The 60,948-nt window shown below is 30.8% G+C and overlaps 1 protein-coding gene across 1 annotated transcript; it reads right to left on the bottom strand.

The window, feature by feature from the left end:
• Window positions 1-296: 296 nt before the first annotated feature.
• On the bottom strand, window positions 297-14,595 carry LOC148277941 (glutathione S-transferase-like). Its single transcript, XM_088232130.1, has 4 exons — window positions 14,261-14,595; window positions 7,484-7,651; window positions 2,440-2,561; window positions 297-533 (listed from the first exon to the last, which is right to left on the bottom strand). Exons 1-4 carry the CDS (start codon window positions 14,403-14,405, stop codon window positions 360-362), a joined length of 609 nt encoding a protein of 202 aa, XP_088088256.1. The 5' UTR covers window positions 14,406-14,595; the 3' UTR covers window positions 297-359.
• Between the last annotated feature and the right edge of the window lie 46,353 nt (window positions 14,596-60,948).

Here is a 60,948-nt window from a genome sequence, read left to right as displayed (position 1 = left end):
TTTTATTGCGTACGGATGACGCCAAGGTTACCAGGTTTCTGAGTGTTTCTTCGGGAAGCTTTTCTCGTTTAGCAACTTGTAATTTCTCTTTGGATGTCTGTCGTGGGCACAGCCAAATAAATGTTGCTCTTAGAAGCGACGCGCAGTACGCGATGAGACTGAAGAGGAAGCTGCACATTTTATATATCCATGAATGTTAACCATTATTAAAAATTCAAATTCATAAAAATTATCTTCAGGCTTCTTTGACAACTGCTCCAGTGTTGTTGAATAAAACAAAAAAATGGATGCTTAAAGTTTATTTCCCTAATAACATAATAATTCTTTAGCACCACGTTTTTTAAAGCTTGCATCATTATCTACGTAACCCACACATCAGGTTTTGGTCTGTTCGCTATATATTTTCTGAGACTCTCTTTGCTTCTGACTTTCTCGACGAGAGCTCGAAGATTTGGATATGGGTGAAGAATATCTCCCGACATGGAAACCACTAGGTCAATGAAGCCAGCGAAATAAATATCCACCCAAGTTACCTGGAAGGAATTAAATTAAAAATAAGTTATTACATTACGCTGTAATATGTGTCTTCATCAACACGATAATCTTATATTTATAAAAATGAATCGCCGTGTTGTGTCTCGAAAAAACTCGAAAATGGCTTGACAGATTTACGTGCGGGTTTTTGTAAAATTTTCTAAATCACGTTCGCATGGTTTACAATCAATAACATCTTCAATATGTTCATTCGACTGAAAAGCATATTTTGAAAAATTTGGAGGATCTTGTTTTTTTGTCTAATAAAAAAGTTTGAATTTTTACGTTTACAAACAACAATTATTTTTAATGGATACTAAATTGATTAATTCCATTACAATTTCTTAAATTCCACATATCAACTTATTTTGAATGGACTTTTAGTAATGTTTTAATAATTTTAACTGACATTTGAGACATTTAAAAAAAACGGACTCTTACACGGAATGCACCACTGTCGGTAAGTAGCGTAGAGTTTGACATTTGCAAAAAGAATTCTGTGTTTGAAAAATCATTTTTTCATGTTTTGGAATTCAACCACAAACAAGTACCAAGGTACCTACCTATGCAATTAAATCCAATATTTTAATATTAAAAATGTTTCGTTTTGGAATTCAATCACAAACAAGTACTTAGGTACCTACATATCAATGAAAAGTATTTTTTCTTTTATCCGGAAAGTTTTTGCACGCTTTCACGATACAGTTATTTTTCTTTTATTATTATTTATTTATTTATTGACGGACTTATACCGTCCATTCCAACAATGGTAAATAGAATTTCTTACACTAAATACAAGTACAAATTAAATTAAATACAACAAAATAAAATTAAAGATAGGACAAAAAAAAATACTGCCTCAAGACAAAATTTGGTCTATTGTAGTTCTTTCTTCGAACGAAACACGGTTGACGATTAAAGAATGACTAAATTCGCGTTGGGCATGGGTTGAGTGCCATAATTTTAGAGGGCTCAGGGTAAATCGCGCTATGAATTTTCTTCATCAACACGCATTCACGTATTTTCTCCATATATTGTGGCAGTAGAGTAGTGATTTTTGCACGTTTGATTTGAGCACGATGAGGCCTCTTAGCCAATCACACGTGGAGATAAAACAAAAAACAAACCCTTATTACGAATATATAAATTGCTTAAAAAAGTCAAAAATAAATAACGTGTGTAATTAATTACGAAAAAAATGTTTGTTCAACCAGCTAATAGCAGGCAAGCTAACGTTCGGGCAGGACAACGTCTGTTGGGTCCGCTAGTCACAAATAAAAGTTCATTTGTGGTCCCGTGGCCGAGTGAGCACTACCACAATTTGTTTTACATTTTCGCACGGTTAGTTAGACACAACTAGATTGATTAAACTTCAAAATTTGGGTAATTGGTTAACCATAGAAACGTATAAAATATAGAACTATAAATCGACAATTTATTTTTTCTTTGCGATTGTTTTGCTTTGGATATTTTCAAATCAATCGTCTCGGGAACGCACCTCAAAATCTCAAGCGTGGTCATCAAATGCACTTACACTAAAATACGAGGCGGACAAATAAACATTGATGCCAACTTAAAATTTTGGTTTACTTCTTTTTCAGGGTGTTTACCTTAGGGTAGTCATGGAGTCGAAACACTCTTCGTGGATTCTAGTACTATTTCAGACACAGAACTGTAACCTTCGTCTTTCCAAACAATGTGAAGTATATAACGGGTATAAAGTTACGCCTAGGCATAGTAGTAGAATAAGGATGGGAATATCATCCATATTATAGTGGTAGAACAAGGATGGTACTCCCATACTTATTTTATCACTGTCTTTAGGCGTAACTGTCTACTGGGTTTATAAGTTAGGCCCAGAGAAATATATGGCATAATAAGTTAATCGTTAGAATATAAAATTACCGTTGATCCATAGAAACAACCCTCTGATGCGATTTTCTCAAACCTGCTCATCACGAATTTGACTGCATCTTCTCGATCTTTAAGGGCTGAAGGAGTATTAAGTCTCCAAGATTCCTTGAAAACTAAAATTAAAACAACAGTAAAACAAAATAGATTTTGGCTTTAGGTCTATCATATTTACAAAATAAAACAACGGGCGTAGCAAACTGAAATAATAACATGTCATCAAACGGTTTTATTAACATTAATACATTACAAAAGAGATTTAGAACGTTTTATAGAAGGGAATATAGAAGTCTAGGCATTTACAGGGCTAATGATCTGTCATTGGCTAATTTAAGTGGCCAATTTACACATTGGGTAACATTTACCATTTTGCCTAACAGTTAAATAGGAACAGTTGTAACAGCCTCAAAGAAATTTGAATTGTTTTTTCTGAGAAAAATAATTGTTTCTGTCCGGATAAACGCAACAGTTATTTTTTTTAAAACTTGTGTTTGCGGAAAAAACCATGGTCAGGATAGAAACTGTTTAAAAAATTAGTTATAGCAGTTTTAAGAGCAGCGTGGAGAGACCGTAGCCATACTTTCCTCTTCCCCTTTACGAAAATGAAAAAACGTGAAACAGTTTAATTTATTTTGTAAAACTGTTCCAGCAGTTGCTAGTATCAGATTTTTATTTAGTTATAAAGAGACAGTTGCTCGGTGCATATATGTACTTTTATGCACCCCAAAATGTTGGGACTATAATTTGACTCGTGCATAACTTATGATACCAAGCGTGCCTTAAAGAAACAGTGATAGATACTGCAATGGGTAGTATCCATACTTCCTCATACAAATGAAATCATACATATTAAACACGCTAATAACATAGATATACAAATTGTTAAGAATATCGAGAATATCCATTTAACTTTTAATTATTATAACATCTTTTACTATGGAGCAACAGCTATGCAAACAATGCACCCTTTTTACAATCTCTCGAGCAGATTCTAGAAGAAAACAAACATTTAAAAAAATAGTCTTAGCCAGAGATATCAACATAAATATTCTAAGTGGAAAATCTGTTGTAATTGAATACACTAACCTTCTTATGCTCTATAGATTTATATAATTAATTAATGTACCGAAGAGAGACACGTAAGGCAGAAATTTGTATCGATCACATTTTTGCTGAAACAATTAACAGCACTGTATATGCTGTGCTTCACACCTCTATTACTGATCATTACACCACTGCAGTTGGTATTTAAGCCACAGTTCTCCATCCAAAAAAGTCGATAACTCATCATAGTAAAAAAAAATTGTTCCATATTTTTTTAAAGATTATCATATTATTATAAATTATTTAATTTTATACTGATTTTCTTTAGACATCTTTAGTAAAAAATATGCTGTATTTTATATTTAAATAAAAATGAAATGCTGTCAGAACAGGTAGTTACTATACCAGCGAGAATAAACAGTGCTTACTTTGTTTGCTTATATTTTAATTTTGCCCATTTGTATATTTTTTGACCCTCTTCACTGTTTTGCAAACAGAATTTATTAATGCTATGCTAATTATGAACGCCAATTTTCGACACTTAACTAAATGTACACTCTGTACTGACAACGAAGAAACTTTTAGCGTGATACCTACAATAATGAGGGCAATGTTTTTAAAATACATATGATCAAAAGTAAATGGGTATTTCTAACTTTAAATGCCCGCGTCTCACCAATCAAAATCATTTTTTGTAATCATATTAACAGCACTGTTTTTGACAATCTGTTAAAGTTTGAAGGCAATTGGATGCATAGTATTTCGTCAGCGCCTGTTTGCACTCAAACAGACTCACTAGTCTAAAAATTGCTGTGTTCCGATTTTTACAATGGATAAAAAATTGGTACAACGAACGTGCCTCAAATTTTGTGTTGCTAATGAAATTTAGGGTGTATAATTATTGAAAATGTTGAATAAAGCCTTTAAAAAATAGCGTTTGTCGAAAATACGGGCATACGAGTGGTATAAGAGGTTTAAAGACGTTCGTGAATGCTTAGATGATGATAAACATACTGGACGTCCAGCAACGTCAAGCGTCAAGTTTCGTCAAGAAAACATAAAATCGGCAAAGCAAATCATGTTGAAAAATCAATGTGTACCAATCCGAGAGTTTGTTGTGTTATTGAGCATCTCATCATTGAGATGTTTTGGGTATGAAACGCGTCACTGCCCCCCTCGTCCCAAAAATTTGATACGATAAATCGTGGTATAATTTTTTGGGACGAAGGTCTCATACAGCGGTGATTGTTTCGGAGTTGTTGGCCGAAAATTCGACTAATCTCATCAGCCAAGCACCGTATTCTCCAGACCAGGCCCAGTCTGACTTTTTTCTTTTTTCAAGACTATAATTGCTATTAAGAGGAACACGCTTTGAGACGATTGATGCCATAAAAGAGAATTGGCTGCGAGACCTAAAGGCCATACCTTTGCAGGCCTATGAAAAATGCATGGACAATTGGATAAAGCGTTGGCATCTATGTATCGTCACAAATGGCAAGTATTTTAAAGGGGATAGTAAAAAAATATTGAAAATGAAAATTTTGCGTTTTTTCCAAATTACCGTTTATTTTTGATCATAAGGTACAATGCATTTTTTACTCAAGTATTTCAACGATTTTAGATATTCACAGGGTTTATGATCTATCTCTCATTGACTGGTTTAGAATACTCTTTTCTCACTTTGATCATTCATCATTCCGCCTTTGCTACACAGAGTGAAAAGCGTTAACTTTGTTAGCTTTTACATTGTTTTTCAAAATGTTTTCCACCTCTGTAGTAATTTCTGTCAATAGAATAAAGTGAGTTTGTTTTCAATATACCAAGGAACTTCAAGAAGACTTTTCATCCCAAGAGACCGCTGCCGGCGTCAAGCTGCCACGCCAAACGTCTGGTATATGTCAAAGCTCAATTTGTTTTTAGTTTCAATATTTTGGTTTTTACGCTTTTTTAAATATACACAAGGTGCTTACCAATGAAAATGCAGTTTTTACAAACTAACTAGGTAATTCGAACGTGACTAACTTTCATTTACGCGAGAATTTCGAACATTATATTTTTTGCCTTAAAGCCAACTTATTTTTTCAAATCAGTTGGTAATTTGTTTTTTTGTCATTTTTGTCGTCTCAGACATGATTTTTTTAAAATAAAAAAGTTATATTTACGTTCTTATGATTAACTAAAATATTTTTACGTTGAGGACCATTTCCGATAAGTAGTAAATAACCCACTATTAGAAAATGGGAATCAAGTTGTGGTATGGTGGGGTTCGAACCTCGGACTTTTGATCTGTGAGTCCGGGACACTAGCTTCGGGACCACAACTCGGCTCATTTACATGATGTATTTTTTTAAAGAAACTAAATAAATAGTCCAGATCTTGTCTTGATGTCCCTTGTGTTTGTCAATGCTTCTTTTGTTTCTTTTTAAATGTTTTTAACTATTCCTGTTTTGTAATTTTAAAAATCTTTAAATTGTATAAATGGACAATGTCCGTTAATACACAAATAAATACAAACACACAACCAACTTGAAATTAGTGCAAGTGAGAGGGAAAACATTTTTGAGAAGGCAATTTGGAAGTGTAGACATTTCACTTCAGGGTGCCTGGAAGAATGACTAGACAGGTGCCACCGTTTTGTAGCAACAATTCACGGACAGTGTATACTTGTAATGCCGTATTAAACAGACTTCATGAACTCGGCGATAGTTATTCCCACGTATCTGATATATTTAGAGTAGGGTATTGTTCCTGTAGAACAAACCTTTTGGACTTTTTCAAAGATAGTGAATGGTAATTATATTTATTTATTCATGCATTTCATAATATATATATATATATATATACATTTTTTTGTTCACTTTGCCTAGCTGTGTGAAACAGTTTTTATGATTTTCTTGTTGTTTTACTGTAGAATGTTTTATTATTTACACTTTCTACTGAATATGCTGTATAATTTTTTAAATGTAAATCTTGTATAATTTTTGGTTTATTTTTTTTTTTATAAATCTTGGGTTTAAGGAAATTCATATTTAAAAAAAAATGTTTAGCCAAATATGTTAATATTATAAATGTCTGTAAAAGGCAGATTTGCCGTTTATGTCAATAAAAAAATTAATAATAATAAATAAATAACCTATGACCTGAAATTGGCTGTGTAACATTAATCATTCAGTACATGTTTCAACGTCCACACTTTCTCAACTCTTCTATCTGTTCACTTTTATGAATTAAAAGAGCTGTAACCTTTATTGATGTGGGGGAAGTTCATCTGGCTGAACTATTTTAATCCAGTCATGTCTATAAGCATTTGGACCTACTCAAAATATTGTTGATACAATCAGCTGTTGAAAATTTTATCACTCTTTCGAATACACGCCTTCACGCATATTCATATACCCACAAGCACAAATCTGTCTGTACACATGCATACTGACACGCACTTCACACAAATATTTACATAAGCACCATTATTTATCAACTATGTTTTGAGAATGTCCAAATGTTTGTAGATAGACTGGATATCCTCTCTAGGGACTTATTAAGATCTAAATTTGTTGCAAAAGAGAGTGAAAACATTTTTGAGAAGGTAATATGATTAAATATTGTTGGATGCAGGCAGAGTCGTGAATGTTATACATTGTGTAATGTGGGCACTTAAACCAGCCAATGGCAGGCCATAAGGCCTGTAAATGCTTAGATATCCATATTCCCTTCCCGAAAATTTTTTCTCTCTCTGTCGCAACAAATTCAGACCACTTTCAATTTTTATTGAAAAAATATTGAATAATACCAAATCTTTGAAATAAAGGCAAGCCTTAAATAAAGTTTATCGAGATTCATACAGAATGGGGATTATTACGCAATGTGTAAAGTGATCACCCAATCCAGCAGAGAGTATGTAATTAACCTTGTAAATGCATTGACTTCTATATTCCTTTCTCAAAAAGGCTTGCGTGGATGTTTATTAAGTAAATACTGTTAAAAATTTCCTCACTTCCATTAATATCTTTCAAGTTGTCAACCAACGCTTCTAAAAGAGCTTCTGTGAATGGATCTTCGTGAACCAGACCAAACCTTTTTCCCAGGTATCTTGCAATGGCTGTGGATTGGTTGAGAATCTTTCCATCAACTTCGAGTACAGGCAGTTGGTGATATGGAAACACTAAAATAATAAACAAACAATTTATAATACGATACATACGACTTTTATCCTTATTCAGAACTGTAAAAATATATTTTTTAAAACAAACATTATTTGCAGATAATATTATGCGTGGATTTAATTTTTAAATACGTGATACGGTACATGAACAATTTAAAGAGTACCTAATTTTGTATTGAGATATATGAAAATTTCCTAAATTATTGATTGAAATTGTTATTAGAAGCAAATATTTATTCCTATAAACATTTGGTTCTAATAACAATTTCAATTAATAAAAACAATGACATGTAATAATTTTAGCTTTTATCAGCGAGTGAAATAGTTAATGCATGCCTGGGACTTATCAGTTTGCAACTTAGAAAGGATATTGCTAATATATATACATATATATTTATTGTAAATATTGTAGCAATATCCTGTTTATATTATATTATTGTAACGGTAAGTATATATAATAGATTGAAGTAAATTATTTGGTCCCAGTTGGGCGACATTATCAAGGTAGGTTATCACAAATTTATTAGTTATAGAAGAAAAATGAAGATAACCAAATAAAGTACCGACAAACAACTTACCCTTCACCAGTGTCGCTCAACCGGCAAGAACATGAGAATTCTCCAACAGAATAAGATTATGTTGTATAAATTTAATTTTATGAACGGCATCAAAAACGTTATATATAAAAAACTTTACTGTAAAATTGAACAAATATGACTCAAAAATATGGATTCTATGAAATAATCAACTCGTTAGTGAAATACAAAATTTTAATAAAAGAAGCAATCCTCTACAAATGTAACAAGATTAGTTAATATAAAGAGTCAGAATTCTGCCTAGTAAATGGTTGACAATAAATTTATCTAAAAAGTAAATATTCGTAACAATAATAATGACAACTGAAATAGATTCTTGATTGTTTTCTTCTCGCCGTAATATGGAAAAATGTTGATTTTACGAAATAAAATCCGTACATGGAATTTGATATGCGACGTCTTCGGTTGATATTCTTGAACTCATAATTGGCTCAGTTGATGATTTCCCAGAATATTGTTTGTCGACATCTGAATTCAGTAAATGATCGTCTGCTTCATTGCATTTGTTAATTTGTGTCTCATGATCTTAAAGAAAACTTTAGAATGTGACACCGGCTTTCTCAGGTATTTACGATTAAACTTCGTAATGATAAGTGATCCATTCAAATCATGGAGTAAATATAGCATATTGTAAAATCTTTATCATAGGACAAAGTAGATAAAAAGGTGTAAGAAAATGAAGAAAATGAGATAAAAGTGGAAAAACGTAGAAAAAAAGTAGAAAAAAAGTGAAAAAGAGTAGAAAAAGGGAACCTGTATAAAATACAATCTCATTAGAATATGATATCTCTCTCTACACGAATTGCGCTAACAAATTAAAAACAAATAGGCTTACGTTACGTTGAACGTTCCCCTTCTTGAAGGACTACATTTTTGAAATATGTGGTCGCCTGCCCTTCGAGTCCTTCCGCGACAGCTGGACTGTTCGTCCCGAGTTTTTAAATGGAAAAGAATTTATTTCTAGAGCACGGACATCATATGGATGAGTTACTACCGCGGCCGTTAGATGGCGCTAAATCAGGCAACATAGAATTATATTCCAGTACTAAAATGCTTTCAAAAAACGGGGTACGTTGGACTTGTTTTTTATAACGTTACAATAAATACATTCATAGAATTAAGAATAATCCAGAAAAAGCGGAAAATCATATTTGAATACATCGAACTGTGTCCAATAATTTCCCCACTATGCCCTACTTTCACCACGCGTATTCGTGAGGTCGTAATGTAATGTTGCTTGATGGGAGAAAAAAAAATCATAACACAAATGTAAGGTAAAAAAAAATAAATCGGTTAATTTCTCTAAAATTTTATTGAAATATTGATTGACATAACAGAGTAGATAAGTAAAGGGTCATTTAATAAGAGTAATTGAATTAATGAACTTTAAACTTAAAATATAACACAATTTTTTTTTACACAAAATTGATATTTTTATATCATGTTAAATAATATTTGATGTTTTGAAGATAATGTCAGTCAAATGTCCACCACAGAGTTGTTTAATCCGAGATCCAATTTTCATTAATTCTCTCATTAGATGAGCAAAGTAGGGTAATAAAATTTACTACACTGGCAACACTAACAAAATGTTCGACGACACATGGAAAAATAATTCAATTTTTAAGAAATGCATTTGTTACATTCACATTCATTTACTAATTACAAATGAATTGTGATTGCATCCTGTTTCTTTAAGATCCTAGCAGTATTTCTACACTTTAAAAGGACACAACACGGCATAGTTGAATTTAAATCAGGAGTTGCGTACTAAGCGACGTCTACAAAGAAACTAATGGGTCAAAACGTAAACCTACTCATTTATGAGTAGTTTAGTCGCCTTCTGTTTGATGTGCGTATGCGGTTTCTGGACTATTCTTAATTATATGATCAAAACACTCGCAAAATGGTTCGTCATGTCTTTTTATAGTTTTTTCTTTCTTTTGGAATAATTAGATGGAGAGGAGCCTATAATAATCATACAAAGCCTTTTCCCGAAGGACATTTTTTTCGGGCTGAAAGCCTATTTCACTTGTCATATCTCTGACTGTCTTTCTAGAAAAATCACGTCATTCGGTGTCTCCATTGCGACGTGGGGGAAATAAAAATACTCACTATCGTATTTATTTTATTTTTAAGTTTGGATAGTGTGGATTGTAAATAGACACGTTATTTCTATTGCGTCGCCCTCAAAAAGTTCGTTAGAGAATTCAGCAACGGAATGAAATTACCGAAAGGAAAGATGAAAGCCGAGTGACCGTGATTGGAATGCGATCTCCTAGACGAGTGTGTAGGAAATCAATGCATGACAGGGTTGCGAATGATGAAATCAGGCGAGAGTGTAAATCTGAGTCAAGTATAATTGATAAGATTAAGAAAGAGTCTCTTAGATGGTTTGGTCACGTAGAATGAATGGGCGACGAAAGAATGGTAAAATAAGTAAATATGGCAAAAATGAACGGTAACGTGAGACAAGAACGACCAAGGAAGACGTGGCATGATCAGATAAACCAAAATATTAAGTCTGGTCATGTCAAAAATAGACCGAACCGAAGGGCATGTATGACAAGATGAATGCATTTGGAATAAGCTAAGAATATATGCCAGGATATACGTGTTTGGCGGTCTATTCTCCATGCCTACCCCTACGGGGAAATGGCGTGATGGTAGCAGTAGTAATAGTAAAAAATTACCCACAAATGGAAATGATATTTTCTTTACGCTAGTAACATGTTTACTTAATTATACATCATTGGGAAAAAAAACATTAATTTTTATTAATCCACAAAACAATTAGGCATCCATTATAATTAATTCATAGAAACATACGTTAGTAATTTACGATCTATTCTAAACGACATTTTAATTTTCTGAATACCTAAATAAACAAAACAAACTATCAGATAAAGTAAAATCAATATTTCGAGTACCTATATGTGAACGGTTTGTTAAAATGCCCTCTACGAATTTCCAAGGGAGAAATTAAAATGTAAATTGAGACCTAAAATTGATCGCGTCGCGACGCAGACGTCATTGAGGGTGTTATTGTGTTTTAAACATATAATATAAAGACACGTATTTAAAGTGAGAAAAAATCCCAAATTAACAAAAAAAACTATTTTTTGTAGTAAGTTCTCAAAAACTAAAATTAGAATAATTAATTGAAATAACTATATTTGGCATTTTATCTACTGTGAAAACAAATAAAAAATGGTTGTTCACTTACATTGTCGCACATCGCCAAAATTCATAACACCAAACTTCTTAGTTTTGAGAGTAAGTGCTTCAAGATGATATGAGTTTTAACTTAGAGTATGTTAGATGTATCTACTCTGAGAGTTTTAAGGTGGTTTGAATTCATGACTAACATTGAAGACCGATCATGGCCACAGCAGCCTCCTGTAACGAGCGTTTTGAGGACGCGGCGGTGGACTTGACTTGGATGTGTGTTGCCTCAGGAGAGCCTCAACTCAAGTTACATCTTCTTCACACCTGCGGGCTCCCGCCGTCCTAATGTCCATTGATGAAGATCTAACAAATTGAGATATTCGACCTACGTTTTCAAACGTTCAACTAGTTATGATCATCAAAACCATAGAATAAAGAATAGTCCAGAAAGAGCGTAGAATCATATTTGAATACATCGGACTGTGTCCAATAATTCCTCCACTATGCCTCACATTCGCCGCGCACATTCGCGATGCCGCCGGGTAATGTTGCACGATGGGAAAAAATATAATTATAACACAAATGTAACGTAAACAAAGCAATTTGTTAATTTCTCTAAAATTTAATTGTGCACGCGGAAATATTGATTGACACAACAGAAGAGATACGTAAAAGGTCATTTAATAAGAGTAATTGAATTAATGAACTTTAAACATAAAATATAAAACAAATTTTATTTAACGTAAAATGGATATTTTTATATCATGTTAAATAATATTTGATGTTTTAAAGATAATGTCACCCAAATTTCCACGATAGAGTTGATTAATCCGACATCCAATTTTCATTAGTTCTCTCATTAGTTGAGCAAAATAGGGTAAAAAAATTTACTACCCTGGCAACACTAACGAAATGTTCGACGACACATAGAAAAATATTTGAATTTTTAAGTAATGCATTTGTTACATATACATTCATTTGCTAATTGCACATGAAATGTGATTGCATCCTGTTTCTTTAAGATCCTAGCAGTATTTCTACACTTTAAAAGGACACAACACGGCATAGTTGAATTTAAATCAGGAGTTGCGTACTAAGCGACGTCTACAAAGAAACTAATGGGTCAAAACGTAAACCTACTCATTTATGAGTAGTTTAGTCGCCCTCGCGTTTCTGGACTATTCTTAATTATATGACCAGAGCACTCGCAAAATGGTTTGTCATGCCTTGGTACAGTCTTTAGTTTTTTTTTGGAATAATTAGATGAAGAGGAGCCTATACTAATCATTTAAAGCCTTTAAAAATCATACAAAAACTAACTTTTGAAATTATTCTTCATTAGAGTTCAACTTTCCTCTCCAACCAATTATTTCAGGAAGCCGAACTTTTGAAGCTTCGAAAAATCTATTGCCAGCAATGTCTAAAATATGTTTTAATGCACCGGCATTTATTTCCTTAAAAAATTAATAGATCAAGTCGAAGATTGAATAGTTTATTTGAAATCTTTTATTATAAATCCAGACGCAGGCAATGATACTCTTTTTCATAGCTCCAAAACCGTTTAATGCATTTCATAAGGATAATATGATAGAGATTGATTATTTTAATTTGTTTTGATTTAATTATTAAAGAAATTATGATTAAAAAAAGCAGATTTAAATAGCTATTTTTTTTAATAAATAGTAAATGGGTACTTTTATTACGATTTCAAATTTTTTTATTGACAAAAACAATGCGTTCTAAAACAATATTTTTTATGTCGATCATATTCTTCCAGTAGTCTTTATTGAAATTTTAAATTAAATGTAAACCCACACACAGGTGGTGCTTTCGTAGGTTTTTTTGTTTGTTTATATAATAGTACTAGTGGACCCGACAGACGTTGTCCTGCCCGAACGTTGGCTTGCCTGCTATTTGCTTGGACATAGACTTTTCATTGATAAGTAGGTACCTAGGTACTTGTTTATGGTTGAATTCCAAAGCATAAAATATTTTTTTTCAAATATGGCATTCTTTTTGCAAACGTCAAACTCCGGTTTTCCCACCAACAGAGGGATGTACTTATGTAGGAATACGATTTTTAAAAATGTATCGAATTTAATATTATTTTGATATTACCAAAAATCCAGTCAAAATAAATAAATGGGTAGTAATTATAAGGAAAAAATCGTATTGAGATCCACTAAAAACAAATGCTGTTTGTAAACATTAAAAAAAAAACTTTTTTATACACGAAGAAACAACACTTTTTTTTTTTTGTAAATGCATTTTCTTCGAATGCAACCCTGGTAGATCGACGAATAAAACATTTATGCTCCATACTTATTTTTTACACATTAAATTTAAGATTTCAATATCTACGAACACGCACAGCGCAAAGATCGACATTTCTCTGAAAACCGCACGTAAATCGGTTAAGCTGTTTAGGAAGAGTTCAGTGACATCACACGTACAGAAGAATTATATATATATTTATAAAGATATTTTGTATTTGTAATTTGTGTATACCTATTGAAAAATGCAAAGAAATAATTATAATCAATTTAAAAATTTAAAAAAATCGGCGGAACTAAGGGACGTGGGTGGTGGATAGAATGCTGGCTAGCGATAGTTTTCTGGAGGCGTCTGGTCTAGGTGATATTCACATGCCCCATATAAAAGTTGTTACTTTATTACTATTTGTTGCTATACTATTGTTGTTAACATACCTATGTGTAAATATTTTTCTGTCCCAAAATGAGTTTGTTGTAACTCCTGAGAGTACAAAAAAAAATTTTGTATGATTTAATAAATAAAAAAAAAAAGAAAAGCGGATTAGGAAAAAGAAAAAAGGATGTTGACTTACTTTTTTTCACTGCTAACCATTCGTGTTGACAAATTCGCACATCCTCGAATTCAACTCCTGCGTATGCAAAGATGTATCGGATAGATTCTGCGTATCCTTTCATACTGAAGTACGTCAATTTAAACTTAGATTTTTCAGTCGCCATTATCACTTATTTATAAGAAAGCGATTCGTGTTCATTAAAAAAAACGTTGTTTCGAATCAAAGCGCACCCCGAAGTTTTACTGTTCACCTTTTCTACACAAATAATCGAGAAACCTTAATTAATTTTCCATGCAGGTATTGTTCGAATGAACATTCCAGGACATTTACGTACTATGTCATCTAATTGATTTCTGAACTCCTAAATGAATTACAAAGATAAAACTGTTATCAATATCATTATTTATTAATGATATTACGTATCTTGATAAGTTTTCAACTGATAAAACTAATAGAAATCTCTTTTCAATAAATATAGGCAGGTATGTTAAATATCATTAATCATAAAATATATTATATAATGTTGTATCTTATTATAATAAATCATAAGTTTATTATGATAAACGCCGATTATAATTCAAATATAGGTACAGACGAAGAGAGAATAATTAATAAAAAAACGGAATTCATCGCTATTGCCCGTTCCACACCCAGCGTTGCAAGGGGCACCGAATTGGCGAATCGAATTGGAAGATGATCAGTCTTCGGCTTCAGATGTCAGTCCAAGAACCAGGAAAAATGAAATGTTGCAGTTTAAAAATCAATATTTGTCGTCCACCCTGCCAGGAATCAAACCCAGCACCTCGAGAATGACAGGCGAACGAATCAACCAATACACAACGAAGGAGACTTACCTCCACTTGATTTACTTATTTGATTTCCTTACTGTATTCTTCATCCGCATTGGACACGGGCAAAAGGGTTTTAGTTAAATAATTTTTTAATTATTTGATGTAAACATGTGTTCATGAGTTTTTAGTAAGAACACTTTAGATTTCCCTTTATTTTCTTTCAGTAAAATTTAACCATTACAGGAAAAATATAAAATTCATACCCATATAAATAAGTATTACAAATGAATAAATAATAAATCAATTTATTAACTCATTTGAAGTATTCGTACTTTTAGTTTAAAAGATATTTTGTTTATTTATTTTTATAATAATAATTTGACGAAAATTTTCAAACAACATCTTACCATAAATAGTAACTTTATTTGGCCTCAATTCAAAATTCTAGGCCAAATACGACTCTTATTACAAAGTATCCAAATACTGTATATTCCAAAGTAAAACAATCAGAATATTCCAAAGTAAAGGACTCAAAAGGATACTTATGTGTAATAATGTGATTATCCTGAAGTGTACAAAATAAGTTATGTTCCCTAGTACGTCCTTAAACTTTGTAGGATCTTTTTTCATGCGAAAATCGACTTCATAATATTTAGTTTAAATACATGTAATTTGAAATTAAGAAAATATCCGCCAGGTAAGAATTTTGACGAATTGGTATTTTCTGTCACTCTCTTGCAGATGCCTTCCCGATACAGTTCGAAAATGACAATTGCACGACGGACTGATTTTGACCAACTGAAATCGACAAAATCGACGTTTCGCAGTCCCGTTTTCCGCATCTCAAAATTGAACTGATTTTACTGTTTTTTTTAGAATGAGTGTCAGAATCAAATTTTCTGTATTATTACATTTTCCGTTTTTCAAAACTATTTTTCGTATTTTAATACCATACGTCCGAAAACAGTAAATACAACCGGGCACATTTTTGAGTTTCTGGATCGTCCGATCTTTCATAAGAAAAAAACTTCAAAAAAGCAAAGCAATAGGGACACGTCAATTGTAAATATATATAGTGTAAATAATTTCTCGAGTGCATCCAGGAAGAAAATACGGGACTACGTTTGTATGAAGAAAAGTAAGACTGCGTTTCTTCTTAATATATTGTAGGTACCAACGTTGCTTTGTTTGCTAAGAAAAATAAAGGAATATAGACATTTACATCAAACAACATACGATACGATAATAATTGATAAAAGTAATTACACTTCACCCAATCTTAAGAAAAGTGTCACTTTTAATGACGATTATATATTATGATTTACGAATACAATTTTCCCGAAAAACATATTTTATTTTATAATTCGTCAGTGGAAAATCACTAAAACAAGCAAACTTGTGAATTTTTATTGTCTGATTGTACAAAAAAATACACGATTTAACATGAAAAATAAATAAGTACCCCAAAAAAATCATAATATATTTTATTTAATTAACATATACGGCAAATTTCCATAAATTTTAAATGTTTACATAATTGGTTTAATTATTTTTATAAAAAAACCTAAGTTACCTAAGATTTATAAACAAAAATTGAAGCTAAAAATTCAACAACATATTCAGTAGAAGTGTAAACAATTGAAGAATCAATGTAAAAATCAAATTAAATGATAAAATATATCAACAATGTTTGATTATGTCCAAATGCTTGCAGACTGGCTGGATTTCCTCCCTAGGGAGTTGTTCATATTTAAATTCATTTCAACAGAGAGGGAAAAAGTTTTCGAGAAGAAATTTGGAAGTCTAGGCATTTACAGGGCTTATGACCTGTCATTGGCTGGTTTAAGTGGCCACTTTACACACTGTGTAACATTCACCATTCTGCCCATGTTTGAACATCCACATTTCCTCAACTCTTCCATCTGTTGATTTTTGTGAAGTGAAAGAGCTGAAACCTCTATCACGTGGGTGAGATTCATCCGGCTGAACCAAATCACCCACTAGGCAACGCCTGGAAACAATTTTCCAATTTTTATACTTCTTCACTTCAATCTCACCCACGTGATAGAGGTTTCAGCTCTTTCACTTCACAAAAATCAACAGATGGAAGAGTTGAGGAAATGTGGATGTTCAAACATGGGCAGAATGGTGAATGTTACACAGTGTGTAAAGTGGCCACTTAAACCAGCCAATGACAGGTCATAAGCCCTGTAAATGCCTAGACTTCCAAATTTCTTCTCGAAAACTTTTTCCCTCTCTGTTGAAATGAATTTAAAGATAAAATATATATTTATATTTTTTTGGTTTGTTGGTTATCAACCAATTGGTGGCCATTTTGTCTTATTTGACAACATAAACATAACAGTTCGATCGGGTGCTTTTGTAGCTGTGCTAGGCTTTGTTTGTAAATAACTTGGATATTTACATTATAATAAATAAAAATCGACTATGGCGATTTGCAGTATGTTTGGTTGCAGCAAATAGGAGCGTCAAAGGTGTTTAAGGAGTCAGTTTTTACAGGTAATTGATTCCGAATATTTTCCCATAATTTTACATTTATTTTTGGCATTTATTGTCCCGGCACGTGTATTAAGTTGCTTAAAAACATTCTTTTTATCAACATATTTACTTCAGATAATATTTTTTCTCAATTTAGGGGATAAATTTGTGAATTAAATTATGTTTACTGTTGATAATGACAGTTGATTATAAGCAATATGTCAGGGCCGCACTAGGCATCCCTAAAATGTTTGAGTTTTTATGGAGTAGAGGTCGATTAAAATTTTACTCGAAAATTGCAACGTTAACCTTGAAATCGCATCTAAAATGACGTGTCCGAATTTCAGGCCGCTACGACTCGCCATTTCGGAGATGTGACGGACAAACAAAGAAACTCAACACTAGACTTTGGTTCGATGGAGTTGGGATTTATTTCTCAATAAATATAACATAAATGTATTGTGAATAAAATGAATAAATAAATAAATAAATAAACACAAACATATATTTGCAGTTTTATAAAATAAATATAGGCGAATTATAGAAAAATAGATTGGAATGACCCTGCAATGATAAATACATAGGTACATATTTAAAAGTAATTACAATGCAAATTAATATCCATTTGGCGAATTTCGACCTGAGTATAGCCCATTATTTTGCTGCGAACTGTAGCTAACTTAAAACTCAATAGTCATGTAATGGTTTTTCTATGTTTGGGCTCCTCTCTAGGTTACGCATTATTACTCTGAGTATATAACTATAATTTTGACAAATTTGTTTTATGAATAATCGCCATTATGTGGTACGGAACCATAGTGAAAAGTATGTTTAATGTGTCTTTTAAAGACAAAAAATCAACAAATTTGAAAAATTAAAAAAATTTAGATTTTTTAATACAGGCAGAATGCTTAAATTTTTCACTGTGTATTTAATATCCAGATTTCGTATTCTACATACAAAGATGTTGTCTTTCTATGTTGAAAAAAATGACAATCTCAATCTATTCATTGTTTAATCGGTATTCAAAATAATTATAATCAAAGGGACAAAGGTCTGCGATACTAATTGTAATGTTTGGTACTAATTATAAAGGTCGTGATACTCAAAGTACTGCCCTTTGAGAGGAAACGATCGTTTATATAATTTATAGGAAAATATATCGTTGACAGTGGCAACTGACACGAGGGTTGAGGGCGGGTTCTCTAGTATTAACAGGTTAATTAAGTAACTGCGTGAAATTTTAATTCATTAAAAATTATAGTATTCAATTATTTTAATTTTAAATAATATGAACGTTTGTATTAAAAATTATGAAACTAACTTCCACTTTAAATAAAATCATTTTGCTCAGTCAGAGGATGGCAACATTAGGCATATTTAAATATGATTAAAATTTTATTATAAAACACTTATAAATAAAATCCATTGTAAATATTTGGATCAAATAAATACACAATAAGCTGCAAAGAATGATTAAATAATTTTTCGACTTATTCGAAAGTTTTGTTGCATGAAAAATTTCGCTTACATATTTATGTGGAGTTTATAACTAACTCAATTAACTCTACTTAAGGAATAAAATACAATAAAATGGACGCCGACAACATTGTATAAACCTAACCATGACATAGTAAAATTTATTTTACATTAAATGTTGAATTTCTCCACAATATGTCACACATAAAGAAAGGTTAGAAAAATTAAATGGACATTTCTTAGACATCATAACTGGAGATGCAGGAATACTCATCTCAATTATATGTCTTCCTGCTAAAAGCACCACTTGCTTTCTTTAGAAGATCGCCGTCTACTATTAGACAGGAGTGCTTCATGACATACTTAGTGGACGCCTTGATAGTCCGACTCTTATGTCGGAGTTATCATCAAATGTTCCCGGCTACCTCACCCGTCACACGTCGAGCTCTCTATTTCATATGCCAGAAGTTCGTACGAACTGTGCCCAGAACTCTCCACTTATACGTTTTGCTCGTGAATATAATTTAAATTTTCCCCTTATTGATCTATTTGATTGTAGAAAAATTACATTTAAAATCTTAAAACATACTTTTTGTCTTATACTTAGTTTCAATAATAAAGTCTAATTTTATCTTATTTTATTTTATCTCTAATTATTAATATTTTATATATATTTATATTTTCGACACTCGTGCACTAATATTTACACACATGTTCACCCTCATTTCAATATAAAACTCACTCACCCACTCACCCACTCACCCACCCTCTCACACACTTACACTCATACAAACACACTAGTATGTATTGTACGAGTATTTAATGTATTTCTGTGGATATCTGTCATTGGTTTTATTCTCTGTATATTTTTTTATTTGTTATATTTTTTGTACATGTATTACTGTTGATATCCCCAAAAAAAAAGTCGTTATCAACGTCGTATTGTCGAAACAACCGAAATTAGCGCCGGGCAAAGAGAGTCTGAAATTAGTTTTTCAGTTTTTGGTGACAAGCGTTGGCAGGCCTGGCACCTGGTGTTGCAAGTGCCCATAAAACAAATGTCCCCACGGTGCGTAGATGCTACGGTCACTGTTAGAAATAAAACATTATATTATATCGCATTTTTGTTTATCAGGTGTAAGTTGAATTCCTTATGATGTGACAATGGTTCTTGCTACGGTAGCCGAAATGTCGCGTCGTGTCAAAACGAATCTTGCGTACACACACGGATTAAAATACACACGTTTTTATTATAAAAAATGTGTTTTTGATGAAAAAAAAACATGTTACGGGTCAGTTGATTTAGCTATTCACTAATTACCGACAGCTAATAAAAACAACAACGTATAAGTTTCTTATTTAAAATTAAGTTTTAATACCGATGATTTAAAAAAGTCGCGAATAAAAAGCATTTCTTTTTGTATACCCAATCAATCAATGTTTTCATTTCATTGAATTGAATTACAATTGAAGAAATTTATTGGGGAATTGAATAGAAACCCAGCAAATATTGGTAAGGGAAAAGTTTTCCATTGATTAGCTTTCTTCTGAATTTCATTTTAAACTTTTGCTCCAATAAGCAATAAGTCACTAACTTATTGAACTTACGAAAAAATACTTTGAGAGAGTTAAAATTATATTTTTTAAACGTGGGGCACATTGCGATATTCCTTAGATTATCCAACGGTTGCTGGTTTAATATTTAAATAAAAACTCTCCTTGTACAATAAATATTATAATCAGTAGTTATGTGTTTGTAAAAGACAAATTGAATAATATAGCAAACAATGAATGTGTTGTGTCCACTTATTTTGCGTATGTTTTTTGAATTATTAAATATGGTGTTATTTTTTGGAGTAACTCTTCAAACGTACGGGATGTTTTTATAATTCAAAAAAGATTTGTTACAAAAATAGTAAATGCTTATTACCCAGCATGCAGGAAATTTTTTATAAGTAAATTTATTGATATTAACGGGTATTTATATCAAAAAACTATGTCTTATTGTAAAACTAAGACCAGAATATTTTCACTTTATAGAAAAATAGTAAGAAAAACATAATAGAAAGAATAAGCAAAGATTGGGTGGCCTAAAATTTATACTAGTATTCAAATCTTAAATGCAATAATTGCTATAATATCGATTAGGAGAGGAAGTAGGTTAGCGAGTACTTGAGCAAGGTATTTTATCTTATAAACACGTTTTTCGTCGGTAGATGTATCAACAGTTTTTCAAGGTAGGCGACAGCCGTCCAGATCCAATGTTTATCTCAGACATGATTTTTAAAGACTAATGACAAAAAAAAATGTTTTAGTTTCGTATTTTCACTGATATGATTTTTAAGTCTCGTATTTTTTTAATTACTCCGTGCGTGACGTCACTAGTTCTCTATGATGAGTTGTCTTGATTGGAGGGTTGGCTTCCCGGAAATCGGAAATCTATCACAACTTTCAATCAATAGTTGATTTAGAAGTACTTGCAATGTTATTAAAAGTAGTTAATTTTTATTGAAATCTTTTAAATTCATTTTTGAAAACATTTCCGAGGAATTTCGCATTACAATAAAATGTTCTAATTTTTACCGCGTGTTAGAAAACATTTTTAATACACAATTTACCGTAGCACTGAACTTCCTCATTGAAAAAACAGAGACGAAATTAAGCTGAATGATATCAAACTGCGATATCTCTAATGAATATAAAATTGAAGAAACAGAAAAACAGTTATAGCCCAAAAGAGAAAAAAGCACAGTTTACGTTAATATAAAAATAAAATTAAATGTACATATATGCACATAAATTTGATGTAAATAATATCTAAATTGTTATGAAAATAAAACTTTGTTATTAGTGTTATACAATTTTTATTCTTTTAAAAGAACACTACTACAGTTTCGGGAGAGCACTCCTCCCATCAACGGGTGATATAAAACTAATATAGTTTAAATTATTTGTAAAAAAATGGCTACTTGATTTGGGTTCCGAGAACTGTCTCGAGATGGTCACCCCACCAAAGCAGTAGACTTGTTTATATAAATTTATTTTTGCATTTTATGTTTTGTATTTGTATCCACGCAGTGTCTCGATGAATATATGTCATATAAATTTGGCATTTATGCGGATGTTGGGCCACCGGGAACTGACAGTAGCTCGTTACTTGACCTAATGTCTGCACAGTAGTTAAGTATGTGAGCTGTACTAATGATATAATTTTGTTTTTTTTTTCTTCTTTTTTTCATTTTTTTTTCTTACTATTATTTATGTATTTATATATCTGTGGATTTAAATATGAACATGTATTATTTAATGTTTATTTTTTAGACACCATGAGTAAATATTAAATCATGTAAATGAATGCCTCGACACGTGTTGTGCCCAGTGAGGTATTCATATTAAAAAAAAGTGTTATGTAACACGCGAAATAAAAAATAAATAAACAATATTTACAGTAAATGATGGTCTCGGTAATAAATTTAAGTAGACTCATTTCTATCATTCATTGAGTGGTAAAAATAGTAGTTAGTTCTAGTAGAATAAGAACTTTCGTTTTTGTTCTATATTTAATGATTCATGTAGTATATCTGGAATATTTATGTCATTTGTTCGCTAAATATGAGTTCTGGAGCTTAATAATTGAGTTTACAATAACGTTTTTTTGCACTTCTGAAAAATTATACTTTTAGTTCTTAACTTCTCCGTAATGCGGATTTTTAATTTGTTTTTGTAAATTTATCGTATTGGAAAAAAATATATATTGCGATTCCCCGAGGGTACAAATTTAAACCATTATTTTGTATATGAAAAGTAAAAAAAACTAGAAAAACACTGAATCATTTTCATGCTATAAATTAAATCATTTAAAAAGAAAAGCCAAAAAATTTATTTAAATTATATGCAGGAAATAAGGGATTAACCAAAGCGTAAAATTTATGCTGTACATACTAATTGTTTATATCTTAATTTAGTTTAATGGCACACATCATCATAAATTGATGTTTATCTGCAATAATGTTGATATCAGTTTTACTGTTTCACTAAATTTTCCATACTGGTAAAAATATGAACGGAATAATCTGATTCCCTTTGGCAAATATAGGTTGCTATGCTACAATTAATTTATTTAAAATAAGGTATTACAAAATAAATATAAACATCAAAGTATTGTGCAATATAGTTAATAAATGCACAATATCAAACCATAAGTTGATACGGGACGAGTATCGTTTAATTATGTAACATATGTTTATTTAAAAAATAAAATGGCGTAGCATATTAAATTTAATGCTTTTGCCAATGTCATGTTGTATTATTTTATAAACAAAATGGTTCGCAGTACGTAACCGGGCCTCACCGCCGCCGCCAGGTCTGCAACATAAACATGGTCAAGTCTAACAGTTTCGAGAAAGTTCTACACTTTCTCGTTTAAAAACTAAAAAGGAGAATCCCTCCACAAAACGATTGATTCTCCACCCATACTACAGTCACCGATCCAACAATAGGCCCCAGTCGTGCACTACAAATTGAAGCCGTTATCTTTTTTAATTTAAGTAAAAGGTTGTATACAGACGGATTTCTGTTCGCTAAGATGAGTTGAATATTTGTAGGAAGAGAAATGAGTGGGGCCAAAGTGTTGAGAAAGGTTGGCATTTGGTCATTTATTGGGCAAAGAAAGAATAAGTGGTTGAGATCTTCTTCCTCAAAGCGTTAATCTGAAATGGGGGAGTCAAAAAGTGAAATCTTACCTAAGTGAAAGAAAACAGTTGATTCAAATTAATAATTCCTTGTCTTCTCCAATCACTGTTACTTCTGGAGTACCTCAAGGAGCCCACCTTGCTCCATTATTATTAAATATTTTTACAAATGATATTATCAATGTTTTTCGAAATACAAAATTCTGGCTTTTTGCTGATGACAACAAGGTACTTAAACTGATTGAATCTCCCAATGATGGTCTTCTTTTTCAACATGATATTAATTGTTTTAATGAATGGTGCGATATCAATTGTCTTCAACTTAACATTGACAAATGTAAAATAATATCTTCCTCGCGACGAAAAAAACCTATACAATAAAACTGCAAACTAAAAAATACTTCCCTTTCAATGGTTTCGTCAATAAAGGATCTTGGCATTACTTTAGATAGTAAACTCTCCTATCGTGAACACATTGATAATATTGTAAACAAATCTCTCAAACTTCTCGGTTTTATCAATAGAGTGACGGCGGACTTCAAAAATATTAATACCATTAAAACTCTTTATTGCTCACAAGTTCGACCCCATCTAGAATACGCTTCTCCTATTTGGTCTCCATTCTACAGGACTCATATTGACCATATCAAGTCTGTCCAACACCGTTTTTTAAGAAAAGTAGCATGGTTGCTCGGATTACAAAGGGGTAATTATTCTTATTTTGAAATAGAGCAATCTCTTAATCTGTCTTCATTGGAGAGACGTAGAACTGAGATGGACCTTATATACATTTTCAAAATACTTAATGCTTTAAGTGATGTCCCATCTCTGTTGCAATCAATTTCTTTTCATGTTCCCAACCGTGTCACCAGAAGTCAAAATCTGCTATTTATAAAATCTTCTAAGAGCAACTTTGGTTTTTATGGCTCAATGTCCAGAATGTGTAGATTAGTCAATTTGGACTTGGAATTTTTTGGGATAGATCTTCCGGCTTTTCGTAGATCTCTTCGCGACTAAACAGTGTGGGATAAAGTTGGATTGGCATGGTTTAGTTCAAAGTTTTTGGTCTTTCGTTTTATTTAATATATTGTATACTATTATTGTTTTGCCCTTGTTTGTCTTTGCTAAATAGTTTTATGTTCTTTTTGTTCAGTTTCTTGCATTTATGTTTCTTCATGTAACTGTTGTGATTGGCTTAGGCCGTATATATATAATAAATAAATAAATAAAAACACTAATTATCGCAATATGGGCCCTGGTACAGCAATGCCCTGTCCTCATTCGACTAATAGTGGATATATCTTTTTTGTTTAGCAAATTTTTCTTAAACCAATGACATGATGGGATATTAGGTTGAATGAGAGCGTAATTTCTTTTTGATATTTTCTTTTGTGCTCCATTTGTGGGACCAGCTAGAAGACATATCAACATTTGGGATTATTAAAAGACCGTTGGCTGGGTAGTTTGAGAAATTCGTACCCCCATTTAATACAGCTCCCTTAGCTAAAGAATCGGCTTGTTCGTAAACTAAAATTCCATGACGGCTCGGAATCCAGGCTGGGAAAACCTAAACATTTTTTCGTTTCAGATAATAATATTTTATTAGAACGTCAATATTTTTTTGAACGACTCACAACATAATAAAATCAATAATGTTTTATATCGATCCTTATGTAGGTTCTAAGGTAATAATTAATGCAACAAAAATATTTTTTATGATATGATGATTATGATTTTAAATCATTTCTGATATTCATAAGTTTAATTCAGGGTGTCTTGTGACGTTATCATTTATTATAATGCATACTCAGACTAGGCCAAAATCACCTTTTAATTATGAGGACTTTACTGTGAATCGAATTCAAAACCCCTCATTATACTACGGGCCAGTTATTTTTATTATTTATTTAAAATTATTTGAATACATAGTCTGTTTTGATTTTCGAGCATTTTGAAAATATTTGTGCATGCTTATAATCTATAAATAATATTTAAATCTAGTTTTAAAATAAAACAAATGAGACTCAAATTAAGATCATTCAAATTTAAAAAAAAAATAAGAAAATTGAGAATGAATTAAACTTGTTTTCATAATAATTTGTATAAGCAATCCAATTGCATCACTTTCAAATCGTTGTATGGAAGACAAGATGATCAATATAGAAATAATGAAATGTCAGAAATCGATCCCAGGCCCCTTATAAATTGTAGTCGAATGCGCCAAGCACCACACAACGATGCGGATTTATCCCAACTTGACTTCCCTTTTCAGGATTTTACATGAGAGTAGCAATCGAGTCGAAAACACTCGTCCATGTTTATAGTTGTTTAACTATATCATAACTGTATTATTTATTTATGCGGACACAGAAAGCTGTCATTACGCAGGTTCTTAAAAAAAATATATATATATAATTATTTAGATAATTTTTAATAGGATAAGATTTTACAGTACTCGTATCTAGATAATAATATGTTTGTTTATTTATTTATGTATGAGATCCCCGGAGAGGCTCGGAAAATTCATAGGGTGTTTTTACCAAGCCTGGGTGGTCTGTGACATAATTTGCCATTGTGATTCAATAGTTGCAATAATCAATTTAAAAGGTTTTCACTTAATTGAAATATTGTTAGATGAATAATTATAATAGGATCAAAAGAATAAATAGGAAATCAATCGATGATACAAAAATAACACATGAAACCCCTTTAAAAGGCACGAAAGTTTTAGTGAGGCTTTGAATCCTGGGTATAAAACATTTATCACGAGCTTCAGCTTTCTAAAAGTAGCTTCGAAAGGCCGTTAACATCCAAGAGCCTTATGCTAGAAATATGAAATACTGTGTCGATCATTCGACAATAAGAAATATAGGATTTTTGACATTTTTAAAGTAATAAAGATCTACGAAATACTGTCCTGTATTTTTTTTTTCGTTTCGCTAATTATTAGTAGCAAAATTTATTTTTTCAATGTGTAATTTTGAATTCCCGCAGAAAGCGGTCATTCCACTGGCCACACCCCTAATACGTAACGATTTATGTTTATTTGTTCCTGGCCATCGAAATTTGTTTAGAACATTATCACGAATCTTGACGTCACAAAAACCAAGGCCAAACACGTCGCGTTTTTCTAGCAACGTATTTTTATTAAAGTTCTTTTTGATATTAGTGTTAAAATATTTCTCCACGATATCTTTATTGATTTTGAAAATATAATTAATTGTTCTAAATCAGTTTCATATATTTTTATCGGTATTCGTAGTATGTGATATTTCCCTATGCGGTCAATAGCTGAGTTTTATAGTCGTCTCGATTGCTTTGTCATATTACTAAGACCAATAAAAAGGTGGAAACACTAACAAATGTATGGCTCTCTTGGTAAATTTATGTATGGCCCTCTTGTCGCATTAACTTTAATTTTATTTTGAGATGTATTGTTTCTAGTCAAACTTCCTTTGGGTTTTTTTTTGTTTTTAATACTTTTGTGATAAAATTAATATTACCGAGTTGCAATGTCTCAGTATAATAAGTTTTACTGAAAAACTGCAACTTTTATAATCTGGCTTTGACACATTTACACGTTGTGTAAAATAATTCCTGCGAATAAAATGGAGTTAAATTCTCCATTTTACTAAAATTTGGTTATTGATTTTCATATTTTTCGTCCTTTTATTAATAACGTATACTGGTAGATTAATCTTTTACTCAAATTTTACAAATGAAATAGGTTTACTCTCTTGAAAAAATACCATACATTATATGGTTTGCAAGACGTTTATCAACACAAAATAAGTATCCTATAAAGCATATTATTTGATATGCATACATCTCAAATACGTATTTTGTAATCGATGGTAAAAAAAATAATCAAAACGAAATATTATTATTGCATAAATTATATCATCTAGTGCCCAGGTGAATGTAGAATATAGTTGGTGGCTGCTCCCAGATAAAAATTCTGAATAAATAAATGAGGAAGTACAGATGTTTTTTTCATTTTTTTTTTGTTAACAGACTGTTGAGCTAAGTCAATTTTTTATTTTTTCATATCGTATTATCGGCGCTACGATTTTTTAAAGTTTTGTATTTCTGAAATAACTCCGCGTGTGACGTCAGAGGTTCATTTCCGCTTATTCTCATTCAGTTCTTCCTATTGGTCCAGAAACGACAAGCAGACCGGAAATCTTCCATAGCTCTCAGATCAAAGGTTGATTCACACGAACCAGTGAGGTCATTTAAAGTAGTGCGTTTATATCAAAATATTTTTTATTATTTTTTCTGTACAGTTTCAAGAAACTTTGCGTTACAATTTAATGCTCTAATTTTTACCCCGCGTAAGAAAACATTTTTTGTATCCAATTTCCCGTAGGGCTGAAGTTCCTCATTGAGTAGAAATAAGGTGTTTTCTTGATATATTCAGTTTGATTCTTCCCAGTGTTAATATGAAATATTGATTTTAAAGGTTGTTTGAACGTCGATGTTTTAGTCTCTGGACTAGAATCTGAAGCGTAAGCGAGGCAACTTACCTTAATGTAACAGATAATCGAAAAACGCTGCATTTAATTTACCAATACAGTACCTTATGCACCATTGGGTGCAAAAGGGAACTATGATGATTGAGTTGAAATAAAAAAAATATCGTCAATATGAATGGCGAGTGTAAACAACGAAGAAAGTTTGACATAATATTAAATTATTCCATTGCCAATGCCGAGTTTCAAACTGCTTTTTAATCGACTTCAATTGCTTTTTATTTAACGGAAGTTAATTACCATTTTAAATACGAACGATTGCTACATAAGGCCCCTTAGTTCCTGTACCGTCAAAATGACACTGAAATATTAAATATTTAAATGAAAAATCCTCGAGAACACGTGGGATCACGTGACGTAATTCTTTATAATAATTCTTGCCAAATTTATGACACAAGTCTGCATGTATGTGTAAACAAAATATACTTTGAACATCGTATGATATTTGATTTATTAGAAGCTCGCATGTGCAAATTTTTCATACGAAAATAATGTTATAAAAACATATGAGCTACGGACTTTTGGAATTTTGAAGAAAACCAAAAAACCGTGTGTGGTTTATGTTAATATTAAAAATTAACATTATTTGAGAAAACAGGTTTAAAATGCTGATGTGTATATGCCATTTTTCGAGCTTTATGAATTGATAAACCCCTAAAAATCTTTGAGGTAAAATTTAAAAGTCAGAATGCATAAAAACTTAGTAAAATTCCCTTTTAAAAATGGATTTAGGTGCAAACTATTAATTAAATTTACCAGATATATTTTTAGAATTTTCAACTATGGAGACAATTTAAATTACCTAAAATAGTTTAATGCGTATGTGTAATGTCCAATCTATGAATAAGAAAACTAAAAAAGGCTTTTGTAAAATAATTTCAAGGCTTTTAAAAAGTCAATTTCAGTCGGTAAAAAATTCATTTCTGCCTTTCTCTCAATTCAATGAAGTTCAAATTTTATACTTCTGGATTACCTTTTTTTAGCACAAATATTTCTAGGCTACCAAATTGCAGAGAACTCCTTTTAGCAGTGTATTTCGTTCAAAGACGGGCATTTTTTCCTTTTACGTGACTTAAAAAACAGTTCTATAAAAAACGAAGTTAAAAACAATTTATGGTTACATAATAAAATTAATGAATGTCAAAAGACACCTAAATGTATTAATAAAACAACGGAAATATATTTTTTTAAATAAATTATTTCAATCAGAATATTTTTAATTGAATCGGCATTCACTTCGTAACACTTCATTATAAATTATTATGAAAATATTTTCATAATAATTTATTTCAATCAGCATGGGAATTTTCTCAATTTTTAAAATATTATTTATGCATCTATGAAATTTAAATTAAAAAAAACCTTTTTTTAAAATTGCTAATGTCTTTAAAATATGTAAACAAATTTCGCAGATAAGGGTTTCTTTTAACTATCGATTTCGAATTTTTAAAGTTTTATTTTTTTTAAATTTGAACATTTCACTCTCATTTATTTATTTTGATTTATTAAACACTTTTTATACAATATATATACATATGAGAGCGGGGATATTGCCTTAAGGCAATTTCTTCATACCTACCCAAACCGTTCAGTTTGGGAAAATTACAAATACATGGACATATTGAATCTTATAATTTTATACAAAAATTAAAAACAAAGATAAAAAAAATAAAAATATATTAAAAATAGCACTATACTAAGAAGAGAGGAAAGGGGATGGGAAGAAAAGAAGAAGGATAAAGGAACAATTTAAATATTAATATAGTGACATTTCAATCTTCTTAAATGTAAATAAAGAAGGGGCATCTCTAACAATAGTGGGTAGATTATTCCATGGCTACTACTGTAAAAGAAGAGGCAAGAAAATAAGAGCGGTGACAGGGTATTGAAAGGGTTCTCTCGTTACTATTTCGAAGAGATAGTCCGACTCTTCAACTTAATATCTCCACATTATTTTATTTTTGTACATTCCCATTTAATGATTTCATCATATAAATAAATGGCTAAATTACCACTGTGAATTGAGTGTTAAATTGGATACTAGCCCGTCTATATAAAATCTTGTTTGGAAGGGGCCACTTTTTATTAAAAATACGAAAAATAAATACGTTAATTTTAATTTAGCATTAAAGGCGGAGTAAAGTTTCAGCGCCATCTATTCGTTGGATTTGGAAACTCATTATGTGCAATTATATTATGACGTTTGAAATGACATGTCAATGGCAGCACTTCGGAAAAAGTATTTCGACTATAAAATATAAATATCACCATTTCATTTATTTTCATCGATAGCCTTGCCTTATCTTCTTGAAAACACATATCGACATGTGGATAGTTTGAAACTCGTCATACCTCGGTAGATAGAGATAATTGAAAAGTTAAGTGCACTGATGAAGATAGCGGTTGTAAATGCCCAGGGCCGCGATTATAAACGTTATCTCCATCGGAACGTATCGAGACGATATAAAATAAAATCGATATTTATGAACAGTTTGTGGAGGGACTGCTTGTCTGAGAAATTAAGGATTTGCTACATTTTTAAATTATATACATTTTAGATTATTTTTTTAAAAATGACTTTAGAAAAAAATTATAAGAATTTTTAAAAAACTTACCATGAGGAATGTTCCTCTGAAGTTTTGCGGTATGGCCCCGAAAACGAAGAAATAAATGAAATGCGTATTTGTCAATAATACTTGAAAGAAAATATAAAAAAAAGCTTATCTGGTTCAAGAGAAAGACGTAGGCTGAGAATCTGGATTTAAGAACGTGGTTTATAATATGAATTTTTTTTGTGTTTTTATTTTTTATTTGGTCAATTTTTATTTTATTTTCGATGTTTATACTTTCTTTTTTTTTCAAAGTAATAAGAATTTTTATAAAGTTTAGGAGATAATATTATAGATATATATATTAGAATTTAACTATAAGCATCTGCTGACGAACTGCATTTTATGCAGTTCAGTAGAACTAGATAATATATATGTTAATTTTTGAATGCTTTTGATAAATAAAAAAGTTGAAAATAAAATTAGGATATTGTAGCAAATAAAAACAAGTATAAAGTTTAAGAAAAACATTGTTTTTTTTATTTATGGAATTGAACTGTCAATAATAGTTTGCCGAGCAGCTACAAATAAACTTGATATTGTGGACTTGTAAGAAAATAAATTATTGGACAAAATGTCAGCAGCCGTTTCGAAAGTGTTACCTAACCTATGCGTTAATGAAGTAACTGAAATTATTTTTGTACTTATTGAGTATAATGTAAGTTATAACCAGTTGTTGAATTTTTTTTAAACAATCTTAATAAATATATTACATGACAAATACAAGACATTACATTACAAATAACATTTTTTTAAAAATAGATTTCACACTGCGTATTTTACAAAGTTAAAAACAGTACATACATATTTTACAAGGCAATAAACGAACATGATACATATTTAACATTTCTGTACTGTTATGCAAATGTCATTTGCACGGAACCGCAGACTATACCACGTTTGAAAAGTAAAAAGAAAACTGATGTCAGCAGTATGAATATTTTAACAAAAAAAAATGGTTTCTTTCATAGTGGAATTTTCAAAGTGCTTTGTTTAACATTGCATATTCATTTTTTATTTTTTTTTTATTGTATCATATAATATATACGGTCTAAGCCAACAGTTATATGATGAAATACATGTACAAGAAAAAGCAGGACAAAAAAGAATAGACAAAAAATGGCAATGTAATAATGGTATACTAGGCGTAAGTATAGCCTGTGAGCTCGCCAATACATGACAGATGACATTAACATAACCATAGAAAAACATAGCAGTTGAGCTCTCAGAAGTAAAGCAACGTGAATGCAGCAATGCTTGAACTACATGTCATTAATATTCTAATAATAAATAATATTATTTGGCCATACGGAACTTTAAAGCACACCTTGGTTTAATTACTAATAGTATTTTATCGGTTAGGTAGGTGTATTTAAAAAAAATGTTGCGTACCTGAAAAAAGCACAAATAATTATGTTTTTGTAAATGATGTCAGTAGCGACACTCAGAGAGTGGCTTTGTGACGTTTTGACATTTTTTATAAGAAATTCATGGCGTAGCCGAAATACTGTTATAAAAACGAGGATGTTTTTGTTGATTGACGTTAGCAGGCGCTACCCAGGGGCGACTTTGTGACGTGAGAAATTATTTAAAAAAAGAGATTCATGGCGTAGCCAAAATATTGTAATTAAAACGAGGATGTTTTTGTTGATTGACGTTAGCAGGCGCTATCCAGGGGCGACTTTGTGACGTGAGAAATTATTTTAAAAAAGAGATTTATGGCGTAGCCGAAATATTGTAATTAAAACGAGGATGTTTTTGTTGATTGACGTTAGCAGGCGCTACCCAGGGGCGACTTCATGACGTGATGAAATTATTAAATTAAATATTTTTTTTCATTTTACATAGCGTAGCCGAGATAAGAAATTGCGTGGTGTTTCGAAATTTAACCGTGTAGGTAGCCACCTAGTTACAATATTATTTTTGTATTTGTATAACTCCTGTTTTATAATGTTTATGTATTTATCGCTAAAAGAATTAAACTAAAGATAGTTTTTACTTTTAATCGCTATCCGTTTTTTAAATTATGTTTGTAACACTCAGTAATATTTATTTTTCAAGTATTCAATGTTATTTTTGCATTTTAATTAATATTGTTAATATAAAGCGTATTTTTATTTATTCGAATTTACTAGACTGTTTTTATTACAAAAAATAAAAATGCATATATCTCTATGTTTTTTCAGTTATAAACAATCTATTAAAATAATACACATCAAATTTCCATTGTCTGTTGATTTTATTTGCAATCTTTTTTTTTTCGATGGTTAAAACTCTAGGAAATTCAAAGACAATAAAATTTTTACTGTCATAAATTGGCGAGCTCACACGCTATACATAGCCCGTATACTATATACTAAATCTTATAAAATATGTGTATATAACCACTTACCGACTTTTCTATCTCTACCGGTTTCAAGACGTACCCGTCTCTTTGTCAGGACACCAAGTAAATCAATAAACCCTCTATACATCTTCACCATAGTTTTTGCACAAAAATATAAAACCAACACTACATGCATTTTAATAAGTAAACTAATTTAATTTTTAATTTATTACCAAAAGAACTTAAATTTAACTCACATTGTAACAAGAGGAAAATAAGAGAGTGGCTACTCGATCAAGAGTTTATATATGAATAGTAGCTTAGGTGTAAATATTTTATTTTTTCATATATTTTCTTGTATTTAAAAAATAATTATATATATTATTATTTGTATAAACATGTTTATTCTGATCTTTCCGGATGTTAATTTTTATATGTTATTCATTATTTTATTAATGTAAATAATATTATTACGTCAGTATAAATATAATCTTCACCTACAAAACTTCAGCTACAAAAAATGGCTTGGTGGGATTTTAGTTTTAGTAAAAATATAACAAGTGAATTTATTTTTTTTTAAATTGTAAAAATGTATAATTATGCTATTAAATAAAATTAATAATGTATAAATACTATGTATACGTACATATTTTACTGTTATAAGTAAGGAGGCAGTTATTTGCAAAAGCCATATTTTGAGAGATAAAGCATTTTAGTATTTTTCAACTTCGTGCAAATAAAAAAAAAACGTAATGAGTAGGTGAAAACAAAGTACGTAAATTTTTTTTAACACAAAACACGTGTGTGTCAAAACTGCACTGAGTTTTTGCTTAAAAATGCTTTAAACCTTTAAAAAAATTATATGGTTTTCCATACTACATTTTTACTGCTCATTGCTTTATTATTTTTTTTATTTTTATTTTATTGAAATAAACGGCACTTAATGCCTTTCACATATTAGTTACAAATACAATTGAATATACATACATGTAAGCATAAGTAATACAGAGCATTTAAAACAATATTATTAATTTACAAATTAAGAAAGTCTAAGAAAATATATACCCTAACATGCACTGATTAGGTAATGAAAGTATTTTGAGCTGTGGCAGAAACAGTTGAAAAAAGAGGGAGGAGATGAAGGGAGGGGCGCAAGTTTAATAAGTATAGGGCGATCATTACAATGGAACATCGTATAACGGGCTATATTGAAATGTTGTTTGATTATTCATCAAAGAAACATTATTTTTTAATGCTTTTCATATGTGAAATATTTCCAGATTATTAACTTTTAACCCTTTATTATTTAGATTTTTTCCTTCTGTATCTTTATTAGTCACGATTAAAATTAACATGATGATTTGTGAACGGAAAAAATGTTATTCTGAAAACACCTCATATGTTCTTTAACACTAATATCAATATATTCATGAACATGATAAACATATAAGACAACCATAAACCTTACCAATATTTCTTCATCCCTCACTGTTTTAGTGGCAAAGATATCTATGAAAAGCATGAAGATCTATCCCAAAGAATTTCAAGTTATGTGACGAGTTGATTAATCTACACATTCTGGACATTGAGGCATAAAAACGAAAGTTGCTCTTAGAAGATTCGATAAATAGCATATTTTGACTTCGGGTGACATGGTTGGGAACATGATTGAAACCGAGATGGGATTTCACTTATAACATCAAGTATTTTGAAAATACGTTTTAGGCCCATCTCATGCTTAATATATTATTCTGAATTCAATTGATAACAGCAGAATCGTGGAAAGACGGGAGTGTCGTCAAGTTGCGAAAGGTGTGTTGACCTTGCTCTTTCATGACATTGGTCGTAGGGAATCAGAAAGGTTGATGCATGCCGCGGATTGGAGATTCTTACTGGATGTCGAAAATAAAATATGAAAATAAAGAATAATTTTAAAAATATATACATAGATGGCAATCATGAAGTTTCGCATTATAAATATATTGTCTATGTTTTATGAATGGACGTATGTGTATGCGCATGGGTGCATGTACGTGTGTGTGTATGTACATGTGTATATATGTGTGTATATGTGTATGTGTATGTATATGTGTATCAAAATGTGTAAACGAGTAAGTTTATATTTTTTTAGTCTGTGCTTTCATTTAATTTGTTAACTTTTATCATATATAAGAATGTTGTAGCTTGGAACGGGGTATGTACCCTTGTTAGCTGGGCAAAGTGAAAGAAAAATTGTATTTTTGATAAAAGGTTTAAATAAATAAATAAGTAAATAATTGTATTCAACATATAACAACAGAGATGGAGAACATTCAGGAGAAGGGAATATGGAAATCTTTAATTTACCGTTCTTTTGTTCCCACAAAGTTAAAAAAATAGTTTCATGTTAATGTTAGTTTCTAATAGCACGATGTGATGGTTTAATATTTTTGTGCAACTGCAACTATGGTAAAGGTGTATATTAAGATTTTCTTGTTATTGTAATTAGTGTCCTGACGAAGAGACGGGTACGTCTTCATAGCGGAAAACACTGAAAAGATAGTAAGTAGTTATTTGCAATTATTTATTAACATTTATTGGATTATTTATTTTTGTCTAGCTGTTTTTCATTCAGAACATTGGTGATTTTTGTAACAATTATTTTTCTTTTTGAAGACACGAATATTTTATAACAAATAGCGCGATTGATTGGTATTTGAAGACACATTTCCATTTGAATTTTCAATTGTAGAAGTTAGGAATGGACATAGCTAAACTTTCGTAGACAGAAAAAAGAGAATTGCAGGCTATAGAGTTTAGTGTGTGACCAGAATAATACGCCAGGGGTGCAAGTAAGAGGGTGAGGGCGGGAGCGGATGGGGGTGAAAAAACTCATTTTCGATTATTTGCGCACCAATTCACTGGTCCAAGCGTAAAGGTGCAATAAAATGATGAGATATTTACATAGGATCTCTTAAACCTAAAAAGAAATCGTGAAGACATTCATAAACTTTGTATTTATTTTATTTTATTTATTCATATTTTTTTCCATTATAAACTATGATTAATAATAAAAAATAACGTGAACTCACTGGGGTTGCCCGTGCAGAGGACACTTAACAATATATTTATATTTACATTTGAGAATAAACAAAGAAGACTTAATGAACAGAGATAATTAACAAAATGTTCAGAAAGTTTTAAACACAACGTATTTATGTTTATAATTAATTAATGTACATCCATATTATTTATATTACAAAACTCACAATATAAGAACAAAATATAATATAAGCTATACATTTGTGGAGCAGTTGATTCAATATTGGTTTGGGCGAATGAGACTACCCCTTTTACTTCTACCTAGCTCCACTATCCATTTTTTAAAGCCTTTTTGAACATTTTCTTGTAACTAATTGTTTTAATTGATAATGGAAGTATGTTATAGATTTTAATTGAATAATACTCAAAATCCCTTTGTCCGAAAGTGGTATTAGTTTGTATTTGTTTAAGTTGTCTTTGTGTTGAGGATCTAGAATAATTAGGTGTTTAAATTTATATATAAATATATATATATATGTATATATGCAAGCGTAAAATATGACTCACGCTGGTATTATAGGTGAAAAAAATGATACAAGAATTTGAACCAGAACATAGAAATATTGCGTCTTTGTATTTAAATCAATTTTAGTCTGTGTCCGGGTGGTATATTCGTAAATAACCGATGCCTAATCCATTCGGGATGCTTCGGTACCACTCGTAAATATATATTTCTATATGTGTGTATTTATACATGCCTGCGCACGCATGCTCATTTGCATGCATATGTATATGCACTTATTTATAAAAAATGTTTGGTATACCTTCATTTATTTTTTGAAATATATGTGTATTTTGGAGTTAAATTTTTAATATTGTAATTCCACAGCAAGCACAAGAAGTTGCTTCTTTTTTGGCGTGGTATTCCGTTTCGTTTTTTGTTTTTGTACTGCTTTATTATGTATTTCTTTTTGTTAACATGTTGTTACTTTATATTATATTTTTTAAAAAATTACCCCGTTTGGGATGTTTCTGAATCGCTCGAGCGCTCCTTATCAATTAGCACTGTTTAATTCCGTTCCGCCACAAAATCGCCCCTGAGAAGCGCCCACTAACGTCACGCAACAAAAATGTTCTAGTTTTTATTGTAGTATTTCGGGTACGCCATAAATGTCTTATAAAAGATATTGTGTGTTACGGTTATTACTAGGGTCGATAATGCGTTAGGCATCTTTATTCGACTCGTATGCTATTCACGAAGCCACTTCGGTTGAATTCCGAATCATCCTGATCGGATTGTGAAAATTTTACTTTTTAAATGGGAGTTGCTAATTTTTTGCCATGCTTAATGTACAAAGCTTACATTTATTGCGATAGGTATGTTTATTCTAACTGCTCTATGTATTATGTGACAATCTGACGATAAAGTCAGCTGTGGCCATGTTAAGGAATTTCTCCGCATTTGCTTATTGAAAAAGAAACCGCAGAAAACTCATTCAGGAGAAGCCGGACTATTGACAGACATCAATATGCCTTCCGTTCCACTTTGAAAGTGTTGAGCATTTTGTGTCATATTTTATTTATTTCGACAATTACTTGTACTATTTTTAACATGTATGATATTATCTCATGTTATAAGTTCTTACGGTTGCGATGTCTTCCAGGGGATTACAATGGGAAGTTAACAAAGTTATCGTCGACTGTCCGTAAAGAAAAACCGATATTTGTGTACGAAAACGAGTATATTTTTATGAACATTTTAAGTTTCTTCGTTAGCAACCTTTAATTGGACATGTTTCTGCTTTCATATAAAAAAATAAATTTTACTTTTTAGATCAAATTTAAGATAAATGTTAATTTGCCGCATCGACCATCTTACCCTTAACATGAATAAATGCACTTGTATATCTTTCTCGCGTAAACATAATCCTTCAAATTTTCAGTATACTTTAAAAAATGAAACGGTTCAAAGAAAGAACATTATCAGAGACTTGGGAATAGTTTTAGATTCCAAGCTTGTGTTTGATATTCACATTAATGGAATTATTAATAAGGCATACAAAATGCTAGGTTTTTGAATGCGAATGTCTAATGACTTCAAAAACATTTATAATGCTCTATAACACATGTGTGAGAAGTCAATTAGAATATGCTTATATTATATAGAATCCCTAATATAAAATATATATAAACAACCTAGAAAGGATACAGAAGAAATTCATTAATTTAATAAAATATAAATTTTACTGTAAACCAAGTTCAATTCAAATTCAGGAGTATAGAAAAGTGATTGCAGATCAAATATTCCTGTTTAAACTAGTAAACAACGTAGTAGACTGTCCTTTACTTACAAGTTCTTTATAATACCTTGTACCCAACAGAACAAGACTCCATACCACATTATATTTGCCAGTACCTAGGACTAATTCAAGGAAAAACTACTTTTTCTTGGGAGCATGTCATTATTATAATACTGTTCTCTCCGGTCACGCAGAAATTTTTCATTTCTCCCATATGAAATATAGAAGATTCCTCATAGACAGTACACCCGATTAGTCAAAAGATGTCAGAATTATGTATGTACTCGTATGTTTATTATTATATTTTTTTATCTTTTACATTATTTTTGTAAAACTTTTTTCTTTTCTTATTCTTTAAATTTAAATTTATCTTGTTTCTATTTACTTTTATTTTTATAACTGTATATTTTTCTTTTATTTTATTTATTTTTTTATTAAAAAGAAATATTTACGTTGTTATGATTTAACCAAATATTTAATTTTGAGGGCCATTTTAAACGAGTTGTAAATAACTCACTATTAAATGGAATCAAGTTGGGGTAGAGTGGGATTTGAACCACGGACCTTTGGTCCTTGAGTCCGAGACACTAGCCACGGGACCACAACCTGATAATGAATATTCCCATTCCTATATTCCTAAATGAATATTTGCAAGTGCCTAAGTGTTAATTGCTTTTATTTTGATACCGATAGTGTACATAGCTTACACCACTGTGGAAAATTTTCATTGACTGTTTTCACAATTTTCGTTTATATGTATTCTTATTTTCCGTATACGATATATGTAAAAACTGTTGTTTTTTTCCCAAATAAAAAAAATAAATAAAATAAATAAATAATAAGGGACATATTGGGGTGTCTCATTCCGAACGGATGACGCGTTCAGTATTTAGGTAGAAATATAGTCTCGTAATATTTTATTAGCCTCAACATGGTTACATATTGGTTATGCGATTATCAACTTGATTTTAAGAATAAAAATGATAAGTATTTGAGACAAATTGAAATATTAGAAAAAAAGCAATAACTTATATTAGTACTTTTTGAAATTATTGTTTTAGTAACCCGTGTGTGCTTTTCTTCTTCCCAACCCCACACCAAACCTACTCCCTAACTCATCTGACAGCATGTTTTGGTTTTCTTGTCATGTACCAAAATCCCCAGCGGCTGTCTATTCCACAGTTTCCCAAATTTAATTAATCGCAAGTTGATAAAAAATATCCTATCTGGATTGACTGCGGAGTATGCTGTTTGATAATTAAGCAAGGGCAGACTGTCATTAAAATGCCCTTTAAATTTTACGCAACTGAACAAAATAATCTAAGATAGCAAGGATAATTACTAACTTGTTGTTTTGAGATATTATAACTAAAATAACATATTTTTTAGTAACATATGAAAATCCAGACATTTACAGGGCTAATGACCTGTTATTGGATATTTAAAGAGGGTTATTTACTTATAAATTGTTTTTGTTTATAAATACGAACCGAAAAAAAAGTTTTGACCGTACAGAATATGATATACTATCGCCTGGTAACAGAGGACTTCATGGATTTTTACAAAAGGCCGATATCACATAAACATGAAACGCGCCAAAAAGTGAAAGGAAATTTCATAGAAAAAAGAGCTCTTAATGCGTATGGAGAGAGGATCAGGGCGTATATACTCCCACGCATAATAAATAGACTCCCGGATGAAATAAAGGATAGTGATATAAATTAAAATTTTGATGGGATTTATCATTGACATAGAAAATAAAACATAATCAGGCCTATTACAGTACCCCGAGGTATCCCAAAATCGCTAGTCTCCATTTGACTATACGTATCTTTTATTTTTATCATTTGAGGTAGTTGGAATAAATAACTTATTAAACATTCAACGTCTTTGGCATCTATTCCCACACCATTTAACTTTGATATAAGTTTATTGTGTGATACACAACCAAACACTTTTTTAAATCAATAAATATACCAATACACTTTAATGATTTGTCCATTGAATTATATATATGTGTGGATAATTTTGCAATATCATCATGTGTGCTTCTATTTTCCATAAAACCAAATTGGTTGGCGGGAATCAATTTATTACCTTTCAATAAATCAGTCAATATTTTATAAATTCAGTCAACCTTTTATAAAATATTTGAAAAAATTATTATAATAAATTTAAGTATGTACTCTTATTATCAAACTAATTTTACATTCAAAGGTTTTCATATATTGAAATTATCTGATTTAGTTAAAAAGTTAAGATATTTTGGAAATCGCTTTAAAGTGCAGATACGAGTATAATGTTCAGTCCATGAATAAAGTATATTTTTATTATTTATCTAGTAATATATAAAAATACTTATACATTTAAAAATACAAAATAAGAGTTAACAATATTTTGAGTTTGTCTAAATGTTTGTAGAAAAGGATTGGATTCCACCTCCCAGGGAACGTTAATAAGATTAACAATTTACAACAGAGATGGAGATTTTAATAAAGCTTTCAGCTCTTTTCACAAAATTCAACACGCGGCGAATGTGACCCAGATTGCCCTTGGTCATAAATATTTAGACCTCTATATTTCCAACAATGTTTTGAGTATGTCCAAATGCTTGCAGACTGGCTGGATTTTCTCCCTAGGGAGTTGTTCATATTTAAATTTGTTGCAACAGAGAGGGAAAACAATTTTGTTAAGGGAATATGGGAGTCTGGGCATTTACAGGGCTTATGACATGTAATATTATGAAATATTTTAGTTTACATTTCAATGGTTCCACTTTAATTAAAAAAAAACTCAAATCTTCTTTGAGGAACACCAAAAAAATAAATTGATTTTATAAAATAAATTAACTTTTGCTAGAATTTTAAACATGAAATAAATATTCGAAAAAATATCTACAAGTAATGGCTATTCTTGCATTTTTACAAAATCAAATTTTGTATCCATTATCTTAAAATGTTTGGAATCGCAATGTAGGTATTATTTTTCACAAACCAGTCACACTTTGTCACATAGTAAGGACTGTAAATCTGACAAGAAAATAGACTAAAGTGGACGTATTTCTAGGGAAACAATTCATAAATGATCAAACATTAAAATATCTGTTATTTATTTAACGAAAATGGAAATACACTAAATGTTTTCCAAAGAAAAATGTCAGAGAATCGAAAAGAGCGATGTCAAAGAAAATAATTCTGAGAAATTAAGGATGATTTTTATCAATCTTTTTTATTTGTATTTTTTGTTTCTGTACGAAATAAAAACAAACGTTCTAAGAATACAACCAAAACTATGGACGTTGACTGAAAAAAGAATAGTCATGTTATGCATTTTTCGGTTTGATTAATTTTTTGCATCCATCAACATTCGCATCGTAAACCTTTAAATTGAACGTAGTAATGCAAAAAGCAGCCAGTCCACAATTTTGAAAAAATGAGATATTGATGTTATCGGGTGCAGTAAGGTCAATTCTATGTTCTGCTAAAAATAGTCAAATCGTTTTCATACAAAAAACTGTAATAATCAATCACCTCTTCAAAATGGTGTCCATCTGATAAACGGCATTTCTCAATTTATTTATTTATTTATTTTATTTTATTTGGGATTTTTACAGCTAAACAAAATAATTAGAAAAATCTTAACAATACTAAAGCCAATTAAAAAAATCCACTGTAAATATAATGACACATAATATATAAGAAAATAAGTTTAGTAATTGTATTTGTGTGACGTTTGTATTCATGTATATGTGAATGTGTGTATGCGTGAATGAATGAGGGAGAGGATACATGTGCGTGTGGGAATGAATGAGGGAGAGCGTGCGTGCGTGTGGGTGCGTAAGTATGAAAAAAATATTTTTTTAAAACCTTGTAAATTGTATTAAAAATGGTACAATAAAGAGCTTAGTAAAAAGTTAGAAACCTTTTTGTTAAAATTCAAATGACGAAATGATATAAATTGTATTTTTTTTTGAAGTATGTTAAATTTCAAAACCGTATTCTGAAAAAAAAGCACTTTATTTTAAAATTTAACTGATACACATCGAATGACTAATGTGCGACGAGTCTTATACAATACGGTAGGTAACCACAAAATGCAGTAAATACGAAATAATGACAACAATAAAATAAGGTTTGACAATACGCGAACGTTGATTCAAAACGAACACACAAATGCATATTATATGCACCTACATAATATATAAATAAGAATAACATATAAATTTAATAAAAATGACCCACAAAACTAGACAAATCTTACGGTACTTTAAAAATCAATAAAACTGGTCAAATACATAATTGCATTCTTGTTTGTTACACTATAAGAAAACTAATGTATTTATTGTTTATCATTTTTTAAAGTCAAACACATTCCAACTGTTGTGTAGATTCAATTATTCACCCTTTTCACAAAAGTGCTATTATCTCAGTTTCACTTTTCTATGACTGGCTGCTTTCTGCATAACAAATTTCAATTGTTTGTTTATTTATTTAAATCTTTAGGTACAAAAAAAAGTACTTTGCCGGATCTATTGCTAAAAGCAATATCTTCCAGCCGACCAAAAAACAAACTGTTCAAAAGAAGAGTTGGTAAAAAATTTGTAAAAAGACATAATTTATGTAAAAAATGTATGAAATAACCTAACCAATTGAAAATAACAGCCGTTTTATGGGTAATAAGACTCGCATATTTAAACTCAATAAAAGTATGTTATATTATACACATTAAAGAATGAATGTGTGGGATCAGGTAGTGAGTTTGGGAGATGACAGGAAAAGAAACCAGGAAAGAGAAAGAATATATATATTTTTTAAACAATGAAATCCAGGGAGGTTTTTTTTTATTTATATATTTGGACCCCTGTATTTAGTAGCCTTACGTGTCATGTACAAGGCTAAGGTACTCGGAAAAAAAAAAGTTTTTGTTTGTCTTGGAAATGGGATGTTCGATCACTGATTTTGGTTTATTACCTTTATGAGTCCAATCACCATTGTTGCAAAGTTCAAGAACAATGGCGCGTGATAACTACTTTTAACTACAGTGTGGATATCTGTTAAGGATATTCCATCTTTCCTGCATTCTGCTTCAAGATTATGGCGTTGCAAACTGAAAAATGGGCACTGAAATAACAGATGTTCTATATTCTGTGAAGAAATATCATCGCATGGACAATAGTCATCATTCCTTAATTTAAACCTATATAGATAACTTCTCATAGCTCCGTGTCCGGTAAAAATTTGGGTCGTTTCGAAAGTACTTTGGTGATGATGACGGAAGTTTGCTGCATCAGCCAGCGTTGGGAAAAATATTTTAGTGATTTTACCTGGGAGTAATCCTAACATAATTAATAAATAACCTTAATCCAGGAAGGTTGGGGCTCTAAAGGCATTTAGTAATAGTTCCTTGAAGGTGCCTTTTACATGAAGAGGAAGCCTGGCGCCTTGAAAGAAAAGGAATGGCTGGAAAATTATGCGCTATTCCGAGAAATAGAAAGTGTTCTCTCCCAAGAAGAGCGAAGCGAAAGACCACCATTAGAAAGGTAAATGAAGTCTTCGTAAAGATGTTTTGGCGGGCAGGGGTTGTGGAAAATATTAAAAAGAACAAGAGAAATTTAATGTTGATGTGCTGATAAAAACAAAGCACTAGAGTTTGGAGCAAAACGATGATTCATAGTCATATTTTTTGAGATTGACAATAAAGCGGATGCTTTGGTTCTGTAAATGCTCCAAACGCTTTCTGAAATCAGTAGTGGGGTCAAGATAGTTGTTCTTTGCTACCTATTCACCTTATATATTTTATTTATTTTTTCAAGAATTAACGGTACAAGTACCTTTTACATTACATAAGTATTTACAGTGGAGTATATACAGTAAAAACTTATATATATGTCAAAAGCACCCTTGAAATTCTGCACGGATGTCGACATTTGTGTGTTTGATCATTTTGCCACATACTTGCCTGAGTGACAATACATCATTTAGTTATTTCAACATCATTCGCCCCATTTTTTAAATCAAATTCCATACTTCCTTAATAACTAACGGTTACATATTAAAAACAACGTAATCCAAGCTTTTATCATGCCGAGTTACGACAGTCGTACGTCAGATTTATGGAGTAAACTTTTCACACTAATTTAAATATTTCAATTCCATTTTTACTGATCTCCACCATCCTACACACCTGATCACACCGCTAAGCCTTTTTTCATTCTGAAACGGAAATTGAAAAAAGTTCAGGATTTGCGTTTATTCATTAGAGTCAGCAGTGAGAGCATACCCTTTAGAGCGTTCTGAAAAATAATAATGTGAAATGGTACACAATGAGGAAATATAAATGTAAGCTTCGCTTTAAATTGGTAATATGAAAAAAACATAAACTTTTACAACAAAAAAAACACACCATTCTTAAATCATTTAAGTTTTATTTAAATGTAAAAATAAGTTATTATTGAGCAAAATTATTATTTTTACACAGAAATCGTTATTGAGTTAGAAGATCAACTGAAATCGAACATTTTTTTTATCAATAAAAAAAGATTTTGGCGTTTATATAGTAATAAAATGTCCACATATTTTTTTCGATTTGATTGACTTGATTCAACCATAGAAGGCTTTTTTTGAGCTTGATAGACATTCCAACAATAATGGAAAACTTCATAGAGAGAGGCAAAATTAAAATAAGCCACCAGTTTAAAACTGCATTGCAGGTAGAAGCTGGTGCTTTGCAATATGCGGGATAAGATGACAATCTTCAATTTTTTTAAAGTTCTAGATTAACGGAAATTGACTAACTTGCTTTTCTTCCATACTTTTATTTGCTTTTTATATATTTCGATATTTTAATGTTTATTCACTTTGTATTTTTGTATTAATAAGTTAAGTACTCACTGTTATTTGGCATATTATTTATTACTCTCATTATATAGTGAGTTTCTAGAAACCATATCTCAATTATCATTTCAATTATGTTTTTATATATTTTTTTCTATTGGTTTCAACGATACTTTTATTTTGTATGCTTGATTATGTGTGAATCTTAATTTGAAGATTTTGTGTTTAAATAGTTATACCTGATTGTTTTTTACATTGCCTTCTTTGGAATTTGATTAAATATTATTTATATTTTGTTTTTCTGCATAACATGTCATTATTATTTCATTCAATTAATTTTACCATGTATCTTTTATTGTTAATTATTGAGGCTTGACACAGACACAGCCTAAAAAGCCTTAAAAAGTTCATTAATATTTAAACAAGTGTAATTTTAAATGAATAAACAAATAAATAAAATTTGTTGTCAATATTTAATGGTTTAATGCTCTTCTCTGTATTTTTGTCTATGACCAGATGGGTAAAAAATACAGTTTTTATAAATACAATAACAATATTTTTTAAATAAAACACATACCTAAATTATTGTACTGCAAACGCTGTGAAGGAATCATTTTATTTTAAATTTTCATACAGCGAGTTAATTATTCCTGTGGCTTTTTGTTCAATCAATATATTTTTCTAATAAATTATTTTGTTTAATTATATCACGATTTTATGATTAGAGCAATCTTTCAAAGAAAATTGTTTTGTGATTGTCACGAAAGAAAAGTGTATTTCAGTATTCTGAAACCATTTTTTGTATGCCCGGCAAACAGCTGAAACTTTTTAATTAAAAAATCTTACTCAAATCGTATTTTACTTTAATATTTAGCCCAAAAGTCAGCCATTGTATACATAATTGCTGAAAAGCAAATAAAGGTGTACAAACACGAAATTTCGTTTGTTTGCCAAATACAACAGTAAAATACGGACTTTTGTAATATTTTAACATTAGCTGAGGAAGAAAAATGTATTTTATAATAAACTTTTAATATTGACGTGCTCATAATAGCTGAAAAATTCTCTTGAAAAAACATTACTCAGGAATATTTTGAGTTTGTCCAAATTTTTGTAGACAAGGACTTCCTCCAATTCTTTTATCTGTTGATGTTTGTGAAGTTAAAGAGCTGAAACCTTTATTTATCAGAAATATGGATGCTAAACATGTGCAGAATGGTGAATGTTACACAGCGTGTAAAGTGGCCACTTAAACCAGCCAATGACAGGTCATAAGCCCTGTAGACGCCAGACTTCCATATTAATTTCACTTAAATGTTGTTCATCTCTGTCGTAATATGTTACTCAGGAATATTTCACGTATAAGTGTTTGTAGACAAGGTTGGATTTAAGTCCATAGGAAGTTATTAAGATTTTATAACTTAAAGTGTTGATGACTCCCTACGGAGTGAAATCTATCCTTGTCTACAAACATTTGGACATGTTCTAATTATTTTTGATAAGGTATTTAACCTACGTGTTCAATGGACTAAGTATTTACGCCCAGCTTAATACGATTCAAATGGTATATTATGCACTTGTACAGTCATCGCTTTTCTATGGAATAATTGGATGGGGGGAACTTACAACAATCATATTAAACCATTAGAAAATGTTTAAAAATTTATATTAAAAATAATGCTTCACAAAAATCGCACTTTTTCCTCTTTCCAATTGTTCCAAGAAGCTAAACTTTCAGATTTAAGACAAATATATTGTTTTCAATGTTTAAAATATATATTTAAGAACCAAAATTTATTTACAAGTAATTTAAATAGATCAAGTCAAAGAAGGAATCGTGTGCTAGAATTACCACATTGTAAAACGAGGCTCGCACAGAGACATGCATAGTTTATAGGCCCAAAATTTTTTAATTCTTTTTTTACTGATAATATTTCTTTGATTCTAAACTTTCAAAATTTTCCTTTTTTTAAAAAACATGCACTATCCTGGATTCAAACTAAAGATATGAACTCTTTTTTTCTTAGATTTATTTTGTTGCCCTTTAATAATAAGGAATATTTTTGTTTTTTTTTTTTTAATATTTTTTATTTCCTTTTTTAATTACTATAAAAAAAAATACCATATTATCTTATACAAAATATTTTTTTTTCTTTCTTATGTTTTGCAAAAATGTTATAACTGTCCACTGTTTATTATAGGAGCAAAAATTCATTAACATTTTCTTCAATACCCACGAACAGGCCATGCCTTTGTGGGATTTTTTGTTTACTATTTTTCTATTAATGCTTATTTCGTTGATATGTAATTATGCTTTGTTTTTTTAATACTCTGTTTTATTATTATGTTTATTGTAAGAAAAAAAAAAAAACTAACCGATTGAATAGTGTTTTCAGGCGTTGTGAAATAATTCAGCCTGATGAATCTCACCTATATTAATAAAGGTTTCATCTCTTTTACTTACCAAAAATAATACACTCTACTAATGTTGTTCAATCCTCAAAAGGTTTCTTCAACCGGCATTCAGTTTTTAAGTCTTTACTCCTCTATAGTAGCGAAACGTTAGTTCATAGTTCTCCTTGTTATTGGAAACATAAACATGTAGCAGGGGGACAAGCCCGTGTCCAAATACGGTGGCTGGTGCATCGATGCGGTCTGATTTTTTTACCAAAAGTTGTGAACAAGCCGCAAGGCATCGGTCATTGTCGCTCTTAAATATTTTATCGCCGATCGCATCAAAACGCCTTTTACTAGTTAGTCTGTTGAAAACCAGAAATGCCACTAAAATGACTGAAAATTGACAAATAATTTAGAAACGTGTACCAATCATTGCAGAGCATTGCAGGAGACTGCTGCGAGACATTGCATAGATTTATATACTATTAAGCGCGTTGTCCAGATGTTTAACAACATTTATATTTAGCACTACAATATTTGAGTTTGTCCAAATTTTTGTCAGACAGACAAAAGACTAGATTTCACCCCTTCGGGGGTCATTAAGTGGTGAATGTTACACAGTGTGTAAAGTGGCCACTGAAACCAGCCAATGACAGGTCATAAGCCCTGTAAATGCCTTGACTTCCATATTCCCTTATTTAATGTATTCTCCATCCCTGTTGTAATTTGTTAATCGTAATGACCCCCGAGGGGGTGAAATCCAGTCTTTTGTCGACGAAAATTTGGACAAACTCAAATATTGTAATGAAACCAACTGGTCCAAGAAGAAGTTTAAAAAATTGAAAAATTGTTTTCAGGCGTTGCCTAGTATGTGAAATAATTCAGTCAGATGAATCTCTTCACAACAATAAAGGTTTCAGCTCTTTAACTTCACTAAAATCAACAAATGGAAGAATTGAAAAAATATGGATGTTCAAACATAGGCAAAATGGTGAATGTTACACAGTGTGTAAAGTGGCCACTCAAACCAGCCAATGACAGGTCATAAGCCCTATAAATGCCTTGACTTTCATATTCCCTTATTTAAGGTATTCTCCATCCCTGTTGTAATTTGTTAATCGTAATGACCCCCGAGGGGGTGAAATCCAGTCTTTTGTCGACGAAAATTTGGACAAACTCAAATATTGTAATGAAACCAACTGGTCCAAGAAGAAGTTTAAAAAATTGAAAAATTGTTTTCAGGCGTTGCCTAGTATGTGAAATAATTCAGTCAGAAGAATCTCTTCACAACAATAAAGGTTTCAGCTCTTTAACTTCACTAAAATCAACAAATGGAAGAATTGAAGAAATATGGATGTTCTAACATAGGCAAAATGGTGAATGTTACACAGTGTGTAAAGTGGCCACTTGAACCAGCCAATGACAGGTCATAAGCCCTTTAAATGCTTTGACTTCCATATTCCCTTATTTAAGGTATTCTCCATCCCTGTTGTGATTTGTTAATAGTTATATTTAGCACTTTTCATTATGTTGTAACTTAACTCAACACAGGGCTTTTTGCATCATAGAGTTAGAATTATGTAATTATTATTTTGAATAAGTATATGTATGTTGAAGAAACGGCTTTTACCATTATGCATTTTAATTAAAAATTTAAAAATTCTGTATACTTTTTTATAAAACCTCATATTTATTTGTTATCTCTTAATATATTTACTTTTATTAAATAAACTAGCAGCCTAACCGAGTTTAGTATTAACGTAGTCTTTGATAAAGGCTTACATAATATCCCGAATAAAGTACCCATTAAATAAATACCTTTCGAAACATTATATCAATAATAACTATCGAGTTGGATATCATAGGTATAATTTTCGACACAAGTTTTATCTTTCGTATCTTTGTATATATTTTTATTCTGAGACTCGTATTTGGTGAGCGTGGGTAGTTTTATTCCAGGAAGAGCTTAGATATACAGAAGAACATCCCTTAACAAAAAAGAAAATACGCACCGACCCCTTTCAATCTAACTACAAACAAAAACAACAACAAGGCTGGGTTGGGGGTAAAAAGTTTTGCAAATATTTAATTGAAATTGGAGCAGGCGATAATTAGTTTTGCGCCTTTAAAGCAACCGCTGATTTTCCTAGCAGTTGACGGAAATATAAATTAAATACAAGAAAACTAAACGAATTTCCAATAGAAGTGGATGGATTAAAGAATCAGCCTGAATTTATTTATTCATCTCCGTTACGGTAATTTTAAACGGAGATCGACCAAGATTTCTGATATGATGTAATATGTACAATTAGTAAATGGCATAGAAAAAAAGTGTTACTACAGGAGAAAAAGGAAAGAAATGGCAATTATGAACAATCAAAATTTAACTCTAAAACACTGCGTTCTAAAATACAGTTATGTACAATAAAATAGTCATTCTTACTTTTCTTTATTAACTCTATCGTTTTTTAACTCTTCTTTTAATTTCATACACAAACAATAAAAAGTTTCTTTGTATTTTTATTATAATTGTACATAAGTGTATATGTAAAATTAAACATTTCTCTGCGTTTAGGCGGAAGAAGAATTCAGTTCTGTGTGTGAAATCGAACGAGAACCATTAAAGAGTGTTTTTGACTCGATATCTGCTCTCAGGTAAAAATCCTGTATATGGAAATGAGTGGAGATAGATTCACCTTTTTGAATAGTGGTTGACGCATTCGTCTACCATTCTTGCTGTCCTGGGTTCAATTCCTAGCAGGTTGAATACGAAATATTAATTTTGAAACTTTTTTAGAACTGCAATATTTTATTGTTCATGTAGCGTATGAATGATCACCTTACCTTCATATGACAAGGTATCGAACAAAACAGCACTTGGTTCACCAATGCAGTACCCGATGCACCACTAGGTGCGGAAAGAGAGGAGATGAGGGATGAAAAAAAGAGGTATTTTATTTAAGAACTTGGATTTCTCGTATAACTGTGGACTAGTGGACCTGACAGTTCAATAAAATCTGAGTGCTGTAAACAACAAGTCTAAGTATTTAGCCCTGCATAGTTGAGCAGATAATAGAGTTGGCCGGTGTCGGTAATAACGACCACTAAATAACTTTAGTTGGTAAAGGTCACCCTCCCTGATCCCCTCACGCTCCCTGACCCCCGGGTTCTGAGTAGCGGAGTATCGGGAAAACATGAGTATAATACTTCCAGTGAATTCTAAATTATAATAAGTTCGAAGTTTTTTTTTTCTTTTAGAAGAACCGAAATATACAGGGGCCGGCACTTGAAATGTTACCAATTACAAATTCTGTAATTTGGTCATTTTTTTAATTTAAAAACTTCAGTATATCGTAAAAACATTTAAATTTTTCAAAAAAAATGTTATTATTCAATGTAGCCACGTTTAGCGCGGGTAAAAGCATCGAGTCTGTCCCAGAAGGCTTCACCCGCTGCACGAATATGGGTTGATGATATTTTGTCCCATTCTCGGCGAAGAGCAATCTTTAAAGCGTCAACAGTCTCATATTTTTTAGCTGATACTTTGGCTTCTAGAATGAATTATATGTAAAAGCCCATTGGGTTTAAGTCCGGGGAATATGGAGGCCACTGTTGTGATAAAATGAAGCTGGGAATTTTTTTTTGTAAGAAACGTTGGGATTCACGGGCTTTATATGGGATGGTGCCGAGTCTTGTTGAAACGCTCAATGGTATCTTTTAAATTTTTTACGTGCCCAAGATAACAACGCATCATTTAAAATCTTTTCACGGTAGATTTGCTAATTTACCTTTACGCCCTGTTTAATGAATACGAGTGGTGAGCGTCCTGTGGCACCGCAGCCCAAAATCTCGCTTTCGCTGGTCTAAATTGTCTTTTAATTTGCACTGTAACCATACACGATCATTTTGTTTGTTTACACATTGCTGAACCGTAAAAAAATCTTTATCAAAAAAGACCGAATTTTCTAACTAGTCACCGACGCGCAAGTGTTTTAACACCTTTGCTCTTGCTAGGCAAACTGTCTTTTGTGCAGGCGTTAAATCTTGCACTTCTTGTATTTTGTATAACTTTCGTTGTAGTTATTTTTATAATATGCGTCCCATGCTACGCGCAGACACATTGATATTTTTCACCAATTAAACTGCGCTTTGTCGTGGATTACGTTGAATTCTGGCCTTCACCTTTCGAACCATTTCTGTAGATGGTGCTGTTTTTGGATGTCTACTATCATGGTGTTTTTTTATGCTACCAGTATCATTGTAATGTAAAATGGTCCAATACACAAACATTTTGTTCACATGTAAATGTCGTATCTCATTATTAATGGTTGGTTGCGATTTTCCTGCGGAATTCAGAGCAATAACACTATTGAGTTTGAATTCTATTTCGATAACTTTTTTGAACTGTGACGTAACAATATGCTTGTATAGAATTATTAACAATATAACAGACTAACACGTGTCAAAACATGAGCGCGTCATAAGCTGTTTGGTTGCTACAGCAGCGTGAAGTTGGTGACACTTCGAGCGCCTACCCCTGTAGTTTCTGGAGAGCCTTTCTCCTATCGACGGGTGATACAAAACTAATTATCCAATTCCAGAATACTATTTACAATATAATGGTAATTTAAACGTAAAACAAACTAATAAATCATATGTAGTTTGATTAAGATTTAAAATTAATTTGTTGTCGAAAATATCAGTGAAAGCGAAAACTTTGCTTTTGTTCAAAAATATTAAATGAAAGACTCGATATAAAAGCTCGAAACAGAGCTTTATATAATCTCGCGTGAGGAAAAGTGTACGAGTGTAAGCTACCGTGAGAAGTGAAACCTAATCGGATTACTTAAAACTATACACTGCTTTTTATCCTTTACACTTAGAAAACTTGTGCAAAAAAAAAAAAAAAAACCATTGAAAGGAATGAAAGTTGGACCAATTCATTAAGATCAGTAAAAAGCTTATGCAATACATAAAGTAAAATAAAACAAAATCTTATCTAATGTATTAAATAAAACACATATTTCTTCTAAATGTTTGAATGTTTAGGTGTTTTTCTGTAAATGTTTTAATAAAGTTGGTGTCAATTAAAAACAAGCAAATTGTTAAACATCTAGACACAATAAAAATGAAATTAATGGCTGCTGCTGCCATATTTTTTTTTATGCATTGTTATATTATCAAAGAACTCCATAGAATTACTAGACATATTATTTTTATGTTTATCAATTAATCAATTTTTATTTTTATTTATTTTTTTATTAAAGAAGGTAAAAACATGAACAGAAAATATAAAAGGAAAAACTTATTATTATACTTATTATACTTATATAGTACTTATTATTTAATTATTTTCACAATGTGTCAACCTTAAAAAACAATAATTTAGTACTAATTAAGTAACCACTAAGAATTGACTACTGGTTTTTACCATAACTGTAAATCTATGTACACGCCAGGCAAAACGCGTTTAATTATTATTAAAGTACATAGATTTGTATGACCGTATATAAGGACCCTCAGTCTACTTATCCTTCCTATTCGTTTGAAAATGCCCTAACAAGGAGAAACAATGATTCAAATGAAAAAAAAAAATAAACAAAAAATTATCGTAATTTGTTTGACTAAAATCAGTGCTTGATTTAAAAATTTACCCTCTGTTGCTTGACGGTACAACTTTGTCCTGGTGTAAAATAACTCCAATATTTACACCGTGTTTCAGGGCAAGACCGCTAAACTTCAAATGAACATTTCTTATTGTTAACTTTAAAAAAATAATAAAAACTTTTTTCCAAAAAACATTTACAAAAAAAATTGTTTTTTTATAATCTCAAAATGGAGTAAGTTCTTAATAATCGGATTAGCATCCCTTACATAACTAACTTAAATATTTACAAAGTTTACTTACATAATAAAAAAAATGCTATTTAATGATTGAAGATTTCTATACAAGCCAAAATAAGTAAAGTTAGGTGATTAAAAATTAATTAGGGTAACATTTAAGTTAGCTTGAAAATGTCCTAACAAGATGGCTTCACAATATACTCTCTTGTATATTAAAAAAAATAAATTAGAATTAAAATCCAATAAACGTATTTTATTTTGGATACATTACCAAATTTAAAATGGAATTCGACCAATTGTCTGCATACACAATTAATTGGTTAAAGAGAGTTGTAAGACATTAATTTTATTATATAATATGCTATTGTTAAAACTTTTAACATATCCTGGAACTAGCACATAGTATAAGTTAGACCCTTATACCTTCTAAAACCTTTTCTTTTCTGTTAAGATAAATTTATGTATGGATAGCTTTGATGTCTGGCATTAGAATGTACCTGTCTTTTACCTGTCTTGTACCTGTCTGGTACAGGTCTTAGTATCAATTTAATCCAGGGAGCATATTGGCCAATTCTGTCAATATCCCATGAGGTAAATGCGGAAGCTGTTAGGTATGGGATTCAAATTAAAACAACCTTAATGGAAACTGATTAATATTATTTTAAGGCCAATATTATTTTAAGAAAAGGTATAAAATTTATACTATTTATTTATATTTGGTGTTCTGGAAAATTAAAATGCTGTAAGAGACTTGTAAAGTTGTTGAAACATGTTTGCGTTTCGGTCTACAAAAAATTACAATTTTTTGTCAAAAAAATATTTGTTTGTTTCTTTATTCCTCATATATTAACAACTTTAAAAAATACTAACATCTTATTTAAGTCTTGAATCAGAAACTCCTGGAAATATAATACATGGTCATTGTTTTGTATTCTATGATTTATAAATAAAAACATAAATGAAAAATCAAACTTCACCTACGTTGCGTAGTACAAATTTGCTTCTGCTTAATTAACTTTCTAAAAAATACCATAAGCCTTTTATTTTGACTTTTAATAAGTAGATTTATAGATATTTCAACTGTGTATTTGGCATCCAGGAATATTTTGATAAAGTTTTATCGCGTATGCACGTGGATATTATTTGGATGACGTAATTAATACTAACATTTTCTTTTTGCTTGTATTTCAGTTTTGAAGTTGTAAAAATGTACTTTTGCATAATCATTATTTTTAGATTGTTGTGTTATGAATAAGGAAGCAATGTGTATTGTGTATGTAACATTAAAAGAGTAAAACAGGGCGTTTTAAGAAAAATATTTTTGACAAGAACTTTAAATCTTTGAACAACGCAATTCGTATTTATTTTTATTTATTCATATTTTTTCTCTTACAAACTAAAAATAATAATAAAAATTATGTGACCTCACTGAAGTTACCCGTACCGAGAACACTTAACAATACACTTTTTAAAAAATATTTTTACATTTAAGAATAAACAAAAAATACCAACTTAATAAAAAGAGATAATTAACAAAATGTTCAGACAATTTTAAAAACTACGTATTTATGGTTCTAATTAATGTATGTACATCTACTCGTATATTAATTATATTTCAAACCGCACAATGAAAGAACAAACACCCAACATAAGCTATACACTTGTGGGGCAGTTGATTCAATATTGGTTAAGGCGAATGAGACAATCAATTGTACTTCTACCTAGCTGCACTATCCATTTTTTAAAGTCTTTTTGAACATTTTCTCGTTACTAATTGTTTTAATAGAAAGTGAAAGTAGGTTATAGATTTTAATTGAATAATAATTAAAGCTCTTAAATATTTAGATTTGCTGCGTAGTAATATTTTTATAAAGGAAATAGAACTTAGGTCATGTTTTAATTTTAACTGGCGCGTCTTGGCGACGGCCAATTGCTTCGTAACAAAACTAATTGTTCCCCTATATAAAAGAGGAACGCATTGATATCAGATTCAGTCAGATTAAAGAGACAGTCAAACATTTAGTTTGGTCAGTGGAGAGTGTTAATCGGGCCGTTCGGGGTAGGCGGAGAGGATAGAACGCCGTATTACTCAGTCTTTGCATGCTGACCTCACTTCCTCTACTTTCAAACATCTCATCTTTGTAGACGTCATCTACGCCCTGTTTGTTACTGTTATACTTTTAAATTTGTGGGAAATTTTAAGCGTTTTTTCTATTTTTCGATTTCCAGAACCAAAAAGACGATACGCCTCATATTTACATACACAAAGCTCATAAAATAATCAAACTTACCACTACTGTAGTTTAATAAGAGCAAAATCTGTTATGTATTGCTAAACAAAGTACCCCTATAACGGAGATTTCCCTTGAGCACAACTTTGTTATGGCGACATATTGTATCGTTAGGTGTAATGCCATTTCGCACGAGGCTTACCTGAGCACTACCGTCTCCTTTTAGAAATTCTAAGCGCTCCAATTCACCCTATGACCAAAGTTACCCCTATCTACTTTTCTTACGACGCCACTTAACGATAAAAAAAATAGTGGCAAACAAATATGCATTAACCCTATAACACTATGAAACGTGTATTTTTATATGAGATACTATAAAGTTTTACTACTGAAAGTAAAAATCAAAATAAAATGTTTTTAAACTTATATATATTTGGATAATTTGTACAGCGCCGTTTTTGTGAAAATAACCTCAAGGGCGCTGTACAGTAAATAAATATCCCACTACGTCTTGCAGCTACAAAGCGCATGGACGGTTGGGATTCTTGTTCCTCGTCTCCAATTATGATATACAGGAGCTAGATTACAGCACGTCTTGCAGCTACAGACCGCACAGAAAATAAAAAATCTAGCCCCTTTTTACATTTTTTATTTGACAATAAAGTTTAGAGATTAAGTGATATTAAAAAAAAAAAAAAATTAAACATTTGTAAAATATATGTAAAGTAAAATATATATTATATTTAATATAAATAAAATATAAGAAATCAAACACTGATTTGAGTCTACCGAACAGTTTATTTTATTTTAACAAATATAAAAACATAAATTTCGTGACAATTGTTTCGCCTTATTAGGGCGTTTTTAAACGAATGTGAAGATTAGATAGATTGAATGTCCTTATATAGTTATATAATTCAAGGTACTTCATTAAAAAATAAAAATAATATTATTAATACCCGTATGCAGAGACAAAACTTAAGGCGAGGAAAGTACATTCTATTGTCGTCGTTCTTTATTTTTCCTTCAGTCCCAAACGTTGTTCTAATATTATGTTCCTTCAGTACTTTGGCTATCCTGTCAGTAACATTCTGTACATATGGTAGGTATGCAGTTCCTCTAGTAATATTTTTGGAAACGTCGGAACAAATCCACACACGTTATCACCCAAAAAAGAAACACATTAACCTAATAATTGATTTATTTTGTCATGCAATGTTAGGTTAGGTTAGGAGAGGTTAAGTTCTTTTAATAATTCAAAAAAAACCTTTTTTTTTACTCAACTTAATAATTACTCCTCAACTTAACATTTTTAGCAAAGTGACAAACCTTTTTTTTATTTTTAAACCCAACCTATCCTAACCTAACCCAGCGGCTTTTGGTTTGACCGTTTCCAAAGGGCTAGCTTACAACCAGCCAGCACGTTAAACGTTGAGTTATCTTAATTCATTGAACGAAAGGGTTAATGCCGGCCTAACAGCCTAGCCGTTCTGTTGAGTGGCTGGTTTAACTATTTGGTGGCAACATATATAAAAGGTTTGAGGTTCGAACGCTACTATACAATAAAGATATTCCAATTTTTATCCCTTATTATTTTTGACTAGTAAAAATAAAATAAAAACATACTCAATTATTTGATACGCAGTCTAAAACTCCCATCCAGTCGAAAAGTACATGTCTACGGTTGGTTCTATATAAACAAAAAAAACTATATTCTTCACCCCGTTGCTTCAGTTGATTTTCGTCCAACTGACCAAAACACCAATCTGCAGAAATAGAATTTTATTGTTTTTTTTACGAAATAGTCATAAATAATGACCACAGCCTAAGGCAACATTCGTTTAAAAACCAATGAAATATTTTTTTAAACAGTTTTTTTTAATTTGAATTTTATAAATAAAGGTTTTTTTAAAACTCCTTTACTCCTAACTCAATTTCGTTAAAAATGGTCTGTTGGAGAAAAACAAAGTAAAGCGACTATCCGTCTGGACACAAACAAGTTTCAAGTCTAAGTAATACTTTTAAAAGACAATACAGAATCAAATAATATAGTCATATAATATTATTTATGTGATTTTTAAAAATTAATGTTAGTAAATATTAATATAATATTTATATTATATAATATAATATTTATAATATTAATATTTAACCACTTACCGGCTTTTTATGTCTACATGTTTCGAGACGTACACGTCTTTTCGTCAGGATACTCACTATACTAACATGTAAATACTAAAATACTCTTTCACCTTTACCGTCACTGTAGTATACACAGTATTTACGAAAAAAATACATAAATTACATGCAAAGTTAAAGGGGATGGGAGAGTCCTGACGAAGAAACAGACACGTCTCGAAACCAGTTGATATTAAAAGTTGGTTAGTGGTGTAACACTAATATCCACTAACACTATTTTAAACACATACTTATAATTTTGGTTTTAAATCGTTAAATAACCTAACCAAAAGAGAAAAATACAAATAAGTATTTTCCGTCCTTAGATCCGATTTACACGGTCTTTTTGAAAATATTATTATTTTGTCTGTGTCCAAGCAGTTAAAAATTCAATCAAGGAGTTCAGTGCTACGTAAATTTGGATATGAAAAATGTTTTCTTACGGGTGGTAAAAATTAGAGCATTTAATTGTATGGCGAAGTTTCTCGAAAATGTACGCAAAAAAAAAATAATGAACGACTTAAAAAGATGCGACGTTACAAGTACTTGTGATTCAACCAATCAATTGCAGCATTGAAAAGTGTCGTGAAATATTCCTGGTTTCCGAAAAGCCATTTTTTTCAATGTTCATTGCATTTTGAAAGCTACGGGGCTCAAATTTTAAATGTTAGAACAACGCACCGACAAGAACTAGTGACGACACGGGCGGAGTAATTTCAAAATGGCAAAACCTTAAAAAATCATACCGATGAGAATACGATACATAAAAATGTATTTTTTTGGCTTAGAAGAAAAAAAACACTTAATGTCATCAAATCAAACCGAATTAAAATGCTTGAGGAGTATGGCGATTGTGTAGCTAAGTTTGCTTTTTACATAAGCTTAGATGTATGATTAAATCTTTGACTTCTATTGTACTTTTGTTATAAATAAATAAATAAAATAAATAGTCTGACATATGAGGAGATTACTGTAGTCTAGGTTAAGTACGAAATAAAAGTATTCCCAGTTTGGCAATTTAGTACCTGCCCACGTAGACAAGTTGTGCTTTAACACATGGTGTCCATATCACCCCGTGTTCAATTAGTCCCCATTCTATACTTTATTACTGTATTAACTAAGTAATTATCATGGATATTTGTTACCTGAGAGATAATGATTAAAATCTCATAAAATTTTATTAAAAAATAGTTTTAAATTAATTTAACCCCCGAATGCCGAATATATGTGTGTATTTTTTTGTGTAGTTACCGGGAAAAAAAACAGAAAAAAACGGCCGGTCTCGTGGTTTAGTGGTCAGTGGAAATCCTTTGACTGGCACCTGAAACTCAAGACATATCATTTCACCTTCATGTAACAAAAAATGATCAAAATACTCTGCGATTTGTGTGCCAATGCAGTGTCCTATGCATTATTAGATGCGCAAAGGGACGGATGATGATAATGAAAATAAAATAAAAGTTTTATATTCATACTTTAGGTATGTAGACAATATGCTATATCGGGCATAAAAGGTTAAAAAAATCAAAAATACAATGAAAACATAAATATTATTTTTTTATGAGCGTATTCTTATCTAATAGTGAATGTTTCAAAAACAACAGTTGTAAGTTCAAATCTTTAAAAAAAATACAAACAAATCACCATTTTTACATTTTAAACTATGCCTTTGACAACTGACTTTTTATTTCAAATTCTATAAAAAATTTTAGTCCAGTGGCGGTACAAAATTAAATACACTAGTCGCTGAGCGATCGAAATGTTTAAAATAATTTGTGTAATCTAATTATCGGTGTGTATAAGATCGTCTACATTATGCATGTTTTTGCATTTTACAATTTATGTATGTATAACACAAAACGAGAATTATATAAACAAAAAAAATCAAAGCCATGGCCTGTGTGTAAGTATACATTTTCTTTCAAATGTCAATAAAGGCTACTGGAAGAATTCGATAGACGTAAAATTTACAAAAATAAGCGCTAGTATTAAAACAAAAATTAATGTTTGTTCGTGTGACGTCACAAGTTCTCTTCGGTGAGTGCTGCTGATTAGAGAATTGACTTCCCTTAAACCAAAAATCTATCACAACAATCTATCATTGGTTGCTTTGGAAGAACTAAAGACGTCGTCCAAAGTAGTTCATTTTTATTAGAATCATTTTTATTTCTTAGTTTTACAATTTGATGCTGTAATTTTTACAGCAGGTAAAAAAACAATTTTTATAGCTGGGTTCCCGTAGCACTAAACTTCCTCATTACAGTTGTTCTTAGATTACTTAGACGAAATTTATTTTACACTATGTTTAGAATAGAAATATTAATTTATAATCGGAAACTTTAATTGTTAAATGGCACGTATTCATCTGGAAGCTGTCGGCGTAGAAAAGAGAGCTACCTGTCTTGCAGTTTTGACAGCGCCCTCTGTCGGTCGATCTTGCATTTTGTGCGATGTTCAGGCACATGACTTTCCTTCAAGCTGAAAGTAAAATATAAAGCCAGCATGGGACTATTGTCATTAAAGTATATTAAAAATAATTCAGAGACAAAAATTGTTACATTCCGAAAAACCTTCTGAATAAAGGCGGCCTCGTCTTTAATTCGAAATTGATTATTCCAATTGGAATGAATTTATTTAAATAGGTATTTAAATTGTCGCTACTTTCAAACGTTTACTTGGGGCAGGGTTGGATTAGGGCAGATTTATTGCGCCCTACAGTACCGCCTTAACAACCCTTATTTATTCTGCAATGGTTTCATATTACTTACAGCTAGACATTGTACTGTTACTGTTTACATTATTTCCGACAAAACCATCAAGGAAGCTGTATATTATTAATTTTGTCAGCCTTTCTGATCTTGAAAGCCTTGGAATTCAGAGGAAATTAGATTTAACGTAATAATGAAACACAACAAAAGATCTTTCCTCGTAATAAACTATTTTGATATTTATATAATTATTATTTATATAATTAT

This window comes from Micrasema longulum, unplaced genomic scaffold (assembly GCF_059751315.1).
Source record: "Micrasema longulum isolate JH-2025_06_02 unplaced genomic scaffold, ASM5975131v1 h1tg000952l, whole genome shotgun sequence".
Lineage (NCBI taxonomy): Eukaryota > Metazoa > Arthropoda > Insecta > Trichoptera > Brachycentridae > Micrasema > Micrasema longulum.
Note: the sequence above shows the minus strand (reverse complement) of the source record. Positions and strands in the feature narration are given on the sequence as shown.

What these genes read in the sequence shown, in the direction of transcription:
- LOC148277941 (XM_088232130.1), bottom strand. Translation starts at nt 14,405, where the DNA reads ATGGCGACTGAAAAATCTAAGTTTAAATTGACGTACTTCAGTATGAAA. An exon ending in ATGGTTAGCAGTGAAAAAAA is followed by an intron (nt 7,652 to 14,260) that starts GTAAGTCAACAT and finishes TTATTATTTTAG; the next exon opens with TGTTTCCATATCACCAACTG. An exon ending in CTTGAAAGATATTAATGGAA is followed by an intron (nt 2,562 to 7,483) that starts GTGAGGAAATTT and finishes TTTTAATTTTAG; the next exon opens with TTTTCAAGGAATCTTGGAGA.